This window comes from Hoplias malabaricus, chromosome 2 (assembly GCF_029633855.1).
Source record: "Hoplias malabaricus isolate fHopMal1 chromosome 2, fHopMal1.hap1, whole genome shotgun sequence".
Taxonomy (NCBI): Eukaryota; Metazoa; Chordata; class Actinopteri; order Characiformes; family Erythrinidae; genus Hoplias; species Hoplias malabaricus.
This window is the reverse complement of record NC_089801.1, coordinates 58,465,972-58,538,060: the sequence shown is the minus strand read 5'-3', so window position 1 is coordinate 58,538,060 and position 72,089 is coordinate 58,465,972. Positions and strand designations below refer to the sequence as shown.

At 38.7% G+C, this 72,089-nt stretch overlaps 2 protein-coding genes and 1 long non-coding RNA gene across 4 annotated transcripts in view; all 3 read right to left on the bottom strand.

The window, feature by feature from the left end:
• Positions 1–36,795: 36,795 nt before the first annotated feature.
• LOC136687714 (polymeric immunoglobulin receptor-like) lies at positions 36,796–48,356 on the bottom strand. Its single transcript, XM_066662251.1, has 7 exons — positions 48,220–48,356; positions 45,941–46,231; positions 45,468–45,791; positions 45,032–45,088; positions 44,742–44,855; positions 38,251–38,294; positions 36,796–38,001 (listed from the first exon to the last, which is right to left on the bottom strand). Exons 1-7 carry the CDS (start codon positions 48,257–48,259, stop codon positions 37,780–37,782), a joined length of 1,092 nt encoding a protein of 363 aa, XP_066518348.1. The 5' UTR covers positions 48,260–48,356; the 3' UTR covers positions 36,796–37,779.
• Positions 48,357–61,775: 13,419 nt separating this feature from the next.
• LOC136687166 (uncharacterized) lies at positions 61,776–65,752 on the bottom strand. 2 transcript variants are annotated; one of them, XR_010800406.1, is made up of 5 exons: positions 65,592–65,752; positions 64,579–64,710; positions 64,198–64,488; positions 63,725–64,048; positions 61,776–63,282 (listed from the first exon to the last, which is right to left on the bottom strand). It is a non-coding gene; the product is annotated as an uncharacterized lncRNA (long non-coding RNA). The 2 variants fall into 2 exon arrangements; XR_010800407.1 differs by having other exon boundaries at positions 64,579–64,641.
• Positions 65,753–68,810: 3,058 nt separating this feature from the next.
• The window catches only part of LOC136687532 (polymeric immunoglobulin receptor-like), a 7,446-nt gene continuing 4,167 nt past the window's right edge, over positions 68,811–72,089 (bottom strand). The window contains exons 6-9 of the mRNA XM_066662004.1: positions 72,063–72,089; positions 71,776–71,886; positions 70,631–70,674; positions 68,811–70,367 (exon numbers count right to left, since the gene is read on the bottom strand). The exon at positions 72,063–72,089 is cut by the window's right edge and continues 30 nt beyond it. Of these exons, the coding sequence (XP_066518101.1) occupies positions 70,146–70,367; positions 70,631–70,674; positions 71,776–71,886; positions 72,063–72,089 (404 nt within the window). The 3' untranslated portion in view covers positions 68,811–70,145. The remainder of the gene's footprint in view (positions 70,368–70,630; positions 70,675–71,775; positions 71,887–72,062) is intronic.

Here is a 72,089-nt window from a genome sequence, read left to right as displayed (position 1 = left end):
TTGCATGTAGGGCAGTGTTTTAAATAACAATTGTTAATTTTGTAACATTTAGCCTTGTATGCATGCCTATGCCCATGACAGGTGACACTAACATTAACAATTTTTACAACATTAGCTTCTATTGTATGGAGTGAATTTTGTGTCAAAAGTTTTACAAAAGCCAATATAAATCTGCAAGCAAAATTCCTAGTATCAAGAGCAGAAAGTATATGTTATGAATGCAAAACAGAAAAAATACATAAGTATATTTTTAAAATATACTTGGTTAGATTTTTACTCTTTGCAGTTATTTGATACTGACTTTTGTTGTTTTTTTTTCTTTGCTTTTTTTGTTTCTGTTATGTTTTTTTTTTATTTTTCCAGTCAGAACAATTGCTTGCAGATTTAAACATTTGACACAAAATTCCTTCCATACTCCTAGCCATGTTCAGACTTAAGTTTTATGTTGCATGTAATTGATGCTGACTAGCTATTTATTTTTATATGGATATGTGTATGGTTTATTGAATGTAATTCGTGGTCACATTGCTTCAGCAATCGGTGCATAAGACTATCAATCCTTTTTGAAATTACTAGCTAGCTATGCTCTTTCTGACCAAGCTGAACTTAGGGCTTGCAATTTCTTTTAGCCATATGTCATCAGCAAAGTATTAACCAAGTTTACTTAGCAAAATACATTTCGGGACATTTATTTGCCATTTGTTATGTACTGTGAACCACCAAGTATGTAATTGTATATTGAAAAATGTAACATTACAGGTGATACTTCCACAAGTAATGAGTTAAAGAATGGAAAACAACTCTTGGCAGCATAAATTTTGAAGAAACCTTGCAACTGAACGTGGTGTGACACAACAAATTAGACAGACGTTTATCAAGTTCATTAGTTGTTCTACGCTGACATTTCCGAGAGGTTTATAGGCCAGGCGACGTCTACTGGCGAAATTGTAATTCAATCATTCATGGCGAAATTGTAATTCAAAAATTCAATCTTAGAGTAATATAGATTTTTCCGCCTTCATATTTATAGAGTTTTCTAATTATGTACAGAATATATTGTGCTCCATCAATCTTTTTCCATAAAGGTAAAATGGAGTATTGAGTTCAAGCATACAATGTAAACCACCAGCCAGCAGGCCTGTAGACTCTGCAACAGCAGCCCTGACCAGCAACCATCAACTACCAGTTCAGGTACAGATACAAATCAGCATCACACAACCACTGTTTCTGAAGGCAGAGTGAGTCCTATCACTGAGAGACCATCAGCAAGTGACACTGTAGAGACATATGTGCCCCTCAACCTGACCCTGCTCTATGGCCAGCACACATTTTAGATGCTGATCAAATGGCTAGCTGGCCCTGCATATATTACCATAGAAACTGAAAAGCAACATTTTGACAGTGATTTGTCATCAATAGAAAAACTAACAGCACAATAGCAACAGTCTTGTATACCGCTGAAGTAGTGTAACTTTAGCAGCCAACATGGCTACCATAACAACATTCTATTAAAACCTTACCAACCAATGGCGATATCATAACAACAACATAACACATTAACAGCCACATAAGAAACCATAGCAACTTCTTACATTTTATCAACCAGTTTGAATAGCAACTGTCTAGCATCATCTTCGCAACCACCTATAAATAGCATAGCAGTAACTTGACAAGTTCATTTAAATTGCATTGTATTTTTGCTAATATGATTGACACAGTGTACTATAATAAATGCCATTTAATTATCTATGTATTGTGTTTAGTTTCAGACAGTCACTTATATATTGCACTTGGACTCTTGGTGTTCTTTAACTGCTCATTTTAGCAAGTTTAATTATATTTGTACAGTTCTGAAGTGCAGACCAAAGTAATTAAAATAGCAATCACCTGCAGTCACTTTCAGATTTATGTGGTAGGTCCATGCTCCAACTTCCCCACAGCAATATATTCCAGTATCTTGTAAGTGCAGATTTTTTAAGAGTACTGTAATAGCTTGATGAGATTCAAGTATATTTAATGTGTCATTCTGATCACATGATTTATGAGCTGTTATCTTGTTTTCACATTCAGTTTTTGTTTTCATTTTGCAAAAAAACTTCTGTCCCCCACCAAGTTCGTTGTGTCTGTAGGTGAGTATGACACTTCCTCCTTGGAAGCCAGTCACATCAAAACAGTCCACTACACCTGTGAATCAAATTCATAATTTCAATCTGTCAGATTCTCCCCCTGATTTACATAGGACAATGTATTTTCATTTGCCTATCTTTACAGGGAGCATGTTCTAATTCAAGCAGATACTGTATATGAAACTCATAGTTCCATACATGACCTATTGTCCTATTGTGGAATAGTTGTGATAAGGAGCTAAGAAAGTGTAGCCCATGCCACAAGTTTAATAAAATTTTAAAAATAAGGTGGTAAGCACTTAAAAAACCAAGGAATGATTATTGTTATTATTATTTTGTTTTTTGAAAAACAAACATAAACATATATTGTGTAGAATGTTTATTTTCCTTCTGTTGTTATTTTGTATCATCTGAAAACATAGGATTGTTAATTAGCTATGTAAAAAGGGTAAGCACAATAAGCTTACACCTTCAGCCAACACATTTTCGATTTTCATTTGTTTTGACTGTAATATCTCATGTATTATTTGTTATCTTTATTGTATTTTAGGTACTTTTTTTAGTGTTTATTCATTTTCCATCCATTATCTGTAACCGCTTAACCAATTTAGGGTCACGGGGGGTCCAGAGCTTACCTGGAATCATCGGGCTCAAGGCGGAAATACACCCTGGAAGGGACGCCAGTCCTTCACAGGGCAACACAGACACATTCACTCACACACTCACACCTACGGACACTTTCGAGTCGCCAATCCACCTGCAACGTGTGTTTTTGGACTGTGGGAGGAAACCGGAGCACCCGGAGGAAACCCACGCGGACACGGGGAGAACACACCAACTCCTCACAGACAGTCACCCGGAGCGGGAATCGAACCCACAACCTCGAGGCCCCTGGAGCTGTGTGACTGCGACACTACCTGCTGCGCCTCTCTGCCAATGGCTCTTACTCTGGGTTTATAATGTTAAAGTTTTATTCATCCAAATTATCTCACATTTAAAGCATGAAAATATCAAGACTGCACAACAACACTAACATTAAAGGTGGGCGATAATAACGATACCAACTCTGGTATTGGTATTGATCAATACTCGTGGAAAAAGATTGATACTCAATCTTTTTCCTCTCCCGCTGCTCTCCCGCTAAAGTCTGTGGGTGTATGTCATTATTTTTGTGCCACCATTCTGCAAGCGCGCGCTGATATTTTTGAGCGAGCCAGGTTTCTGCGCGCGCGGATATTTTGAGCGAGCAAGGAGGTTTCTTGAACGCACACTACAACCTACACATCTTGCTCTCCTGTCCTACGCACAATGTCTCTGACCCGCGCACTCGCTCCACACTTACAGCCATTACAATGTGCCTCAGTTTCAGCCAATCAGAAACGTCAAATGACAAAGGTCATTTCTAATTGGGTGGCTTGACCGACAAATGGGAAGGACATACAGGCCAGAGACCAGTAAATAACTTTCTAAAGGAAGCTTAATACTGCAGTTCAAAAACTGTTCATGTAGAGAGAGGAAGGCAGGTTTAAATCAACCCACCTGAGCAACCCTCCTGAGTTTTACACACACACACACACACACACACATACACACAAAAGAAAAAAAAAACCTGAGGTCAGAGACATCACACGCGCAGAAACCTTCTTGCTCGCTCAAAAATATCCGGGCGCATGCAGAAACCTTCTTGCTCACTCGAAATATCCGTGCGTGTGTGCAGAATTGTGGCACAAAAATAATGCCATATGGGGGCACGTGGTGAAGACTAGCGGTATCGGTATCGGTATCAATATCGGCGATACTGGCCATGTATTTACTTGGTATCAAATCGATACCAAAACTCCCGATATCGCCCACCTCTAACTAACATCATACACTATAGAGTTTGAGCTGTGAGTGAAATATTAATAATGTGTGTCTCTGGTTGTGTATAACTGACCTGAGATCAGGTAGAGGGTGAAGATGAGGAGAGTCTTCATTCCGGCCTAAACCTCAGTCTGATGTTCAGGGCTCTGTGCTCGAAATCAGGAATCTCCAGCTTCACTGATCCTCACAGGAAACAATAAACGAGAAGAAGGTCTCAATGTCTCTGTAGTGTCTCCTGGAGAACAGTGAGATCAGGTTGGAAGCCTAAGCAGAATTTAGCTGAACACCTAAACTACTAATTATCCTAAATCTAAAGCATGCAGACATGGTAAGCATTAAAATTTTAAAAGATAATTTATTCCTTGCCTTAAATGAGATTTAGAAGTAAAATACATTTTGCTTAATTTCTACCTCATCTGGCACTGGAATGTGATAAATCTGTTGTGAATAGGACCAAATGTCCAATTCAAAATTATTCATTACAGCAGTGAAAGAATATATATAGTTGCAAAGTGGACAAAATAATTTCCTAGTAACAACACATTATATCCTAGCCCATATAACCACATTCACTGTATCTTTGTCATATGTTGTAAGTATGTGAGGATTACCACATGGCTATATACATCCCTATTTAACACTTCTTCATTTGGGTTTAAATGGACTAATTTCCTCTTTTTCAGACACTACTCAGTATCTTCTTTCCATGTAGATTACATCTCTGATTTCCCCCTTTCTGTCTTGAAAATATTACAGGAGGACTTAAGCACTATTTTTATTAAACTCATCAAATTTCACCATATTTTAGACTGAACACGGATCTTGATTCCCTGTTGTATTGCTGTCAGATATTCATTACTGAGGAGAAACACCATAGATACACCATAGATGTCATCTTAGTGAAGTGGTTCCAATGTTGTTTTGTCTGTGTACTTTGAGCCTTTGTCTTGTTGAAATGTGAAATTTCACGACATAGGGCCACTTTTGGTTCTCATAGCATTTTCCAGAGCACGCAGCGGGCCACCAGTGCTGCATCTCTACCACAAATGGCTGCAAGCTACGTATGGAGGAAGATTAATCTTAATGACAAATGTGTAAATCATATTCCACCAATTAAACACAAATCACAAATATGTTTCACTATTGACAAATAAATATGAGCCCCCTAATGGTAGGTTGTTCCCCTGCTGGCCACATTTGGTGATTTACAGCTGCATTTGCATGTGGATCGGGTGAAATGCAAAAAGAAAATCTTGAAAAGCAAAAACCCACAAGAGGAAATGAATACATCACAGAAAAAAGGTGAATGACATGATCTACAACATTTTATAAATAAACTTTAAATTTGAGACTATGACTTTATAATATTATATATTTTATAATATTATATATTATATACTTTATATATATTCATTTGTGTTTAATATGCAATGAGAATACAAAAACAAAGGCATTCATTTTCACATGAAAATGATATCAGTGAAAACCAAAAACATGTATTCATGAATTTAACGGTATTTGTATAAATATCAGGCAATGAGACACAGACTGGGATGTATATATTTGTGAATATTGAAACATTTTTGTGATTGTATTATTTACTTTAAAATATAGCACTTAACTCAACGCTTTTTCCACCATTGGGGTTTCACAGACAGGGATTAAGCCTAGTCCTGAACTACACAAAATGAATTTTCCATTGAAGGTGGGATATAGCCTAGGACTAGGCTTAATGTTTGTCTTTGAAAGCATCCCCCAGCATAGCCAATCACAACTAAATATTGTAGTACAGTCATCATCTAAAATTAAACTTCTCTCTTTTAACATCTTATAAACACTTCTCAAGTGCACAGTTGAAACTATGACCAGAGAAGTAGTTTCTCTATTTAATTGTGAAGTAGAAGAACTGACCTGAGATCGGGAAGTAGGTGCAGATGAGGAGGATTTTCTGCTTTACTGATGTTTGGATGAACTCCAGTCTGTTATTGAACTCTTTGAGTTCCTGCCTCCTTTTCTGTGTATTTTAATCTGTTCCTCTTTTTCTGGAAATTGTCTGAGACGCTATAGTGTGACAACTCCTACCACTTACAAAATACTATGTCTCTCTGTCTGTCTGTCTGTCTCGCACACTCTCTGTCTAACCTGTGTACTCTCATACTCTCTCATTCCCCTGTAGTGAGATGTTCTAAAATTAACCACAGCTAAACATAAATATTCCTTTACTGCATTGGAAAATGGTAGAAAACAACAGAAACTTCTAAAAACTTCAAAATAAATCTTTTTTCTTTTAAAACAATTGGGAGGATTTTAATTGGTCCATTCATTACAATGTACATAACTCAATATGGAGATACAAGGTGTAAGCCATGTTTTAAATATTAAGCAAAATTTTTTTTAAATATATAAAAGATCTTATAAAGAAAATAAGGACAAGAGCTTGTCATAATCTGATTATATGCAAATACCCATTGCCCATATTTATCTGAAATTAATGTAACAGGTCAGTATTATACAGTATAAACTCTGACGTTTATAAACTTTAGCTGCTCTATTTCAGAGGTGGTGTCCACAGTCGGACGAACATGGACCAAACTGAGGAGAGAAGTCTAGAACTATAAACTTGTCAGTATCGCGGGGGCGGAAGCACATGCTAAAACACAGCGACTTTATTTACAATCAAAAATATAACAAAAAGACATACAGACTCGGGCAAAAATAAAACGAAGAACAGCAGAGATGGACATGCTAGACTGGCAAACATGACATAGGATTTGATTTTTTTGTTAAGACCAAACCGTGTTTTATTTGGTTTGTTTTCTCTTTTTTTTTTTTTTTTTTTTTTTTTTTTGACTGCATTGAAATAGGTTTATTGGACCTAATTCATTAATTTTTTGGTGGGGGCTGGAGTAGGTTTTATTAGTTTAACTGGGACTGGACCAGGATTTGTTTGAATAACTTTGGTCATAGTAGATTTTGCAGGAATGAATTGAATTGGAGCAGACTTTGGTGAAGGAATTTGTTTTGAATCTGATGTTGGACTGAACTGTTTTGGGGCAGGTTTTGTTGGAGTGAACTGGATTGGAGCAGGTTTTACCATAGTTGGAGCAGGTGTCACTGGACTGAATTGGACTGTAGCAGGTTTTGTTGGAGTGAACTGGATTGTAACAGGTTTTGTTGGAGTGAATTGAATTGGAACAGGTTTTGTTGGAGTGAATTGAATTGGAACAGGTTTTGTTGGAGTGAATTGGATTGGAGCAGGTTTGATAGGAGGTGGAGCAGGTTTCACTGGAGTGATTTGAATTGGAGCAGGTTTTGTTTGAGAGGACAGGGCAGAACCAAGTTTTTTTGCACTGTATTGGACTGGTTGGTTTAGTTGGACTGAATCGGACTGGAGCTGGTTTTGTTGGTCTGAATCGGACTGGATTGGGTTTTGTTGAACAGAATCAGTTTGGAGTTGGTTTTGATTAAATGAATAAGACTGGATCGAGTTTGGTTTGTCTGTATCAGTTTGAAGCTGGTTTTGCTGGAGTGAAGAAGATTGGATCGGATTTTGTTTGTCTGAATCTGTTTGGACCTGGTTTTGCTGGAATAAATAAGACTGGATTGGGTTTTGTTTGTCTGAATCAGTTTGGAGCTGGTTTTGCTGGAGTGAAGAAGATTGGATCAGATTTTGTTTGTCTGAATCAGTTTGGACCTGGTTTTGCTGGAATAAAAAAGACTGGATTGGGTTTTGTTTGTCTGAATCAGTTTGGAGCTGGTTTTGCTGGAGTGAATCAGATTGTGTAAGATTTTGTTGCACTGAATCGGTTTGGAGTGGGTTTTGTGGGACGGAATGAATTTGATTAGTTGTTTTGTACTGAATACTTTTGGATTTTTTGCTAGAGTCTCTGGTAGATAGGTGAATTTCTGACAGTGGTCTGCCTCTCATAATCACATAATCTTCATCACCCTGAAATCAAAAGACATAAAAAAGAAATCAAAACACATAAAAACAAAGGGAGATAAAAGCATTTTAAAACACTTTAAAGTAACAGTGAAACCAAAATATACAGAACAAGTAAACACCTGGAAGTAAGTGCAGGTTAGAGCAGCGCAAAAGACAGAAGAGTGAGACAGAGCAAAGCAGGAACAATACTGTCTTAGCCAACATTTTTAACATGAGTAATGTCACTGTGGTAAGAAACCAGAACTTAGAGCTGTGTGCTGCCTGTTGTCTCACTGTGTCACCATTACATTAATGAAAATAGTGGATAGAACAGAGAGAAAAATTAAAAGGAAATCTGGAGGTTACAGCAGCATGAATCACATTTTAAAATCCAAAACTCACTGTGTCATTTGTGTCAGTTTGTATGGCGGGAGAGAGAGAGACTGCAAAACAAGAGAAGAGGGTGACAAAATAACATTTCTACACAATCACACATATCACACATGTGATAAAATAACATTTCTACACAAAGTTGATGAGAATTCCTAAGAAGAAAAAAACAAACAAACAAACAAACAAAAAAACAGCAAACCTGCAGCAATCACAATGATTCTGCCAATAATAATAATAATAATAATAATAATAATAATAATTTCAATTTATGTAGTTCCTTTCACAAACCCAAGGATGCTTTACAGAGTAGCAATAAAAAAAACCTGCATTGCTAAATTGTTATATTACTTTTCATATAACAGGCCTTGGAGTTCGATTCCCAACTCAGGTAACCACACATTGCTACCCCAGTAAGACCCCTTAGGCAAGACCAAGCCATTCTGGATAGAGTCATTATCTACAATATTGATCTCTGTCACATACATTTACAAACAAATAATACCTTGTGTTTTCTTCAATTTCAGTTTGTAAAAGGCAAAAGCCAATCCTCCAATCAGAAGCAGAATCATAAACACACATGGAATGATGATGGTAAGCGAATCTGGAGCTATAACACACAAACATGATTAAAACAGCAAGCTGCAATTCCAGGCATATTCTTTAATGACACATTCCAGCAACATATCATTCAGTGTATTCTCAGGTGTTTGATTATTACTGTAGCAATAATGTTAAAGGATTAGATTTTACCCACACCATAGACTTCATGTAACTCAAAACAGACAACAGATTTGAAACAATTAAATTAATCAACAATAATTTGGTAAAACATGAATAGGATAAAATCCAAGACCTAAACACACACACAATAGAATCAACCAGGACCATAGGAGCACATAGTAGTTCTACAGTTACAGATTGTAGTTTGTCTGATGTGCCTTTTCACTATTGTCTTCAGTGGTCACACAGAGCAGGTATTTAGGTCGTGAAACATTCAGACGGCTTCAGTGACACTGATATGGTGGTAGTGTGTTAGTGTGGATCAGACACAACAGTGCTGCTGGAGTTTTTAAACTTTGTGCCCACTCACTCTCCAGAGAGTGTTCTACAGACAGATTAATGCTCAAACACACTATGAAATCAATACATTTTTCAGCCAACATTGCTAATGCTAGAATGTGAATGTGAAACACACACACACACTGTTGTAGATTCCTATGTTTTTAATGATGATATTAATAATGGCATTTTTAAGAGAAATGAAATGAAACAAAAGTGTAAATGAGAAATATAAACACAAAGAACACAACAATCCACAAAAATGTAGAATTATGACTGACAAGTTCTGTAGCCTCTACATTTCTTTTAATTAACCCACCTCCAAACATATAATCATCCCCCTGTAACAGTGAAAGCAGCACCGATTTACTCAGAGATGCTTGGAGGAGAACATTGCTTAAATCTGATATGTTAGCTACAGTGTGTGTTTCCATCAGAGGCGATTGCTCTAAGACTGCAAGGGAAGCTCAGCTTCCCCTAAAATGATGGTGTAAAGGTGTGGGAGCATTACACTTTCATTCTGTTCTGAGTTGAACCGGAAATTTTCTTAATCCTTTTTGTGGCATTTTCTTTGTTAAAAACGACTAGCGACAAATCGAGCTTCTATTTCTGGTGGAGTTTTTTGTAGCTGCTTGTGTTTGGAGACTGACTTCTATCACTCTTTCTGACTTCTATCGCAGTTTCTGTCCAGCGGGTGCTGCTGAGCCCCTCCACCGTCACAAAGCACTCACAGGCGGACACACTTCACATGGGCCAAGGCCGTTTAAGCAGCCTAGCTCTGCTGGCCATTGAGAGGACACTAGTCAAGTCCCTGGAAAAGACGCCTTGTTGGTACGACAGGGTCACAGATCATTTTCTTGAAAAGGAACGGAGGGTAGAATTTACGTATAAATAAACCGACACATTTTATGATGTAGGCCGAAATTGAGCTTCCCCTCCTTGAAAGACCAGCATCCGCCACTGGTTTCCATCCACCCAGAGATAAAGAGTCGTTGTGCTTGTACTCCTGTAAACAAAAGGCTATGTCTTTACCAAGGATTTTCTGATGATAGAGTCTGTTTCTAATGAATTGCAGGTGTTGAATTGCAGTCTGGCCCAATCTAATGAAACAATTCAATTACCAGGAAAGGAAGAAGCATTCACGTTGAGGATGTGCATATTTAAATATTTGCCCTGTGAAGGACAGGCACACACCCCCCCCCCCACCCCCCAAGCCTTGTTAGAAAGAAACAATATATTCTGTAAATATGGAAAATAATGTCTCACTCTGAATGTGTAGTTGAACCTTATTGTAGAGGGTGAAATAACTGACGGTCTTCTCTGTGACCTGCACACCACAGAAATAATCTCCTCCATCTTCTTTTCTCACGTCACTGATCCTCACAATGAACACATTAGAGCTACTGTTGTCAGAGATGGAGAACCTGTCGCTCTGAGATGATGGGGTACGGATCACTTCAGTAAAATTCTTCCCATTCTGTCTGTAGAAGATTTTGGGGTTTGTCTGAAACTGATGTGAATATGAACAGCTGATAGTGATGCTCCATCCCAGATGAGCTTTCACAGTCTTTGGCTCCATACAACATGGCTCTGCTGACCATAAACAGTTTATTAGGAATTTATCTTGAAAACTCAGAGTTAAATGAAGACAGTTCGTTTTGTTGTTATTGATTGTGTCCAGGGGAAAATGTCTTATTCTTGTAATATCAGCTGCCACATGCTGTAATTAAAAAGTAGTGCTAAATTGATGAATTATTTTACACTATAATGTTTACAGCCAATATTGGTGGGGTCAGATTGTTCTGCGTAACCTGCACATGGCATTAACATTAGTAAGGTCAGATACTGACACTGGATTATTAGTTTTGGATCTATTCTAATCCAACTCATCCCAAAGGGATTGGATGGTGCTCCATCACTCCAGAGAACACAGATCCACTGCCACACGACTCACACCTGTGGGAGTTTAAACCCCTCAAGCCCACATTTGATATTATGTTGTTCTGATGCTCACGTGTATTGCCCGCCTTATACTTCCTTTATTCATTTAGTGAACCTTAACGATGCTAAACACACTCATTTTAAAGGAACATTAGGTAGCTACAGTTTCAAAATCACTGTGATGCTTCACTGAGCTGAAATAGGGAGAACAGAGCCTCTGTCATTGTAACCCCCTGGGGACAGCACTGCAGAAACTGCATTATGTTAGTTCTGGTAGGAAAGCACACACACACACACACACACACACATTCCTCCCCTACTCCCTCTTAATTTCAGGACAGTGCTGCAAATATGAATTACAATCTGCAACAGTAGGGGGAGCCCAGGAGCAAATAAATACCTAGTGTTCCTTTAAATGCTGTGCAGAAGGTTTTGGAACATACAGTGCAAATCCAAGCATATGAATCTGAGATCTCACCTGTTTGTACTGTAAGATGCACAGTGTAATTCCACTTTCCAGTCTCTTCACACTTATATGAACCAACGTCCTGTGACTCCAGGTTTCTTAATGTCACCCGATAAGATCCTGGCATTTCACCCAACAAAAGCCTGTCTTCCACAGTCCATGTGCTTGGTGCACCATTTACAGGTGTAACATTGCTGCACACTTTCTGTGTCCCATTACCAAAACAGAATGGATTATACTGTGGTGCACAGTAGATCATGACACTTCCTCCCTTGTAGCCAATCACTTTGTTGCAGCCCACTAAACCTGTCAATCAAAGTTAAGGTTTTAACTCCTCTCATCCTAATACATACTTTGAAGTTCAGCTGTGTAACATTATAACGTTAACACATATGTGGGATCATTTTTTGCATTTTATATAGTAGACTAGGGTTCAAATCTTGCAAATCTTGCAAAAATCACTCCAAGTTCTTTTTATTTTTTACATTTTTTCAAGGCGCCCAATCATTTACTCAATCAAAAAACATTTTCTGTGCACAAAATGATATATAAATCTCATACACACAGTTCAGCCGCAACATTAAAAGACTTCCTTGTTTTTACATTCATTATCCATCTAAACAGCTCCACTGACCAAACAGGAGCACTTTGTACTTAGTTACAGTTACAGGTTGTATTTCATCTGCTGCTCTGCATACTTTGTTAGCCCCCTTTCAGAAGCAGCTCCAACCAAACTGCTGTGTCTGCTCCACCCAGTCAGCACAGCTCACACTGACACACCATCTACACACCCACTGCAGTACTGTGAATGTTTCCTCATCTAAGTCATATCTCCTCTGTAATTTTAATCATACGCAGGATAAGATGTAAAATATCCTTTGCCAATCCATTAGAGCTTCACATAGGGTCCACCACACTCTTTTCTTACCTGCAGCCACATAAGTCCTGTTAAATCCTGCACTTCAACACTAAGGTTGATGTGGCTGTTTATTGGGCCCAGCCCATGAGCATCCACTGTATCCCTAGCTTTTCACAGGAATCATCAGGTAGGCACCTCCTCTTATTGGTGTTTCACTGAATTAAACCCATGACACTGAATTAAGCCCATGAAGCCCAGACCTACCCCCTCCAAACCAGCTTTACATTCCTACCTTACCCTTTACCATCAACAACCATAAATCCACACTGGCCTCCCTGGTGACTAAGGCTTTACCTAGTGCCACTGGCACTGGTAATGCCTGCCCAGTGCCACCAGATCCATGTGAACTTTACGTCACCAACAATCACAATAACATCTCTACAGTGCATTTCCCCAAGTAGTCTGTGTTCTCCTGATCCACAACCACTGACTAGACCTTTCAGCTGTTTCTGATAACTCCTTCACAGCTGCCCTTAGTTTCTGGCCTCGAATGCTGAACGAACGAACGAATGAGACAGACAGACAGACAGACAGACAGACAGAAAGATAAGTCTGTGCAGTATAGCTTCTTCCTTTTGAATCCTTCATCTACTGTATCCTCAAACGGGAACTGTTAACTCTATGAAATAAACTATCCGTTTACTTTCAGAGTAGAGCACCATGTCTGACCTCAGTGCAGTTAACACAATGCACTCTGGGACCTGCAGTTTTTTACTTATGTCCACCAGCAAATTCCATATTTGTGCTTCACCCATCTGACAATATTTGTAGCCTCGAAAACTTTCCCTCTCATGCATAAACCTAATAATTTCATTATTTATTATTGCATATTATTTATGCATACATTATTATTATTAAAATGAAACCCTGTATCAGTGAGAAATATGGTAATAAAATCATGTGTATTGCTGGAAAATCATGACATTCATTAAGGCTTTATACTGATGCATTCAACTCTAAACTTTTTTAAAGTTTGGAAAGGTTTTGTTGGTTGATGTCATCAGTCTTTTAATATTACAAAAGGATTTCTCACAGTTAAGTATTAATAAATATTACATTCGTCTGAGATAAAGTGACATGTACAACCTCACAATCTTTTCATTAGGCTTTCCAAATACATTTAATTATCCTGGGAGCAGGCAGTATATATACCTTCCTGAAGAGCCAACCATATTAAAGCATCATACCAGACAAGCCAATCAAACAGAAGCTTCTCATTTTTCTGACCAGTCAAATCTCCCAGGTTCCCTCACTCCTACAGAACGTCTACTAAACACAGAACTAGGATCTTACACAGTGTTAAAGACGCTGTAAGAACACAGTTCAGAATCATTTCTGTCACGTTCAGTTAAAGTAGAACATCTGACCTGAGATCAGGAAGAAAGTGAAGATGAGGAGAGTCTTCATCTGTGTTCAATTTGTGTAAATCTCCTTTAGCCTTTAGACTTCAACAAAGTACATGTGCCACTGCCACACTCTTTCTCATCTGGCCATTTCCTGTTTTAGATCTGTGGTCTATGATATATTTTACCTCACAGCTCCTTCCTCTATCATTGGTTCTCAGAAGAGATGTATATGTCATCGGTGTGTTATATATGACAGCATGGCCACAGCAGTATAGCTATATGTTTGCAGATAAATGTCTCGTGACATCAACAATATAAATAAGACGTTCTTGATTTAGTCTCCTATGTATCTCAGTTAAAGCTTGTACTCTACTTGAAAGACGTTAATGTCTAACTCCTCTAGTCTGAAGCTGACAGTGGACATATTCATTTCAGTCTCATGTGCAGCTGCTCCAAAGCAACTAGTTTTATTAGTAATGCATCTCTCTGAACTGTAATGGTCAGTGTGTGCACAATAAAGTGGAAATTATTTAAGAAGATACATATTAATAGGCTGTAAGACACCAAAATAAGTCATGACTCATTCACACATTTATTTATTGATTGAATGATTCTACCACAGTCTGCTGTTGCTTCACTCCCACTGGTGGAATCGGTTTGACAGGTTTGAGCCCCACCTCAACTGACTGTGAAAAGTTTGGAGTCTACTTCATGTGTCTGTGTAGGTTTTTTCCAGGTGCTCCAGTTTACTCCCACAGTCCAAAAACACACGTCGTAGGTTGGTTGATCAGCCAAAAAAGAGTCCATACGTAAGTATATGTGAGTGTGTGGTGCCCTATGAAGGCCTTGTCCCTGCCTTACAACTTGGTGTGATGACCTGGGAAGGCCACCGCAACAGCCTTGTTCAAAACGGACAGTTTCAACACCTAATCCTTTAAATAATGACCTGCTGTGAGATGTCTTTGCAGTCTTACATTAATGTAGTTCCAGGATTGTAACTGGAGATTGGAGACTGGAAAAGGCACCGGTCCGTCAAAAGGACTCATTCACTTGCAGCTGCAGACAATTTCCAATAGACAGTCCACATACCAACATTTGTGACTGTGGGAGAAAAACAGAGCACCTAGAGGAAACCCACATCGACACATAATGAACATACCCTCACAGACAGAGACCCAGGCTGGGTTTGAATCTACACCTCCAGGATTTTTCAGCTGTTTGACGGTTCCACCCCGCACATATAATTGGATTTACACAATTATATGAAAAGAAACAGTGGCATCTAGTGGCATGACAAACAATAACTATGGGCAAGTATACTCTTAAATGGGCCACTCATTAGAGACAAAGAAAACAGGATGAACCAATTAGACAAATTTATAATGAGCATTATCACATACACAGAAATGTTTATTAAATCCAGAACCACACACCAGCATTCTTTAGTCTTTAGATTCTTTAGATGAAAACTGATTATTTATTATTAACCTGATTAGTAGGTATTTGTACACTTAAGTCAATTTTGAAATGTTTTGTGTTTAAGGGTTAATTTGTCCTAAATGTTAAAAATAAATAAATAAATAAATAAATATAAAAATGTAAAAAGAAATGTTAAAAATTCACAACCGAGCACAATTAGCAAAATATTTTCTTTAATTTGCAAGAAATTAAAATGAATTTTCATGTGAATTCATAAAAGTCTATAAGAAGAATGCAGTAGGAAAGGACAGTGTACTTGTTCATTGGTGTGTCTGCATCATCCCACCAAAATACTAGGGCTGAATCATAAATATCTTTCTCAACCCATGTATTGCAAAATGTAGTAGCATTAGTTGTATATGTGAAGTGCACTATTTAGGGAGTAGGGTGATAGTTGGAACAGAGCCTAATTTTGCATGCGGAGAAACAGCCAGCACTTTTTTCCTGCCTGGTTCTTGTTGTGAGACGTACACATTTTTTCGATTTAATTTGCTCCATGGTGTCAAAGGAAAACTCTTGCTATGAAATTGCGGTCCCACTTTATATTACACATGAACCACATATGAAACAACAGTGTCACTACTGATGAATTAGTACCTGTTACAGATGTAATTACATATGTGTAATAACTTCCGTTTTGCCTTTTGTAATTACACAAGTGAATCTTTATAGTTGTAACAGCATATTCTCTCTTATGTAATTACACACATGATAACATAGGTGTAATTACATTAGTGATCAGACTGGAACAAGATATTTTGTACCAGAAGCCTTTTCTGACAGGGGTTTCTGACCAATAAAGGGAACCTACCCATTCTCAAAAGTCCTGCTCATGTTTAATTTACCTTCATGTATATTTCTTTTTTCCCTTTTCAATAAACGATCCAAGTGAAAATAATATATCTATAATTTACTCTCTCTGTGTAGTCGTAAACATGTGTGTGTCTGTTTATGAGAGGGAGCTAGAGAGCAAGGGAGGATGTTGGATATTTTTTCATTTTTTGTCTGTGTAGGAAATGTGTTAAAACACTGCTGTATTATAGTATTTTGTGTTTTATTGTACACTCAGGAAAGCAAAATGTATAAACTGTATATAACACTATGAAGAAGAAATCATGCTTTTACACTCAAGTGGCTACAGGATGAAACACTAATTTAATACCACTAGAGGCCAGCACTACACCGTACATTAACACGAGAGATGTGACACTTTGTTTCCGTGCACTTTCATTTCCACACTTCCAAGTTTGAGTGTCTGTCATTTTCAGTCTATAGCTGATGTAGCCAGTGCCACTAGTATGTTCATGAGGACAATAGGTCGCTGTGCCTTTAAGAAACTTGCGGGAACGGTGGGTAGTCGAGTCTCGCGATACTAGCTGAAGCATCGTTTGTTTCTTAATCAGAAGCATTTGTTAACCAGCTTCGACGGTGTGCGACTGATTCTATAGTGGATTGGTGGATGCTCTCCATTTTTAAACATTTTCCTGTAACTAAAGCCAGGGTTACTAAGGGGAGACTTTCTTTGGCGTACTGCAGTGAGCTCGGTATGCACAGTGGAGGATGAGATGCAGAAGGAAGATTTTATTCAGCATCTAGCAGTGGCTTCCGTGTTGAGGACTAACATGATTGACTCTCTAAAGCCGTGTTGCTGTGTTATACAGTGAATGGACACAGGAGAAGTGTTTGGTGAAGAGTGATAGTGTACTGTTCTTTCTTTCTCTGGGTTTGGTTTAATTAAAAGACCGAAAGGGTCATTTTATACGGGCGCGTTCGGGGAGGATAGAGTGCCAAATACCTATACGGTGGGATTTCTGTGTACTGACCGGAGGGTTAGGTTGGATTAGGGGCAGTGATAAATAATCTTGAGAACGCACAGTGGATTGAAGGGGAATAGGGACTTCTCAAGAGTCCTGAGTCTCTTGATTCACAAAGTGAACCTTGTTTGGTGTATTTTACTGTATGAGTTGTCTTTAATAAGCGTGCGGTGTCTTTTTCTTTTGAAATTGGGGTTTTCTTGTATTTTTTGTGAAGTATATGTGAGCTCCAGGGTCAGCCCAATTGTCCTTATTTCTGCCTGTGGTCGGTTCCAAGTTATTTGCTGCACTTCAGTGTTAGGGAATTGGAATTGTTAGCTTAACTCTTGTAAAGTTTTATGAGTATTTGCTCCTAACTGTAATCATACATTTGTCATCTCTCTACAGGTCTCGTGTGTCGGAGAATCATTAATGGGTATTTTAAAGTGCCATACAGCTGTCTAACTATAGTGTTCTTTTAACAAGATCTTAAAACGCTTGTGTATCTGTATCGTATTCTCTCTCTCTCTCGCTCTCTCTCTCTCTAATAGCTGGATTCTAACAGACTGTTGGCTAGTTTGCATGATTTGTCCATGTCATATCACAGGAACAGTAGGTTGTATTAAAATTACTGAATGTTATGAGGTTCCTCTGGCCAATGTGATGTTTACTGTACTTGAATGTATTCTCGAGAGTTTGATAAAATAAAAGTTATCAATTGTGTACCCTCGTCTTGGTAATTCACCACATTGCTCACCAGATCCCTGAGCGGGGACCCCAGGTAAATTTGTAACGTTCCAGTGTGGAATGTGGGTGGTACTGGGATAGGTGGTAATGGTTTGGGTGTGCGGGACTGTGGTAGAGGCCTTACACTTAACTGATGTGAGAGATACAGATGCTGTAAGATCACACTCAGAAAAGCAGGCGTTTTATCAAAACATTCCCTTGTGCCAGACATTTGTGCTTGTACTACAGATGTTTTTTGCAGTATCTGTGATTGAGAGCTTTTAAAAATGATCTATTCACACAGAATAGATCACCCCATCATTTATACATATCCCTTATCATTCTGCTCCATTTTACACAAGAAAAATATAAATTAATTGCATGTCTAATATTTCTTTAATTGAAGCTTTTATATGCATAAATTCTGTACAGCAAAGCATTATTACCATCAAATTGTCAGGTTAAGACAATAGCATTTTTTGCATGGTTCTAGTTTTTATCATTAACACTGTTCATCAGTAAAATAAGTTGCAGAAATGGGCCTCATGTGATGATTAAAACTTAAAATGCAGAATCTTCAGCAACGTGCAACAAGAAGTTAGCTAATATTTCTAAATAAAAAAAATTACATTGCAAATATTTGTAAAGTCGAAGTCTCAAACTTAAAATTTATTTGTAAAATGTAGAATCTGCGTTTGTGGATCAAGTGTTTTCCGTGACGTGCATTTGTTTATATCCTCTTGCAGGTTTTTGGATTTTGAGACTTTCCTCTCGCATTTCACCCGATCCAAATACAAAAGCAGCCTGATTCACAAATGTGGCCAGCAGGCGAACAAGCTTCCCCCAGTGTTGTTTCCCCCAGTGTCTCAGGACTGACCTGTTTCTCTCAGGGCCGCAGCGAAACAACCCCCTGTAGGCGGGACTATGACTCCATTGGTTGCAGCAGTAAATGATAGACAGCTAACTCTGGCTGCTGATTGGCTAAATAGAAGTGATGACCAATGAGAAGCGCATATTCTGTTTCGGAGCCGTGGGGTATCTGCCCTTCCCTCCGGCTGAGGGAGAGCATCTGTTTGAAACAAATCACCCGTTTTAACAGTCCAGTCTCAAAATTACGAAACGTATCAGTCCAATAAGCAAAACGGCTTTAGTCCAAATAGGGGATGCTTTTAACGTATTTTATTTCACAACGCTAGTCTGCAGCGAAATTAGGGAAGTTCCGCTGGATTGTGACGTTGTTAAATTTAGGGCACCTTCAAAAGTGTTCCCCAGTGATCCCCCTCCTAACTGTCTGTGGTATGAAGCTGAATTCAGCGGTTTGGGGGCTTTTTGTTCGAACTTCCACATTAAATGCTGCGCAAATGCTTCTCCATTTAATTTGGCTCCCACGTCCTAAAACAACAGTGACACCTAGCGGTAGGCTGCATTTGTAGTTGGATCGGGTGAAATGCGAGAGGAAAGTCTCAAAATCCAAAAACCCGCGAGAGGAAATGAACAAATGCAAGTCATGAAAAACACGTGAGTGACTTCGTCCACAAACGCAGATTCAACAATTTACAAATACATTCTAAATTTGAGACTTTGACTTTACAAATATTGTAAAGTCATATATAAAGTCATTTTGTACATTTATAAAAATTGCAGACTGTGAGACACAGATTGGGATGTATTCATTTGTGAATAGTGAAACATATTTGTGATTTGTGTTTTATTTGTGAATTAACATTTACACATTTGTATTTTGAGACTAGTCTCTCTTCATATGTTCGAGAGTGATGTATGAACAGGGCGTCCTTTACTGTGGATAACTGCAGTATCATTGGAGCAACACTGGGGACTGCCAGGTCTTGTTGATATCACACAAACTGCACACAGCCCTGCCTTCTAACTGTCAAACTGTGTGGTACTATGTGGAAAAGGCACGCATGAGGTTTTCTGAATCTGGGGCTTAGACACTGCTTTACTGAATCTGATCGGTTGTTTGTAGAATTAATATGATTGGTTGGTTTTGGGGTCCACGTTCTCATAGACTGAATCTGATTCACTGAAGATTGAGTTAATGTTCTGGTAGATTGGATCCATCATGATGTAGATTCCAGGAGGGTCATTTTCTTTATCAGCATCACACTGAAATTAGAGAAGTACAGAGTTTAAACTGACAAACCCTGAATAATACTCCATGGTCATTACTCATTACTGAACATATCATCCATAAGTAAATATGACCAGTTGGAAAGAAATGACTTGTTTTTCTTTTAGAGTGTGTCTGAGACCTGTGAGCTGGTGTTTAGGTGTTTAAAGGACTGTGTTATAACATGATTATATCACATCTTACTCCATCCTTCATTACTCACTATGTTATTTGTTCCAGATCCTTTCCAGGTAAAGGCAAAACCTGAACAAAGTAAAGAAATATATAAAATAAAACTAAGAAATTAATTTATAAATAATAATAAGTGTTTATTTTAAGGACAGGAATGTCTATATTTCTCACTATTTATTCAAATTTGTTAATCACGAGTTGTATTAGGATATTTTTTGTCTCTATCCTGTACCAGTAAAAACACTAACAATAGCATTCATAGTGGAAAAATAATGCATTGCAAATTTTATTTATCTTAAATTCAATAAATGCTGTTAAAAATTAAAGGGGATGTTCGTGATTTTAATCAAAAAACACTTTGTATAAAATTCTGAGAAAGTTTCCCCATCATTTGCTGCTCTCCAGTTTGGTTTTTTTTTTTTTTAATTTGTTTTTTTTTTGTGTGGTTTTTTTTTTTGTGCACTGGTCTAATGTGTTTACAAACCCCAGTGTCTGTAAATAGGAAATGGGTAAACAAAACAAGCTGTCATGGTAGGTCTCTCTCTCTCTCTCTCTCTCTCTCTCTCTCTCTCTCTCTCTCTCTTTATCTATCTATCTATCTATCTATCTGTCTATCTATCTATCTATCTATCTCTTTGTCTCTCTCACCCTGCTCACAGATAACAAAAAAAACTCCAGAGGTTGAATAGCATGAACTGAGATGAGGATGTTGCTCTGTTCCTGCTCCATAGGTGAGTAATGACTTATATTTGCTGTTTACGATCACTTAAGGTGAAAATGTCTCCAAATTTGGGAGGTGGCTAACTGTATTACTGACAATGCTACAAAACTAAACAACAAATCATTTTCTGTCTTGATTCAAACAGTGAATAATAACTTACAGGAAAGTTACACTTGAGCCACAAAACAAACAACACACACAGGGCCTATCACCTTACAAAATGTTGAGCATCTGAATGTAAACAAACCAGAGCAAACACCGTTTTTCCACATTTGTAGATGTCCCCCTAATTTTTTTTTTTAATTGATATTAAACAATTCCAGTGTTTACTGTATAGAAGCGATACCAAATCCAGATGTTTGGTATCATTTTAAAGACATTGAATATGTTCTCATTATTGTGAAGAGTACCTTGTGGTTTCTTGCTTTTTAGTTTGTGGAAGTACACAGTGCCTCCTACAATCAGCAGCAGAGTCACACAAACACAAACACTGGCGATGATGTTAACATTGTAAGCTGTAGAAGAAAAAAAATCAAACCAGACATACCAAGGTATTTTCCAGAGTCATATAATTTAAATACAAACCGGATTCCAAAAACGGTGGGACACTAAACAGATTGTGAATAAAAACTGAATGCAATGATGTGGAGGTGCCAACATCTAATATTTTATTCAGAATAGAACACAAATCACAGATCAAAAGTTTAAACTGAGAGAATGTTAAGGGAAAAATATGTTGTTTCATAATTTCTTGGCATCAACAAATCCCAAAAAAGTTGGGACAAGGCCATTTTTTACCACTGTGTGGCATCCCCCCTTCTTACAACACTCAACAGACGTCTGGGGACAGAGGAGACCAGTTTCTCAAGTTTAGAAATAGGAATGCTCTCCCATTCATGTCTAATACAGGCCTCTAGTTGTTCAATCGTCTTGGGCCTTCTTTGTCTCACCTTCCTCTTTATGATGCGCCAAATGTTCTCTATAGGTGAAAGATCTGGACTGCAGGCTGGCCATTTCAGTACCCGGATCCTTCTCCTACGTAGCCATGATGTTGTGATTGCTGCAGAATGTGGTCTGGCATTATCTTGTTGAAAAATGCAGGGTCTTCCCTGAAAGAGATGATGTCTAGATGGGAGCATATGTTGTTCTAGAACCTGAACATAGTTCTCTGCATTAATGGTGCCTTTCCAGACATGCAAGCTGCCCATGCCACAAGCACTCATGCAACCCCATACCATCAGTGATGCAGGCTTCTGAACGGAGCGTTGATAACAACTTGGGTTATCCTTGTCCTCTCTGGTCCGGATGACATGGCGTCCCAGTATTCCATAAAGAACTTCAAATCGTGACTAATCTGACCACAGAACAGTCTTCCATTTTGCCACACTCCATTTTAAAAGACCCCTGGCCCAGTGCAAACGTCTGAGCTTGTGGAGCTTGCTTAGAAATGGCTTCCTCTTTGCACTGTAGAGTTTCAGCTGGCAATGGCGGATGGCACGGTGGATTGTGTTCACTGACAATGCTTTCTGGAAGTATTCCTGAAGCCCATTCTGTTATTTCCTTGACAGTGGCATTCCTGTTTGAGGTGCAGTGACGTTTAAGGGCCCGGAGATCACGAGCATCCAGTAGAGTTTTATGGCCTTGACCCTTACACACAGCAATTGTTCCAGATTCTCTGAATCTTTTGATGATGTTATGCACGGTTGATGATGATAACTTAAAAGTCTTTGCTATTTTACGCTGGGTAACACCATTCTGGTATTGCTGCACTATCTTTCTGCTCAACTATGGTGGAATTGGTGATTCTCTTACCATCTTGGCTTCATAGAGACACTGACACTCTGAGAAGCTCTTTTTATACCCAATCATGTTGTCAATTGACATAATTAGTGTTAATTGGTCTTCCATCTGTTCGTTATATGCTCAATTTCCTTTTTCCAGCCACTTATTGCTACTTGTCCCAACTTTTTTGGGATTTGTTGACACTGTGAAATTTTGAATCAACATATTTTTCCTTTAAAATGTTACATTTACTCAGATTAAACTCCTGATCTGTCATCTATGTTCTATTACGAATAAAATATTGACATTTGCCATCTCCACATCATTGCATTCAGTTTTTATTCACAATTTGTTTAGTGTCCCAACTTTTTTGGAATCCGGTTTGTATAAAATCTAAATCATTTGATACATATATCCATGTGTCTTTCCATGTTATACCTGGAAGAGATTAAGAATTATTGCGGTATTAACACTCTTGCCCAAGGGTTATCTTGTTATAAAGGAACTGTTGTCAAAGTGCATGTCCTTAAGTCCAGTGCTGAACTTCAAAATCTCAAAAATCTTTAAACAAATTGCATTAAAGCATTTCATGTTACTGCAATTTCATTCATTCATTCATTTATTTATTATCTGTAACCCTTATCCAGGGTCGCAGTGAATCCAGAGCCTACCTGGAATCATTGGGTGCAAGGTGGGAATACACCCTGGAGGGGGCGCCAGTCCTTCACAGGGCAACATAGACACACACACACACATTCACTCACACACTCACACCTACAGACATTTTTGAGTCACAAATCCACCTACAATTCATTCATTCATTCATTCATTCATTATCTGTAACCCTTATCCAATTCAGGGTCGCGGTGGCTCCAGAGCCTACCTGGAATCATTGGGCGCAAGGCGAGAATACACCCTGGAGGGGGCGCCAGTCCTTCACAGGGCAACACAGACACACACACACATTCACTCACACACTCACACCTACGGACACTTTTGAGTCACCTATCCACCTGCAGCGTGTGTTTTTGGACTGTGGAAGGAAACTGGAGCATGTTACTGCAGTTTGCTTTTACAATGTTGTGCCCTACAATAAAGAATTGTTAATATTTGAAATGGCCATTGAAATTAAACTCTAATGTTTACTCCACAGGGCGGCACGGTGGCGCAACAGGTAGTGTCGCAGTCACACAGCTCCAGGGACCTGTTGCTCCGATTTCCTCCCACAGTCCAAAAACACACGTTGGTAGGTGGATTTGTGACTCACAATTGTCTGTAGGTGTGAGTGTGTGTGTCTGTGTTGCCCTGTGAAGGACTGGCACCCCCTCCAGGGTGTATTCCCGCCTTGCGCCCAATGATTCCAATGATGACCCCGAATTGGATAAGCGGTTACAGATAATGAATGAATGAATGAATGTTTACTCCCACGCACAGGACTTGTGTGTATATTAAAAAACGATAATAACGAGAAGCTGTGTTGTCAGCTGTTACCAGTGGCATGGATGGTGGTACTATGGTTGGATAATCTGAAGGGTCGAAGCCTTTTTTTTCCTGAGGGATTTTGTTTGGTACTGAGGTCTGAGGATGTCCTCAATTGTACACCATACCTTGGGCTCTTAGACAGAAAAAAGGGAATTATTAATAATGGCTTAATTCTTACTGAGATGGTCTTTAACTGGAGGTGTCATGGTCATTGTTGTAGCTGTTGCTGTTGTTGTTGTAGTAGTTGTTGTTGATGTGATCCTGTAGGTTTCTGCTGTTGGTTTTAGAGATGTGCTTGTCTTTGCCGGTGCTATGCTGGTAGCTGCCTTACCTTTTTCTTATTTCAAATACAAAACAAATGAGTGTTACTTATGCAAAGGACTACTCTAATGACACAACCTAATTATCTGAGTTTTAATAGCAACAAATCTGTCTAGATTATTTTTACAGAGCCACATGTTCAAACATTACTTCCATCCAAATACACCTCTAAAACAGTTGATATGGATATTCAGCTTATTTTGCATTCAACTAGCGGTTGTAAGTTAATATCTCCAAACAGCTACATGGAAAAACTGAAGAAAAAAAAACAATCTATCTTCATCTGGAAATTCCTTTTCAAAAAGATTGTATTCATTGCATAAGCAAACACATACTGTATCACTAAAAATATTGTCAGATTAACTATTTAGCTTCCCATGTCTGAGCCAAACTGGATACAGCATCATTGTTACTTCTTGGGGCAGGGCACATAGTGTTAATGTGTTTGAGTGAACGAAGGTGTGAGTTCTATGCAATCTCATTCAGACACTAAAAACACCACAGTTAAAGCTGTTAGGAAAAAAATGCATTCACATTAGTGCAGTCACAAACACATTACTGATGAGAGATGCTGAAGTTAAATGATTAATTGTGGATCACAAACACCACTCTATATCATACCAATATTATTGCCACAGTTCCAAATCCACAGCATGGTGCAGGGGACGTTATACTTAGCCTAGGCTTGGCACAGTGATAGAGACCTTAAGCTTCTGTGCCACTGCTTCAAACTCAATTCTGTCCTATAAAAAGATTCTAAAAATTTTGTACAATATACCACCAAGTCCACAGGACTTTATATTGAATTGAAGGACTTAAGCTGAATTTAGTAACTCTACGTAGTGTCTATCAGTCATCCAACATCTGTCTGTCACCTCAGTAAACGTGTTTCATCATTATATGGGCAGACATAATGTGGCCATGTTTCTGAGGCATTTGACCAAAAAAAGGCCTATATTAAGACTCATCTGCTCTCTGTGGTCTAAGGACGGTGAGAACATCTTCTTTCTCACCCTCAGGTGTGTCAGAGCTGGTCGCTTTCCTTTTCAGCATTAATTTTATTTTACACAATAACATTAACTCAACATCTACTACTCCAGAGAACAGAGATCCACTGAGGCACAGTCCAAAAGTGGGGGGATTTATACACACTTAGGCCATGCTTAATAAAGTGAAGAGTAGTTCTTTTCCTTTTTCTTCTCAACAGTAAAAATCTGAAGTAAACAAGGGTTGTTGACTCAAGTTTTGCCCTGTATTTAGATCTTGCCACAACATTTTCAAATAGCCATTATATATGGTAACACAAATTAATTTCACTAATAGCCCTTCATACATCTTCATATATGTACAGATGAGCCATTACATTAAAGCCACCTCCTTGTTTCTACATTTACCACTAAGAACAGGATGAAAGTGAGATAACAAAGTAATGAAACACTACTGTCTGTATTTGTAGAATTACAAATTGCATCTGCATGTTCAGTGGAATTGACAAAAAGACAACAACTGTAGAAACAAAAAGGTGGCTTTAATGTTATGGCTGATAAGTGTTTAACTAAAAAAGTGAGAAAATAGGATGTTGCTCACCAGTGACCTGGAGCTGAATCGGTTTGAAAAGCGAGTTATAACTGACTGAGTCCCCCCCAATCCATACTCCACAGAAATAAACTCCTCCATCTTCTTCTCTCACATCACTGATTCTCACACTGACAACTTTAGAGCGTCTGTCTTCAGAGATGGAGAATCTGTCTGTCAGAGACCATGAGGCTCTGACCACTTCTGTAAAATATTTACCAGCCTGTTTGTACAATCCTTTGGTCTGTGTCTTAAACTCATCTGGATATGAACAGTTGATGGTGAGAGTCTCTCCCAGAAAAACAGTCACAGCGCTTGGACCTGAACAACACGGATCTGTCAATCACACAAAAAAAACAAAAAACAAAAAAAAACTTAAATTAACTTGTAAAATAAATGAACTAAATTTACTCAACAAGTAAGTATTTTTTGGGCCTACACAGTATGTTAAAGTTCTTCTTATGTAGTGGTTGAGTGGAGCAATAGCCATTAAAATAGTCAAGCCTATCACTCTGAGGTTGAGTTACTGATGATTTCTCCTTTTTACATTAAGCCCTTGTCCATATGAGACTCGTTTGTTTCAAACAGACACAAGTCTGTGCTGGCTGCCACTCTGGTTCTCATGGCACAATATTACAAATCCAGAACAGTTTTCTCTACAGGCTCCATTAATGGGACACGTGGCTCCTCTGCCTGTATGTTTCACTGCAAGTCTGCGTCGAGAATCAGGGAATTAAATGTAACAGTACACACAGTATCTCTGATTATTGCTGAATAGATCAGGACAAAATAATTCCTCACCTGTCTTTACTTTCAAGTTGACAGTATGATTCCACACTCCAGTCTCTCCGCACAGGTATGATCCAGTGTCGTGTAATCTCAGGTTTCTGTATAACACTCTAAGAACTCTAGCATAGTCAAGCAGAGAAAGTCTCTGTGTGTGAACCCATGGCTTCTGCAGTTGTGTATCATTACACTTTTTAATCTTACAGAAATATTTATTCAACTCTCCATAGTGTGGGTGCCGACAGTAGATTTGGACACTGCTTTCTGAGTATCCAATCACATCAAAACAGTGCACTAGATCTGCAAATTAAAACATTTGATCCCATTATATTTTGATACTCCTGGATTGTATCACTTCTCTAATGCTGATTTATACTAAAAGTATGAACAACAAAACAAGTCCACTATAAAACATGTAAATGGCATGTCACTTAAAGCATGTCTTACCTGAGATCAGGTAGATGGTAAAGAAAAGAGTGGTGTTCATCATGCTTCAGCTTGAAAGACTAACCTAACCTTTCTTCTGTTTTGGTTGTTATGTTTCTGTTATGAGTCAGAATGGCTATACCTCTAACTCCTCCCCAAAGCACACCTCTTTACATCAAACAGCAAGGATGAGATCACTAAGATTTCCTGATGAAGCATTACCTCACTTTAACATGACCTAGTTTTACAATACATTTAACAATTGTTCACAAACAACTGAACATTGAACAACTTTAATGAATTTTATAAATGTTCAAATATATAAAATTTGACACCTCCACCACATTCCAAAAAAAGTTAATTAATTAATTTATTGTCTGTAGCCCTTATCCAGTTCAGAGTCTCAGTGGGTCCAGAGCCTACCCAGAATCACTGGGCACAAGGCAGGAAAACACCCTGGAGGGGGCGCCAGCCCTTGAATTGTTAAACAGTTAAAAACAATCATTTCTTAATGCAAAACAGCAAAGAATTTAGGTATTTTACCAACTACCTTACAACATGCTGCAAATGATTCAGGAAATCTGGAGAAATCTGCTGTTGTGTGACATTTGAGCTCTCACATGTAACTACATGAGAAAATGGCATACTGCATACTACATGCTGAACAAAATAGTGCACTACTGCATGAAGAAATGCTACTTAAAAATATATTATACAGAGAGAAAGTCATAGATTTATTCTATGCAAAAATGCCCAAGTTCTCTGGGCCAAATATCAGCGGGTTCAAAGTAAGTTGCAAAATCCAACATCTGTCATGGTATAGGGTTGGAACATTTGTCATTGAGAAATAAAAAAAAAATTACGTTACGGGGATGTGAAGGGTGGACTAACAGAGGCGGACACACTCGCTACAACACAGATAATTTATTAATGAAATAAAACAAACGGGCTTGAGGATAAACACGAAATAACACGACTTAGAACATAGAAAAAGAACACGAAACAACACTACAGGACTGGGGCATGAAACGAGCATGAGAACGACACAAAACAAACTAATCAAACAAATGACCGATGACAGGAAGTGACAACAACGGAACTTAAATACATCAACAAACAAGACACACCTGACACAGATAACAAGGGTAAATGACAAGGAGGCAGGGGACAGAGCCACATGGCGGGGGAAAACAAACAGGATTGGGCCAGGATGTGACAATTACAATGAAGATGGTGTCTTTTCCCAGGATGTCCATGGTTATTTCAGCGCCAGGCACCTGACACCACCTTCTCCTTGGCTTCCTCGTCACTGATTCACCCTCTTCCTCTCAGCCATCTCACAATCAACTCAGATGCTTCTATTGCATTGCAAGATTGCTACCCCTTTGTCACTATAGGTCTTTTGGGAATAGTCCAGTCACTTTATCCTCCTCCACTTCATTAATGCTTCTGTCATCATCATAATAAAGGACATTCGGTTTATCAACTTAATGCTATTCCTCTACTGCTTCAAATGGTGCTCAGTCATATGCTAATTTATTAAAGGCAGTTAACTCTTGGACTCAGATAAGCCCTTTGGGCTCAAGTACTCAGGATCCAGGACACCAACCAAACCCTCAACCAACGGATCTCTCGAGCTTAACGCTGTTACATATGTACTCTCTTCCATAACCATTCTGCATTAAAGAGTAGATCCAGTCTGAGCACAAAATATTCCCATCATAAAAACACACCATAGTAAATTAATTTAAATTCGTGCATTCATATATTTTCTGTAACTGCTTAATGGTTTAAAGCTACATTGGGTCCAGAGCCTACCCAGAATCACGAGGCGCAAAGCAGGAACACACTGTGTATGGGGCACCCAGGGGAAGCCAACACAAACCTCAGTGCTCAGTCTTGGGTTCCTCTTTTCAAGTGTGCCACACAATCATGGCCGGTAATTTTGGTAAAGGCCCTCGAGTGTTCTCCTGGATTTTCTTTCTGTTACGTCTTTGGACTGCTAATTTTTTTTATTTTTCTCTTGAACCTTTTGTTCTTTCTTCTGGTCTCTAAGTTTCTAGTTCTTTTCTTCACACCAATCATTGTGTTTGGCATTTTTGCTTTTGTTTATTTAGCCATCTTTTCCCTCTTTGGTTTGTAAAATTTACCTTTTGCTTTTAGTTTTTGAGCAGTTCAGTTCGCCCCTGATAGCCTTGGTTTCCCTTTTTAGTCTTCTTTACACTGGCCTCTAAACCGGGAGGATGGCAGTTCAAATCTGGAGCAGGACTGTTCTCAGATTTCTGTCTTGAATTTACTTTCACTCTGTTCCTGATTCTTTCTCTCCCTGCTGGTTCTCACCAGCACCTTTTTGGTGTCTTTGTTATTTCTTAGTTTTGTTTTTATTCTGTACTTGAGTTCATTCACAGACAACTCACTCTTGGTAGCCCACTCAATTACACAAAAGGTCTGTGGTTCACACACACATCACAAGCTACCACACTACACCTAGATCTGTGTGATAGTGATATAACCCGTTGTGCCACTGTGCTGCACATAATACATGAATAGCTTAGTTCATATGTTAATGTTGATCTCAAAACTGTAAAAAACAACTTTCAGTCTCAATCAGACACATTGTGTTGGGCTTTACACGCTGCAACAATGAATCTGACTGGTTGGTGTTTGGGATTAGGATTTGGTATACCAAGTCTGGTTTTCTGCTTCTGGGATCCAGGCTATGATACATACAACCTTTTTTTTTGTAATGTTAGAAGAAAGATTGATTAGAAACTGACCTTGTTTTAATCATTAAATCATTACTGAATAACAATGGTGTTTAAACAGAATACATCATGCATGTCACATTTCTCCACATGCCTTAAAATATGCACTCAGATTGGACAACTGGGGAGACTATGATGTTGTAGATGAAGTGTAATACCAACTCCTTTTATGAATCAAAGCAGAATCAAATTGAAGTCAAAAAGGGTTAAACATGGGCAGTAAACAGAGAACCAACTGAGCACTAAAACTAAAAATGTATAACAGGTTCAATACATGGAAAAACTAGAAAGAGGTAACACTTTACGATGATTTATTATAAAGTAGTTGTATATTTACGACAGGAGTAATCATTACGAAATATTCAACTAAAGTCTCAAAGATTAATCAGCACTATTTATACCAGTCTTAAGTGTCATTAAATGGTTAAATAACATCTCATTTAATCATTAATGAAAAACAAACGTAAGATTTACATACGATTATATTAACAAACTGTATATAATGACAACATAATAAACATTACTAAATGGTTAATGTTTCAACAAATTACAAATTGAAACTAATTAACACAAGCATTACTAAATGTTATAACTAATGTCATATTTAAATATTAACTAAGAACTCGCAACAATCTTAGCTGTTATTAAGATGTTAAGTGATGTCCAAGTTAATCATTAACTAATTAAAACATGACCCACTCTACATATTAAGGTGTTTCCATCACAGTGTAATCAGAACATTAATGGGCCATTCATGAGTTAAAGTGAGTGTATTAGAGCAGGAAACCCTAAGCTGCACAGGGCAGGTGTCTCTCACTGCTCCATCCTCCAGAGACTGTGCTGATCTGGTCTGGGCTCAGGCTCCATGGTCTTCATGAAGATTCTTGCCATTTCTTTGTAATGTATTATGTTGAATACTACAGAAATATACCATAAACGAGTAATTAATTGTTTTCATTTATTACTTAATGTTGTTGGGCTGACTGCATATATATGGCGTCAAAATAGGTTCAACGTTCTGAGAACCAAAAAACAGAGTCCATAACCAATAATGTAATTTTATAATTGAGAAAACTGTCATTAATACTGAGAGTTATAAAAACAGGTTTGTAAACAGAATATTTCCTTGAAGAATCCGGGTGTCGGGATCTAGACCGTCATTGGCTGCTAAAGTTAAGCCCCGCCCACCCAGCAGATTCTGCACACCCTAACCCTGATTGCAAAATGAATGTGCATTACTAAAAGACATCATCGTTAAAAAATAGTTAATATGGCTTAACTATGTTTGCCGGTCGGTCTTTTTCCAATCAGTGTGAGACTGGCGCGCTCTCGCTGACGAAGCGCGGTGTGCAGAATCAGCTGGATGGGCGGGGCTTAACGTAAACAGCCAATGACTGTCTAGATCCCGACCCCCGTCAAAAGTCAAAAAGCAAGAAACATCTGGAGGCGAAAGCGAGACTGAGAGAAGCGCAACCGAGAGAAGGAGGAATGAAGGCGACCGCACCCCAGTCTCTTCTACTGGTTCATCAGACAGAGTTTAAAAGACTGGTCAGGTCAGGTTTTCTTTTCCAAACTGATCCAGCACCTGCTTTTTACCAGGTTCTGGACCCTAATATTTATAAACACTAATGACACTAAACCCTAACTGAACCTACCAGTTGCTGTTAAAATCTCATCCTGTATCTTGTTTTCCTCTCTGTAGATTTAAAACTGTGTAAAATGCTGTTTATTTTCACACTTATCTTGACTGAAATCTGATTCTGTAAAAGAGAATAACACAAGAGGCTCACCTCTTATATTAATGGTGAGCAAATGCTTCAAAAAGACAACATTTGGGGCGTGTGTGATCATCATGTTCGACAGTGAAATCTCCCTGATAAAAAAAAGAGCCTGTGATCATCCAAGTTTGATCTGTTCCACCTGCTAAACAACGATCGACCACCAGGGGGAGACACGGGCTCAGGAATGAAGGCAAATCAGTGACACCTCTGTCTGGTGCAGCAGAGATTAAATAAATAAATATGATCAGATGCTAATTTGTTGTTTTGTGAGTTATTCACAGAAATGTTGTGCTTTTGTAGCTGTAGATGCTCCTGTGTTTGATTTTACCTACAATTCCCATTCAGGACACAGCAACCGCTGAAGTTTCCTTTCCCCTGTTTTTAATCTCCCCAGTAGAGCTGTAAACATGGAGGTAGGTCACACAGAAGTCGCTCCACTAATAAATCAGTTTCTATGCTGATATAATCACTTATGAGACCAATATTCAATACTGGGGACAACAAAACTGTGATTGATCACATTTATTTTTATTATTTACATGGTCCATATTTAAGAAATATTGGGAAACATCAATTCGTTCATTAAAATCAATTATTTTGTGTCAGAAACTTGGAATTGTAACTTAATCTAGAAAAAAAAGTCGCAAAAATGTTACACTTTACACTTTAATGAAGAAAAATGACACTGACAAAGTGTCACAAAAATCAAAATAACAATTTCTCACACATAAGATACTTAACAAATAATTGGCCAGAAATCCGTTTCTTTTGTGTTTTGCTGGTGTTTATCCACTGAGACTGAATCTAGTTGGGTTCGACTGAGGTATGTGCAGTCTGGTTGATTCTGTGGTTCAGACTGTAGTAAACTGAATCAGGTTCTCTGCTTCTTGGATCCAGGCTCTGATATAAAGAATCTGATTGGTTGCTCTTGGGATTAAGGTTGTGGTAGATGGGGCCCATTCTTGTGTCATTCTGGTTTCCAAGTGGATCAATTTCATAATCTGCATCAGGCTGAAATTAAAAGAAATGCTAAGTACATTAACAGAAATTAATCGAAAATTATTAACATTATAATTATTAATAATAGAAATGACTATCAATTACATAAACAAACCTGCCAGCAAAATATTATGTTTACTAGGTTTACGTTATGTTCTCTGTTAAGTGTGTTTTGCTATTAATATATAACTGACGTTTATTTAACCTTTTTACTTTTACGCCATCGGCTCTCTTCACTTACTCTGTCCTTTGTTTCTGATGGACGTCTGATAAAAGCTGAGTCTACAGAAAGAGAGAAACATCAGTCAGACAAATGTTCTCTTCATCCATTCTCCTCTAGAGGGAGTCTGTGGCAGTAACCAGATGTGAGAAACTATCCCTTCATTTCACTGGCTTCCAGTAGCTCGCTTCAGATTCAAAACCCTGATGTTCACCTACAATGTCAGGAATGGACCAGAATAATTCGTTCTGTTCTCTGTTTTCAAAGTGCTGCATCCACACCTCAGTAATGATTAGGACAAGGCTCTGTTCTGTTCTTCAGTAAAGCCTATCAGGTTTAATCGTGCTGTGTTTAATATTTGGGAAACTGTATATAATGTAACATTTAATTGACAGTAGTACCAAGACAAGATGTGGAAAATGTGAATTTGATTGTTTTCTGAAACACATTTGGAACAGGGTCATATGATGCAACACAGTGGTAAACCTCTTTTAAAACACTGTTAATGTTTGGGAGCAGATGAGACCAATCGCTGTTGTTTTCCCATTGTTACAGGATTTAAATGGGTCTTAATGTGACAATTATTTTCCAGTAGCTGGCATTAAATTAAAAATGGGCAAATAGTTTTTTTTAGTTCCAAAAATTAAATCAATTGATCTTTTTGTTCTTTTTTTTATAGCACCTTTCACAACAAAGTCGTCACAAAGCAGATTATCAAAGATACGGGTCTGAGCCTCCTATGAGCCGAGTGTGACAGTGGCAGGAAACACTCCCTCAGCGCTCAGGGAGCCAAGAATGGTAACGGATAACTCATCCACCGCTGGTCCACACCAGAGAGAACATCCTGACCTCTGTCTTTATTTTTCATGAATTCAGTTTGTTCTTTTTTTTATAGTATCTTTCACAACAAAGTCATCACAAAGCAGATTTACAAAGAGCACTGTATTAATGCTCATTTTAGTCATTGCATATTTTACTGTAAATGCACTGGTGTCTTGATGTAAACAGAATGTCTTTATCCTTTAGTGTAAGAAGCTAATTCATATTCCTCTAAGTACCTCATTGTACTCTTATTATCATGAAATTAGATACAAGTGGATTGTGTGCCTGTGAGAGAGAGAGAGAGAGAGAGAGAGAGAGTAAGACAGAGTACCTTGTGTTTTCTTCCATCTCAGTTTGTAGATGATCAGAGCTGATCCTTCAAACAGCAGCAGAGTCACACACACACACAGACAATGAGAAAGAGAACCCATGTGTTCTCTGTTTGTACATTTTTACACGCATCTGTTCCATTTTTACAGAAATATTTATTATTCTGTCCAGACTCTTGGTGTTTACAGTAGACCCTGAAATTTCCTCCTGGGTATCCAATCACATCAGAGCAGTCGGCTGGACCTGCCAATCAGAAGGATGCGTTTGGGTCCTCTCAATGCTTTGTGATACAATGCCAACAAACATGATACAATGAGCCCCCACTCACTTCTCCTGTCCTCCATGTACCTAAAACACCACACATCACAGCCACAGTTCCACTGCTCCACAGCTCAAATCTGGAAGGCCTCTGCCCCTAGTTTAGTGATATAGCACACTAGACCAGCCATTTATTTTTCTGATCTCAAACAATTCTTCCAGGTTCCCTCCCTCCAATAGAACTTCTACTAAAACACAGAACCAGGATCTTACACAGTGTTAAAGACGCTGTAAGAACAGAGTTCAGAATCAGTTCTGTCACATTCAGTTAAAGTAGAACATCTGACCTGAGAACAGGAAGAAGGTGAAGATGAGGAGGGTCTTCATCTGTTGTCAGCTTCAAGAATGTTCACTTGAAAATTCAGTATATGTCGTTTTGCTCTATACACTTGTCTTGCACAGTCCCTTTCTTTCTGGTCTGGTCACTTCCCGTTGTATTTTTGGTCTGAGATATGACTGAGCTCACAGTTCCTCCCTTTACCTTTGCTTCTCAGGAGAGGTGGATATGACATCATTCTTGCTATAAATTTCAGTATACTCAGCATTATTATTACTATCAAATCATTTTACCCACTGTAAATCACTATCAAAATGAATATAGTTAATAATATAATAATATAGTTAGTATTCATACTGATTATTTATTATTTTTTATATTCTGTAATATATAAGGAGCAGTTGGTTCTGTAGTGATGAACTAGTTTGTGCTCCACTGAAGGGTTATATACCCATCTATCCAAAACTTGGCATTGGGCGTGATGACCTTAGCCTGCTCCAGTGTGTTTTGTATGGTGATTGTATTTACCCATTTCATTAAGGTTGTGGACATCAGATACATTTAGACATATAGTGTGCTGTGCTCTCAGGTTTCAATGGAACCAGCTACATTATTCTAAACCAAAATGCTTTGAGTCCTTTTTTTAAGTTCTCACTCGTCGGTACAGGGTCAAAAGTTCCAGAAAAATGACATGAACATATGAGGACAGGGCAGAGTTCAGAGCACCGCCACAAGCTGGAAGTGAACAGACCAACTCAATGAATATGAAATGGTAAGAACATAATAGAATAATTAGTTAAATTAAAGCCTTAAAAGCTACATTTAATTAAAGCAATTACACATTAGCCCCCTACATCATGAGTGACATCAGATTCCAACTATACAACAGCCTCACTTCAGAGTCAAAGTACACATCAGTCCCTCCTCCGAGATGCCTTTAGACTCCAGGTTCACAAAGCCACAAAACCTCGTCTTGGACTTGGGGTCTCCATACCATCCCCACAGTTTCACAGATTCATTCTACAGATCCATATTTATTTGCATAGCTCTTTTTAACAGCTTGATGTTACCATAAATTAATAACTACAGATGAGCATCAAAAGATGACAGTGGGAGGAACCAAGACTGACAGGGGACCTATCCTCCTCTGGCCAAACAAATTATAGAGTTTTAATGAAACATACCTATAAAAACAATTTTTTAATTAAGTGTTATAATAGCTTCTTGGTACCACGGTATGCTGTGGTAGTCTCTGGTGTCTGAGCTCACCCCCCCTCCTTCCACATTGCCAGGATTTGGTTGAGTCCAGCTGGTTTCTGGTGTGTTGCTATGCCATAAAATACATAGTTGTTGTGGTGAGTGTTTGTGTGATTTTGCTGTGATACTCTAGTCAAAGCTAAAATACTGCTGCCTCACAGCATTGCTAAAGCAGTGTATTCTCTTTGAGAAGTGGCCAGTCCAGAGCGGAGCTCATAGATCCCACCCTCCAAGGTCCTGCCTGTGTCCTGCTCCATGTCCAATCATTTTACAGTCCACCGTGTGGCCAGGTCTACAAACAATGTCTCACAGCCATGAAATGACCAAGTGAACAGAGTTAATGTTGTGAGTAATTGGTTGAATAATACAATTGGTTTGTGTGTTTTAAATGGATAACATGGAATAACATTCGCTTCAAAATGTTTTAAAAGCTAGAGCACTAGTTTCAGCTCCTAAGGTGGAACAGAGACTTCAAGAACTAGGACGCATAAACTTTTAATTTAATTTTATTTATTTTATTTTATTTATTTATCATTATAGTGTAATGGAACTGGACAGACCAACTCAATGCATATGAAATGGTGAGAACCATTAGAACCATGGAAAAATGACTTAGGATGAAAAATAAACGCTACATTCAATTAAACCAAGACCCCAATTACCCATTAACCCCCTACAAAAGGTCACCTTCAGATTCCAACTCTCCATCAGCCTCACCTCCAACACATTTTCAGAGTCAAAGTACACATCAGTGCCTCCTCTGAGATGCCTTTAGATGCCCGTAAAAGCATTTTTGTGTCACATAACTATTAAGTTTATCTACTTCTTATTACATCTTGGACTTGGGGTCTTCATACCATCCCCACAGTTTCACAGATTCAATCAGACCCATATTCCAACATGGAGATATACCACCTCTAAATCATACACACAATTCACAACTAATAAAAAACAAGGCGATATGAAAATGAAGACAACGCCTTCATAGTAAAGATGATAAAAGAAACAGAAAACTGCTCACACTGAGGGCCAGGGTGGTCCACTGCACAAACCGACCTCTTAATGAGTGATATCCCCTTAAATCTAATCTAGTTCAATATTATTCCTCATGCTGAAACTGCTGTACACAAATTATAAAGATCTGTCACCTGCTTCTCAACTGATTTATTTATTTTTCTGCTTTTATGATATAAGATCTTATAATATTCTCAAACCAATGGGGATCAGAAACATTAGATCTATAAGCTAAAGGGAGCAGTCAGTCATTTTCTCCACAGATATTTCTTCTATTATGAAAGTGTTATACTGAAACCCAGTGGCCTGAATGTGTCTGATTCTGAACTAAACCCTACTTTAAACATGGCAGATGTCATGTGGGCGACTCTATGAAATTTAAACTGCTTCAGGATCAACAAAGCAGTGTGATTCTTTTTTCTTGTGTGAGCTGCACTTTAAAGAACAGCATGTAAAAATAATGATCATGTTCATACACATTGTTGTCTGTTGTTGCTGGTATAAATGACTGACTGTTCCTTTAATGGTGTCAGTAATCAGCTGATCACTCCGGACTGATGTGGTGACTGACGGTGACGTACTCAGTGTCAGATTCCTTCTTACTGAAGGACACTGTGTGATCACTGAGAGAATCTGGATTCTTCTGGAAACACACAGATGAGTACATGAGTGTTTCAGTGCTGGGTTCAGGACGCTGTGGTGTGTTGGAGGGATCCTGGGGTCTGCTCTCTCTAATCTCCTCATACGCACAGTCAGAGGGAGGAACCTGAGGAAACAAACACGTTCACAGAGAAACAGAGATGATGATGACATTTGTCAGAGTCTTATCCAGATTTAGTACTGTTACTGATACAGGGGCTAACGTAGTGTTTAGAGTCTTGCCCAAGGACTCGTAATTTGTAGCATGGTGTTTCTGCCTGAGCTGGGCCCAATCTGTTTTTAAGGCAGTGGTGTTATCCACTGTGCTAATCCACTGCATACATGTGTATGTAGATACACACACACAGATACTCACATTATTAATGTTCCCCTTCTCTGTTTTTGGTAAAGATGTGGAGCCTGTGGATCAGAACATTTCAGATCAAACCACACCACCATTCATAATCAGATACACAACATGGCCACAAGTCTGTAGACACCTGCTCATTTTAAAGTTCTACTAAATTTAAAGGGGTTCTTCTGAGGGTGTGTTCCTCTTCACTGCAGTAACAGCTTCTACTTTTCTGGGAAGGCTTAATGCTAGAGGTGTTTTAGCATCAGTGATGTCAGGTAGAGAATGTGGATAACTTCAGCTCCTCAAACAAGAGCACTATCACTTCAGACAACACAGTGTATTGCTGGAGTGATTTTATACCCCTCTAGAAAACCCACGACATTAGGCATGATTACTACAAAGGTTGGCTAACAGCACTGGCTTTGGGAGGTTTGGGGTCTCAGTTGGGCATTGCCTCCTAAATTATTATTTTTTAAAATATTTATTTATTTATGTATTTTTCTTGTTCAGTACAAATGCCTTTGCTTATTTCCAATTGGCACTTATCATTTAAAATGGAAGGGACCTTTTAAAGCAATTAAAACACTTATGAATTTAAACTTAAATCCGCATAGTAACGTTGGCTTAATTAATGCTGGATTAATTTTATTTGTTGTTTACCTTTTTTGAGCAGGTAATCACTGTATGTTCAATTTCTAATTTTAACTGAAATATCTTTTTGAATTGAATACTTTTTGGGGGTGCATTTACATTAATATCACTAATTTAACACTAACACTAACACTGATTTTGCATTATTTTCTGATCTTGAATAAATCACCTGAACTTGCCAGTGCTACATCTGCTATCACCTCCAGGTCATACCCCTCTTACCCCTGCACAAGCTAAAGCAGCTCATGGCTTAAACGATTCCTCAACATGACAGTTTTGAAATCTTTTCAGAAGCATACATTTCTGTGCTGGTATTCGTCAAGACCATGTCTTGAAACGTGTCTTTGCTTTCCATGCTGTATATTTTGCTGAAAAATAAGGATTTAGCATTCACAAAGTAAGGATTCACTTTGGAAAGTGCCATTAGACACAGATTAATGTTTTTAGGACCATCCACCCAGTCAGGGCCATCTACCAGCGGCGTCTATGTGGGCAAAACGGAAGCAGAGAGAATAAAGCAGTGACATTATTGCTTGTGGTGGTGGCCATAATAATAATAATAATACTAATAATAATAATAATAATAATAATACATTATATTAATAAAGTGCTTTTCATGAACTCAAAGACGCTTACAATAGTTAATACATAGAACACATTCGAAGACATACAAAACAGAGCAAATACAGAATACAAAACATTAACAAACAGAACAAGCATGAACAGATTATGTTTGAGGTGTACAATAAGCGAGGGAGAAAATATATTTTTTGAGGTTTGATTTGAATATAGAGAGAGTTGGAGAATGTTGGACTGAAGGGGGGATAGAGTTCCAGAGTCGCGGAACAGATGTAGAGAAAGCATGATCTCCGTAGCTGTGAAAGTTGGAAGGAGGGACAGTGAGCAGCTCCGGCTGAGGAAGACCTGAGTGTGCGCATGGGTTTGTAGGGATGGAGAAGACCAGAGAGGTATGAAGGAGCAAGGTTATTTAGAGCTTTGTAAGTGAGAAGAAGTATTTTGAATTGAATATGGTACTTTATGGGAAGCCAGTGAAGATGTTGAAGAACAGGGGTGATGTGTTGGTGAGATCGATTGTTAGTGAGAAGGCAGGCAGCAGAGTTCTGAACAATTTGAAGTCTGTGGATAGAAGAAGAGCTGATGCCAAAGAGAAGAGAGTTGCAGTAGTCTAAACGGGTGGAGATGAAGGCATGAATAAGGATTTCAGCAGCAGATTGAGAAAGAGTTGGCCTGATTTTGGCGATATTACGCAGATGAAAATAAGATGTTTTGATTATAAAACTGATGTGAGCACTAAGAGAATGAGTTGCGTATGACACCCAGATTACGAACCAGGGAAGAAGGAGATACACATGAATTATCAATAGAGAGAGACAGGGAAGCAACTTTTTAGAGAATTGATTTGGAACCGGCGGCACGGTGGTGCAGCAGGTAGTGTCGCAGTCACACAGCTCCAGGGACCTGGAGGTTGTGGGTTTGATTCCCGCTCCGGGTGACTGTCTGTGAGGAGTTGGTGTGTTCTCCCCGTGTCCGCGTGGGTTTCCTCCCACAGTCCAAAAACACACGTTGGTAGGTGGATTGGCGACTCAAAAAGTGTCCGTAGGTGTGAATGTGTGTCTGTGTTGCCCTGTGATGGACTGGCGCCCCCTCCAGGGTGTATTCCTGCCTTGCGCCCAATGATTCCAGGTAGGCTCTGGACCCCCGCGACCCTGAATTGGATAAGCGGTTACAGATAATGAATGAATGATTTGGAACCGATTAGCAAGAGTTTAGTCTTGTTACTATTTAACACGAGAAAATTGTGATTCATCCATTTCCTGATTTCTGATAGACAGGATTCTAACTGGTCAAGAGGTGGGTTATTAATGGATTTGGTACTAAAATAAATCTGTATGTCATCTGCATAGCAGTGAAAGTTGAGATTAAAATGACACAAGATATGTCCAAGGGGAGGCATGTATACAATAAAAAGATGGGGCCCAAGGACTGATCCTTGAGGTACCCCTTGAGTACCAGGAAGTGTGACCAGAAAGGGTAATGAACTGTTTTCTGTCAGTTAGATAGGATGTGAACCAATCCAGGGCGGAACCATCAACACCCAGCTCCTGCAGCCTGGATAGAAGAATGCGGTGACTTACTGTGTCAAAAGCTGCACTCAGATCTAACAGTAATAAGATACAGGGAGAGCCAGAAGTAGAGGAGTGAGTGACTGCAGCAATTTTGTAGATAGATGGAACCAGACCAGTACGCAGTGATTGATTAATAAGAGTTGTGAGATGAGGGAAAAATTGTAGCAGTGAGTTTAGGAAGGCGATAAAAATTATTATTGCATTTCACTGTACGTCATGTAATGTGGATGTAATGGGGGCTGTGGGCAGAACTGAATCTTAGGAAAGACTGGTACAAACAATAACAGGGCCAGAGCAGTTAACAACTTCATAATTAGAGAAGAGAGAGGATTAGCAAAGTTGGGCAACAACATTAGGCACTTGATTTGGATGAAGAAGCAGAAAACAGTGGTGTCAAATAGTTATTCTGTCGGCGTGTAGCAGAGTAGAAGCGGAGACAGAAGCCAAACTCGGTCGCCACGCACAGCAGAGCAGCACGGGGATGCCAGTCAGACTTGACGAGAAGGGCATCTCTGCAGGCCGGAGGCAGCTCCAAGTGGGAGGTACAGCTCCAATTGGGCCATACAGCTCCAAGTGAGCGCGGAAGAACATTTAAGCACGACTCAAGCACGTCGCTGGCTTCGAGATATGTAATTGCTCTGTAGTTGGCATAAAGGCTCTGGAGATGACCCAGAAGCTAAAGAAACTTTATTTGTTTTTAAAAACAGGGCTGATATGGAGCTGTTTCTAAAAGCTTGTGTTGATGAGCAGGGTCTCAGGGTAAATGCGATGTTTGTGGTTACGCCATGCCTCTCACCCCAGAATTTTTAAGACATGTAAACTGAACTGTAAGGCCCTCACCTCAATTCTTAAGGCACAGATACTAGACTGCAGGGCACCTTATACACCTCAGTTCAGACAGTGTGTATAGTTTGACACTTTTAGAAACCTAGGCTGTCTGGTTAACTGTGACGCCCTGCTTTGTGTAAAATGCCCTTCCACAAAATAGGTATACTAGTTATTTTCTTTCTTCTAACAAATTTCCATAACTAATGCAGCTCAGATTGCTCTGTTTGAGCATTGTTTGGAAGTTTAAGAGAATGTCAGGTGGATATTGTGTTAGATTATTGTGTATTCTGTAGTACAGCTGTATGCCTGGTGACCATGTAATAACTGTTTTGTTTTCAGTGTTAATATTGTACCTTGTAAACATTGAGTACATTATATGGGGTACATTTTCAGCATTATGTGATTTACAGACTTGTTTGTTGTTGGCGTAATATGTGAAATTCTTGCAATAAATAAAGAGAATAACCATTTAACTGAGACCTACATGTGCTGAGAATGATAATGTTTGCTTACATATAGGCTACTACTCACTTCCTAACAAAAGACATGACAGTAAATATGGGTTCATCAGCACAGCTCAGTGCTGGGGTGCTATATATTCTTCGCCTGGCATTAGGTTCATGTTTCTCTACTCCAGAGAATCCAGTTCTATTGTCAGTATTTCTCTACAGGGATCAGAGAGGCAGTGTGTGCACATCTGTGTTAGTAACGGTTGCAACTTAATGTAGAATATATTCACTACAAATCTGTCCTCAAATATTTGTACATATGGTGCATTTCTGAAATAAATTAAACTGAATAAATGAACTATATTTAAATAAATGTATAGCCCTTCGAGCGGCGCGGTGGTGTGGCAGGTAGTGTTTCAGTCACTGAGCTCCAGGTTGTGGGTTTGAGCCACACTCCATGTGACAGTCTGTGAGGAGTTGAATTAGATAAGCAGTTTCAGACAATGAATGAACGAATGACAGTCCTTCTACAAATTCACATGCACAATCCAGGTAAGAAGAAAGGGAGGCTTTCTGACAGTCTAATCCAGTGTTTTCCAATTCTGAACCTATTCTACCTGTTCAAACAAACTTGATTCAACTAATTTTGTGAGTAGGATGTTCCAGGACCTGGTTCTGATGCCAAATCAAAGCATGTGTGATTATCTCAACGCAAAGAGTAATACATAATACTCTACAACAAGAACATACTTCTATAAAGAATCATTTAAAACCATGCAAAGGAACTAAACGAAGTACAGTGAACTTCCATCTCATTAAGTTCACCTCACTTGTAGCTACATGCACTGACTCTATTGTCATATACACCCACTATGACTGAGTGCTCATGGTAGGTTTGCTGAATATTAAGATTATTTGCAAATTATTAGCACCATTTCTCCCATGTCCATTAATGGAAAGGAGCTGCTTTAAATATGTATTTGAACAGTGGGCCATAAGTGTTACTTAAGGGTTTACACATTTAAACTGATTGTAGTCCAATACTGTGCTGAGTACAAAACAAATAATACAGTCCTATAGTTCTGTAATCAAATTAAAATAATGATTGTAGACATGAGAGACCTAATGGATTTCATAAGTCTGCAGTTCAACCCATAATCAGATTACCACAAATATATAATTCAAATATCAGGAGTGCTATGTATTTCGTTTTCACTGAAACCTAATATTTTAAACTATAACTAGTAGAGGGTACCTAGTTCTGTTGGAGATAAACTATGCCCTTTTTTCAAAACACAAAGGCTGCATTTCCTACATTCGCCTTCCCACAAAACATCTAGATCCCCCACTTGCTGGTTTCTACCTACTTGCGGGCCTCTGGCCTGCAGAGATATGTACTTGGGACTTGACCGGAGGCATCGTAGAGCAGTAGTGGCGGCACGGTGGCTCTGGGTGACTGTTTGTGAGGAGTTGGTGTGTTGTCCCCGTGTACGCATGGGTTTCATCCCACAGTCCAAAAACACATGTTGGTAGTGTGGCGCCTCAAAAAGTGTCTGTGTTGCCCTGTGAAGGACTGGCGCCCCCTCCAGGGTGTATTCCCGCCTTGCGCCCAATGATTCCAGGTAGGCTCTGGACTCACTGTAACCCTGGTTGGATAAGCGGTTGCAGATAATGAATGAATAATTTGCTTATGAATGAGGTGCGATTATGGCTGTGTCTGCGGTGTCCTTTCACAATGTGACCCCGACCCTGTGCATGTGTGCAGCTCACTGTCGCTCTGCTAAAAACCCACAGCACACTGTCAAGAAAACTTGATACTTGTACAGTCACTAAAATGTTAAAATATACATAAGCAAACTATATTGTTTACTCATTAGACTGTTCAATTTCATAGGGATTCATTTTTTTGCAGCAGTTTTAGTCTTAAGTGAATGCATTTAAGGGCACACATTTTTTATTTTAATCATATTTGATTAATAATATTTCATATTATTCCATTTTTATCAGCTCTGCTGTCGTTATCATTCGCTGCACTGTGAGTAATTTCTCCTTGTGTGTACTGTTCCAATAAATGTTTGACATGAAGAATTACTGATATGGCGAAGGCGACTCGGTGTGTAAATCAGAATAGAGTTAATGTGAAAACAGTGATGACAGACATCTTACATGACATCGTATTAAACCATAGTGATCATTTTTACAGGGGGCTGGTTGTCTCCATGGTCATGTTTAATTGGAGTATTGCCATCCCCACACATACAATCCTCAAATCAGGCCTGAGATACACTTATTGCTTTCAAATTTTGAGCAGCTTAGAACAGGGGCCAGTGTCTACAAATATTTGGACACATTGTGTATTTCTGTTTGATTAATTTCTCTAGATTTAACCAAGAAGAAGCACAGTTTTACTGTCTGTGTTTCTCTGTGTGTAGAGCACCTTGTGTTTTCCTGAATCTCAGTTTGTAGAAGATCAGAGCTGAACCTCCAATCAGCAGCGGAATCACACACACAGTGATGATGATGATGATGATGGAGGTAGAGGAACCTGGAGCTGAGAGAGAAAGAAGTGACAATGATCAACCGATCAGTAATGGGTTCCACTTTGCTGCAGTCACAGCTCCTACCTTCAGGAGAAGACCTTACCCCAGATGCTGAACCACTGTCTGTTCACATTTAACATAAAAATAGAGTGAAAGAGGGAGTTCTGAATAATGACTGAGTTCTTACTGAGATGTTCTTCATCAGATGAAGTTGCTGTTGGTTTCATAGTTGTGGGTGGTCTCTCTGGGAGCAATAGATGTTTTATACAATAAAACACATAAAAACACAGTAAAATCTTTAGTAATTCTGTACATTCACATGTGGACACACTCACACACACACACACACGCACTAGAAACGTCTGATAAAACCCAGACAGACAAACTGATCTCAGACTCTGTTACTGCCCTGTTCTCTGTCGTCTGAAGATGACCCTCACACTCAATGTGTTGTTCAAATGATGCTCATTATAGATTTACACTAAACACATTTCCCCAATAATAACATTATGGAGTTCTAGATATTTTTGACAAACATTAAAAACAAAAAGGCTCTAAATAATCTTACAATCAGAAACACACTCAGGACTCTCTGACCAATAGGAAAAGATCATGTCTCTCACCAGTGACCTGCAGCTGGATCTCTGAGAAGAGGGAGTAATAACTGACATTGTTCCCTTTAATCCACACTCCACAGTAATAAACTCCTCCATCTTCTTCTCTCACATCACTGATTCTCACACTGACAACTTTAGAGCTTCTGTCTTCAGAGATGGAGGATCTGTTTCTCTGAGACTCTGTGGCAGTGATCACTTCAGTAAAATGTTGACCATCATATCTGTAGAAACCTTTAGTGTCTGTCCTCAACTCCTCTGGAGATGAACAGTTGATGGTGAGGGTCTCTCCCAGAAAACCAGTCACAGCACTTGGACCCGAACAACACGGATCTGTCAATCATACAAAATAAATGACATCATCTAATAATTTAAGGTGGAGTTTCTCAATGACCTTATGACCTCTTTATTCTTTCAGAAATATCTCAGTTTATACAGAATTTCATGATGAATATCATTAGTGAGATATTGAAGTTTCTAACCTCTCTTCACTTTCAGTTCCACATCATGACTCCACCCTCCATTCTCTCCACACCGATATGATCCAGAGTCCTGTACACTCAGGTTTCTGAAGAACACTGTAAGAACTGGACTCAAGTAACGTAGAGAAAGTCTCTCTTTATGAACCCATGTGTTCTCTGTTTGTACATTTATACACTCATCGGTTCCATTCTTACAGAAATATTTATTATTCCGTCCAGACTGCTGGAGTTTACAGGGGATAATGACACTCCCTCCTGGGTAGCCAATCACATCAGAGCAGTGCACTGGACCTGCCAATCAGAAGGAAGGATTTTAGTTCTTCTCAGTCCTCTTCACTGTAACAGTGTAAGGTTAATAACTGGTTATTTAGGACAGATGATAACGCCACAGTCTTTCACACAGCAGACTGGGGTTCAGTTCCCTGCTCAGACAGGAACACCACACTCCACCAATAAGAGTCCTGGGACAAGACTCCTCCCCCTCCATTAGTCTCCCTCTGTAATATGATTAAACTTTCCTGTTAAAGTCTCTCTCTCAGGTTCAGTGTAAAGCTGCTTTTAATCACCGTCCCCTCGACTATTTCAGCTCGGTCCGTTCTTTATAAACTCTGTCTGAAAGTCAGTCTCAGTAATGTCCATTTTCACTGATCTACACTAAATGACCATAAGACTGTCCTCTGTGCACTAAGTGTTTAAACATTGCAGTGAGGATCTGATGGCATACAGTAAACCGTTGTACAGAGTTAGTGAGGTCAGGTTCGAGTGTTGAGTGATTCATCCTCAATCATCTCATTAATTAATGAATTACTGAACTGAGCCTCATCAGAGAACACAGTTCCACTGTTCCACAGCTCAGTTCTGAGAGGCTTTTACTCCACACACAGACACTTTGGTCATTTGGGCAGTGGTCGTAGTGACATTAAGATCATGTGCAGCTGCTCAGGATCATCTCATTTCACATGATCTTTAGAGATTTCACATGTGGCACTATGGAATAGTTAAATAAATTAAAATAGTAACCCCCCTTTTTATTTTTATGTCTAAGCTTATTTCACTGGATAAACTACTGTTAATGTGTCTTTTATGATTTAACCGTGTAATTTATAGTTTCGCCAGTAGAGGGCCATCTGCACCAGTGGCTAATGCTCCAACCGGCAAAAGGAGTCGGTCAGTACTTGGTGTAGCGGTTAGGAGATAACACACCGAGTAGCTCCTCTAACCTATTTTCTGTGTTTTGCAGGAACGCTGGGTGATAAATCATATATAAGTGAGAGTACACAGAAGTAATGACTCATAAGTACATTGTGTGGTGAAAATGGTGGACTTCGAGGGGTTGTGGTAATGTGCTGCAGAGCTGTTTAGGTCTGTAAGTTTGGAGATAGACTAAGGTTAAATGTGAAGTTAGACTGAGCCTCATGCTAGTGTATGGAGCACACGTGGTCTTATACCTGTACCAGTCCAGTTAGTCTGCTGGGTTTAATGTCTGTTTTAGCCATACAACAGTTTTTGGTTTAAAGCTGCACTATATATCTTCTGTTTAGAGGAGGAAGTGTAAAATGCTTTCTGTTTATTTCATTAGGATGGGATGTAAAAGAAATATACTAAAAATATATTAATTTAAAATGGATTTAGGTTAAAATACAATTCATGAGAGTACTGGGTTGAAAGGGATTAAAAAAACAATTAAAATGGTTAAAAAATCTAATCAGAGTTCACAACGATACTGGTTTATACAGTAAAATGCATTCTGGTGATTGAGTTCAAGTGATGTGTGTAAAACTGTAGAAGTGCAGAGACAGTAATGTAATTGGTTATAATAAAGATTGTTCAAAGAGTACTGTTTCATTATTTGGGTTTACACTACAAGTGTATTGTGTCACAGTGTGTAGCGGTTAGCAGATAACACACACAGTAGCTCCTGTAACCTACTATTTTCTGTGTTTTGCAGTGCATAAACTAAATAAACATGTTGCATCGGAGATGAGTTGGCCCATCATTTTCACAAGTGTAACACACACACTGTGTGCGCTGTGGAACACCTTCATCCACCGTGGGGTGAACCCTGAAATACTGACTTTATTCATACCTCCTGAACAACCAATCAAACTGAAGCTCCTCATTTCTCATCTTTCTGATCTCAGTCAGTTCTCCCAGGTTCCCTCACTCCTACAGAACTTCTACTAAAACACAGAACTAGGATCTTACACAGTGTTAAAGACGCTGTAAGAACAGAGTTCAGAATCAGTTCTGTCACATTCAGTTAAAGTAGAACATCTGACCTGAGATCAGGAAGAAGGTGAAGATGAGGAGGGTCTTCATCCTGAACTGAGCTCCAGCTTCACTGATGTTCACCCAAACTCCAGTCCACTGTCTTTAAGATTGTGTGAGTGTTGTTCTCCTCAGAGCTCAGTTCTACTCCTTTTCAGAAGGTGTTGTCCTCTGTCTCTGTCTCGTCTTCTCTCTGCTTTTTCTGTTTCCTCTTTTTCTGAACTGTGTCAGAATTAACCTCAAACCACACTCCCCTTCATCATCACTCACCAGCAGTTTCTGTTTGTTTTATTTTTATTTGACATCACTAAATAAGAACAAGTGAGAGCAGTGCATTCAAACAACGACACCATTATTCACAAGCGTCACCTCAGTTCCTTCAGTAAACCCCTGTCCCCAGTGTCTTCTACTGGTTTATCTGAGACACTCAGGGGGAATGAGGTCTGAAAACTGGTTAGTTCAGGTTTTCTCTTCCAAATGGATCCAGGCCCTGCTTTTTACCAGGATCTGAGTCCATATTCTAATAAACGAATGATGAGACGACACTAAACCCAAACTGAAACTGTATCTTATCTTCCTCTCTGTGGTTTTGAACTGTGTTTATCTCTTCATTCTCACACTGAACTTGACCACAGGCTGCTTCTGTACACATCAACAAGCCCATGAACTACAAACATAAATAAATGTATTTAACATGAGAATGTAACATGTTTTAATGGTAGGCACCTGAAATGTTGGCCCAGATTATATATATATATATATATAATATATATGGGACATCCCAACATTTCAGGTGCCTACCATTAAAACATGTAATATTCTCATTAAATACACCCTAACATTTATATATACACACACACACACATATCTGCATGCCAGAGACCAGCAAATGGGAGGTTAGGGTTAGTATTAGGGTTAGGTTTAGTATTAAGTTCCACCTACCACTTGCAAGTGCCTCCAGCCTGCAGAGATAAGAAAACAGATCTAAAACAAACACTGGACCACAAGAGGGAGACAGAATCTCAGGAATAATGGCAAATCAGTGACAAATATCTCTAAAATAATACATTAAAAATAATAAACCTAAACCTCAGTAATAATAATAACAATTTTAATTTATATGGATTCTATCCTGCTTAATAACTATTACAATCTCTATTAACTATTACAATATACTCAGTAATATTTACTTAAAATTAACTCAGAAAAGTCAAGCTGAATTAACTAACACCACTGACATAACTTAGTTAAGTGAACAATTTTACTTGTAGCAATCCATGTAGAATATCTGCGTAATTTTTCTTAGCAAAATTAAACTAATCACACATCTGAATGAACTCCGTTAAATTGTGTTCAGGTTATAAAATATGGTATAATTTGGTGTGTTTGTGTGTGTGCATATGTGCGTGTGTATATATATATATATAATTTGTTGGGGGTTTTTTTGGGGTTTTTTTTGAACATTCTCTAATTTAGGAACAAATACAAATTAAGAACAAGACACAGATTTAACATTATAACAGTTTCACTTCTAACAATGACTGGAAAACAGGCCTTAAATGTTAAGGAAGTTAATTAATAAAAACGAGTCAAAAACTGTCAATGACACAAGTTTATGTGGATTTTGAAGAAGGAATGTACAATTAGGCACAAAATTTCCAAATTGCTAAATGTGCAATGTTCTGCTAAAAGGTAAACGCCAGACACAATATCACATCAAATCACACTGAAATTGCAGTGTGTCAAAGAAATTTGCATCAAATGTGGATTTTTCACAATATTCTTAGTCCCATTTCAAACAAACTATTTTTGAAGAACTCCTGATTTGTGCAGACAGTATTGTTGTCTCTTTACCCCATGACTAGTGCAGAACACAGTCCAAAGTCCACTTTCATTTAAATCACATTAGAATTAACCTAAAAAGAATGCGCTAATTTAAATCCTGTTACATTAACTTGCCAAAAGACAACTCATGTTACACACCAAACTGAAAACATAAGGCTTTCAAGGTGTGAGAACTTGTATTTTTCCCAATTAGATCAGAAAAGATTTGAGAAGTAATCTAAGAAAACTTGGTGAGATGTGTATTTAGATGGTTTAGGGTGCACATGATTCATTACAACAAAAATCTCTGATATGTCTCAAAAGTGTGCACAAGTTTTGGTGAATACTTAGGTTCCTGGTCATAGGTAAGTCCAAAGAGCAGGCAGCATGCTTTTGACAGTGTGGTCAGATCTCATCACTGAATGTCCTTCTATGACGATGTCAGTGGCATCAGGCTGATGGCACACATACACTTTCATCAGGCACCTGCTGAGTTCGGCATGTCCCTCTGTTTCATCACGACTGGAGACAATCACACAAACATATCAACAGGTTAAAAGACAGATGAGATAAAGTCAAAATGTTAACTTTCACTTCTAAATGTGACTGAAAAGAATAGTTCAGAAAAGCAGCTTTAAACCAAACACATACTGGTCACTGATGAGTTCTTCTTGTCTCTCTGTGTATTCAATCAGACATCTCAGGACCACTTCTCCCCTTGTCTCCACAGAGGAAGATGGATCCTATCAAAAACTAAAACCTGATCAAAATTCACAGCCTGATTACACCAGAACAAACCCCGCAGCCTCTTTATTTCAACTATGGCAAGATTCTTCTTCTTTAAGTGTGATTTAACTGTGTCTCTGATAATTGGATGCTGATGACACAAACTGTAGTTCATCTACTAATTCATCAATATACCTTTTAGAAACATTATGCACTTTGCAGTTTAAGCAGGAAGCAAACAATATGGTCTACAGTTAAGTGTCTGTCATTGTTTTCCAAAGTATGTGCATCTGATCTTGCTCCTTCCACACTTCATACATCATAATCAATGTTCTCATCTTGAGCAGCTTCATTTATTAGGTTCAACAGTTTGGTTCATCATTTTCCATAAGAACAGTTCCTTTAAAATCACTAACTGTATGAGGTGTGTGCTTTCTGTTTTTGTGTGCAGAAAAATGTGGTTTGGGACAGAGCGCTGGTTGTGCTAGCGAACTAGCTAATGTTAACGCAAAAAAACGTCCTTCGTGAGATGAGCTGAGCTGAGACACTTTGAAATAGACTTCTCTGGAGTCTTTAATGGAGTTGTAACAGAGAAACATGTAACTTACACACAGTGACACTGTTCACTTTCCAGAAAACACTTACCTACACTTTTAAACACCACATCTTCGTCTCAGCATAATATTATGGTCAAGGTGATTCCATATTTCACATGATATGCTGCAACACCCAAAAGTAATAGCAGTTAATAACCATTCCAGGAAACAAGTTCCTCTAGAGAGTGTAAAGCTATCCATGAATTTTACAAGGATTGGAGCAGCAGTGAAAAACAGCCTTCCAAGGAAAAATTTTGGGTCACATAAAGTTAGCAAGTTTAACCTAATGTTGCAGTGAAAATAAACACAATGAAACACTACATATTTACGACGGAGTTTTAGGTGTTAAAAAAAAAACAAGATTCTGGGATTAAAGAAAAATTAAAAAAACAAATTCTGAGAATATTCTCTGAATAATTCTGAGCAAAAATCTCGGAATAGTTCTGAGAATATTTTCTGAATAATTTGCTGTATAATGGAGCAGACACACAGTGCGACATTGAAACACCACATATCACTGACCTACAGTACGATTCTAATAATTCTCGCTGCAGAAAGATCCTTTAAATGGATGGGACCCAACTTTCTGCAGCTGAATAAAGATAAAACTGAGATTATTCTATTTGGGAACAGCAGTGAGAGACAAAGATTGGCTACGTATCTAGTCTCGAGAGCCCTCAAATCTAAAGAGCTGGCTCGCAACATTAGTGTATTATTGGACTCAGATCTCAGTTTTAGTCTCATATTAAAGCGGTTACTAGATCAGCATTTTATCATCTTAAGAACATCAGTAAGAGAGGTTTTCTGACTAAACAAGACTTGGAGAAACTTATCCATGCCGTTATTTCTAGCAGGAAATATACTGTAATGGTCTCTTAACTAGGGTGACCAGGCGTCCTCTTTTTTAGACTTAAAAAATTTCACAAACGTCCGTGATTTTGTTTTTCTAGAGCTTACATAGAATTTCGAAAAGCATTTCGTTCACAAACTAGTCCCGCCCTCCCCTACTCCGATTGGTTCACTTGAGTGAGAAGGGGGCGTGGTGAAGTAGCCTAAAATCTTCTGATTGGACGGTCTGACTGTAGAGCTACCGTTATTGGTTGATAATCTTCTCTGTAAACATTTAATTGGTCAGTCTGCTCGTCAGTAGTCTCCACCCCCCCAGTCTGTAACATTAATTCATTCATTCTCTGTAATCCACCTACCAACGTGTGTTTTTGGACTGTGGGAGGAAACTGGAGCACCCGGAGGAAACCCATGCGGACACAGGAAGAACACACCAACTCCTCACAGACAGTCACCTGGAGAGGGAATCGAACCCACAACCTCCACCCTCCTAGAGCTGTGTGATTGCGACACTACCTGCTGCGCCACCGTGCCGCCCCAGTCTGTTACAGAATAGACTTTAAGGTGTTATTACTGATCTATAAATGTCTAAATGGGGTAAATATTTATCAGATTTGCTACAAAGATATGAGCCGTGCAGTGATCTCAGATCTTTAGGAACTAGTCAGTTAGCCCTGCCTCAGGTCAAAACTAAACATGGAGAGGCAGTGTTTAGCTCCTATGCCGCTTTTAAATGGAACCAGCTGACTGAGAATATTAGGAGAGCCTCGAATTTAGACACTTTTAAATCAAGGCTTAAAACGTTCCTGTTTGAGCAGCTTACAGCTCAGTTTAAAAATATTCTGCACTTTTATCTCTGTAACTTCATTTTATTTCTTTTCTTTTATTGTATCATTTTAAATTGTTTTAATCATTTAATCATTTTACTCTTTTTATGTAGTTGTTTTATTGGACTTTTATGATTTTATTCTGGCTTTTAATTTAACTGGTTTTTTTTTTTTTCTGTAAAGCACTTTGAATTGCTTCTGTGTGAAAGGTGCTCTATAAATAAACTTGCCTTAAAGTCATCAGTTTAGTGTGACTTTACCTCATCAAATTATTCTGCTAAAATTGCTCAACTGACCGTGATATCCAGGATCCATAAAATCCCCAGCGCAAGCGAGCTGTAGCCTACAGCCAAGAGAGATGCCCAGGAAAAGTTTACTGTCGGCACATACTGCAGTGCAAAGCATCAAGGGAAAGTAGATAACGTCGACTCATTTTTATGAGTTCATTATCAGCCACAAATACTTTGTTGAATTGAGTTAACACTCAGTTAAAGTTTCATGTACACAACAATCACACTGACATGGTTCTACTCACATGGTTAAAATATACTTTTGTACATACTCAGTATGTACAAAACATACAGTGACACACTGTGTAAAGGGAAATAATATTGTGATATTTTTTAGGATAAAACAAATAAAATAAATTAAATCACAGTTATTTAAAGTATATTAAACCTGCGTGATGGCTGTACCACTCTTTTCAGTATATTCTCTGCTGTGGTGAGTGTGTTAGTGTGGAGCAGGACACAGCACCAGCTGAATGTTCTTTTCCCCCTGTTTTTTTCTCCTTCTCTTTTTCCTCTCCACATTAGAGCTGTAAACACAGCTGGAGGTAAATCACACTAAAGTAGGTTCTCAGTTAGAAGGGAACGTTTCCTCAAATTTGCCTAACATCTCCTACAAGTTCTAATAAAATTTTAAAGAAAACCTTTTAGCCAAATGTCCAAAGAACGTTTTACTGTTTTTTTTTTTTTTTGTTGTTGTTTTTTTTTGGTCATTTAAATAATGTTCCTATAATTCTGAACTTTACCTCAGGCCTAACATTTTAACTGCAACATTTAGACAATGTTTTGAGGATGTTGTCAGCTCCACAGTTTGTTACATTCTCACAACATTTGGAAACTGTATTGTTGAAATATGAAGCAGTAATTTGTTAAATGGTTAATAGAGAGGCTGTTCTGCTGCTATCTACTGTGTCTGCTGAGTACCAGAGTTGTATTGTTCAGTTCTGGCTGAAGAATAAAATGTCCGCTTTCAGCATGTATTATGGATGGTATTAAAACATGAGACGACAGGATTTTTTTATTAAAAATTCCTGTAACACGTTATGTTAAAAAAAAAGCAGAACATTCCTGCATAGTTCTGCAAATGTTCTGAGGAAGTTGTTGAAGTAAAATCTACTTTTATAAAAGGTTCTGACAATGTTACATGATAATAGAAGAACAACAATCTCAATTCAACATTCAGGAAAAAATGTATACAATCATTGGGAATACATTCAGAATGTAGTTATTGGTTTATTTGAGGAAATTCATATAAAAACACTTAAATTTCACATTTTGATCTCTCTCTCTCTCTCTCTCTCTCTCTCTCTCTCTCTCTCTCTCTCTCTCTTCTCTCTCTGTCTCTCTCTCTCTCTCTGCCAGCAAAATAAAAGACTTTATCCGGGTCATTGTATAAATCCACTTTTTATTCTGAAATGATCATTATAATCAATGACTGAGGTTATGTTTCATAAAATCACACATTTTCTTGTAATTACCACATTAAACTGTAAACGTGGTTTCGGCTGTGAGCTGCTGGAGCTGGTTTGGTGCCAGAACATGGCGTGAGCTAGAAAATATATTTCTATGTTCCTCTTTTTTCCCTTTTTTAGAGCTGAAACATTACTGTTGTCATAATCTCAGTCTGTTGTAGGTGTGTCACAGGTATGTGGTAGTTTCACTGTAAAGTTAAAAGAAAACATTTATTTCTAAAAACATGAAAAAAAAATTACTCTGTTTAAAGTGAGATGAAAGAACAATCCAGAATACGATCACTTGTATCACAAGACCCTGAACTTGTGTCCCCTTATTGTTAATGGAAGTGGAGTAGAGCTCTAAACATCACAGAGATGAAGCAGTTGCTGACAACATGATATCAATGGTTAGGGTGTGTGTGTGTTCTGGAAAATAAATCTGGAGAGGGAGAGCTGTTCACACACAGGCCCAGACCTCTCTACTAGCTCTAGTTAAAGTACTTTTCCTATCAGTGGAGCCTTTGTTACAAGAGACAACACCACAGGTAAAACATTTAACAAAGTTTAATAAGACACCGATCGGTGAAAGGAGAGACTAATGAAAGGTGAGTATGAATAAGGCAGTGGTGTGTAATCAAAATATCAGTGACTTTAAATTGAGAATTGTACAAATCATGTATCCATTTCAAATTGTTTCTCTAATAATGTCGCCAATGTTCTCAGTGCCTCAGGCTTGTTTTTCTGCTGCAGTTTCCAAACATGGTGTGGATCATTAACATATAATTAATAAATAGAATTAGGCTAATTAACCCTTCATTTAACATGACCTCATCACACAAACAGGATCATTAACAGTGATTAAATGTACGTTTTACCAACATTTCATCACAGCAGCATTAACACTAAGCTTGGAGGTGTGATCAATGAAATAAGTGCAGTGTGTGACCATGGTGTTCCTCCATCTGAATGTTGAGTACATAAACTGATCAGTGATAGGGGTCTGAGCAAGGGGTAATCTCCCCTCACCACAGTGGAGTTTTGTCTTCCTCATAACACCTTCACACGTGTTGCTCCGGTACAGACTGGTTTATTTGTTCAATGCTGAACTGTATACAGTGTAAAAAGCCTGAAATGGACTGGGATCTGCTGGAGCAGCTGAGCTAAAGGTCTCTGTGCTGAATGCCAAACATCTACAGAGTTATAAAGCACCATTGGTGTTGGTCTGTGGAGCAGTGGGGCTGTGTTCTCTGAAGTGATGGAGCTCCATGCAATAGATCTGAAATGAGCGGGAGAGGCATTTTTGATCCAGAACTCATCCAACATCGGTACCTGATTCTGTCTAAAGCTAATGAAGCTGCACAGAAACATGAGAGCATTTTTCCACTGAGTGTAAAGCCTTCATTGGAAGAGAAGGAGCTGTTATTGAAACATCATTGTGTCAGAAACATATTGAAGAGGAACTTAATGCAGCAAAAACACATTTACTTTATGAAAACCCTTTATTCATATCATTGCATTTATTCCATTCTGTTATTCAAACTGTTATTGAGAAATAAAAAAGGACAAATCTAAAACATATTCACCACTGCAGTTTACATGCCTCATATAAATAATCTAAAATCATAGAGAAATATAGGTTTACATTGCAGGCCTCGTAAAGACTAGAGCTTTTAGTGGCTTTATAATGTAGGATTGCCTCTAAAATATAGTGAATGCACAAAACAGCAAAATAAAGCTTTAAGTCAAAAATTTACATTCAGTAAAACCGTAGAAGACATTCATTCATTATCTGTAACCGCAATCCAGTTCAGGGTCGTGGTGGGTCTGGAGCCTCCCTGGAATCATTGAGCGCAAGGCAGGAACACACCCTGGAGGGGGCACCAATACTTCACAGAGCGACACACACACTCACACATATGGACACTTTTGAGTCTCCAATCCACCTACCAACGTGTGTTTTTGGACTGTGGGAGGAAACCGGAGCACCCAGAGGAAACCCATGCAGACACAGGGAGAACACACCTCACTCCTCACAGACAGTCACCCGGAGCTGTGACAGAGACACTACCTTCTGCACCACGGTGCCACCTGTAGAAGACAATTGATAAATATTAAAATTATTCATTAATTTATTGAGTGATCAATCACAGTTGGGTTTTGACTGATCAGCTGAGTCCGGTTCTGAACTGAATTGGGTGTAAACTCCATCCTTTACAGGCAATGGTTTTCAAAGTGTCCATACGTTTGAGTGTGTGTTGCCCTGTGATGGACTGGTGCCCCCTCCGGTGTGTGCTGCTGTGGCCTTGTACAAGCTCAGCTCATGCACAGAATGTACATAAGCTCTCTGATTGAATAACTGTATGTGTAACTGGATCCAGGTGTTTACCTGGTTATTATTCTTCTATCCAATGGATTAGTTAAAGGGTTACCAACCTCCTTCAATGAGGTAGGAAATATTATCGGAATGACCTCAATCTGGCTAGGTACTGTGGTTTATACGCTGATAAACTGAATTTGTTTCACTGCTTCTTGGATCCAGGCTCTGATACAAACAATCTGATTGGTTGCAGTTGGGTTTAAGGCTGTAGAAGTTTGGGTCCCTGCTAATGGTTTTCTGGTTTCCAGGTGGATCATTTTCATAATCTGCATCCGTCTGGAATCATAGAAACACCAAGCCATAAAGCAAATTAATCCATGATCTACACTGAGTACAAACATATTGTATAAAATACAGTTAGAACATAATCATATTCTGTATCAGTTTGTAACAACCTCCCTTACTCTCATCCAAGGGTTAAGTTACTAAAAAGAATTCGGTTCACTTTACTGTTATGGAATACAAGTTTTGGTGGTAAAACACACAATGAGAATGAAATAATGTTCCTTAGCAAATACATAGTTTGAAACCAAATATCAAGATTTATAACATTCAAAATCCTAATCCCCAGAACACTGTTCCACCCCAAGATTTTTTAAAGACCACAAATCCACATGTTGTTCAAAAGTCCTATAATTGCCCAGTCCATCAACGTCCAAAAAATCCTTATAGCTTCAGCAATGCATTGCACAAAAAAAAAAAAAAAAACAATATGGATGGATCTCACTGGTTTGCAGGCCTGCTTCCAGCTTAACCATAGAATCACGGAAGGAATCCTCTTTTATAGATCCACCTTCATCCTATGTTGACTTATGGTGGGGACCCCCAGTTTCCTTGACTATACGCCACAAGTTGAAGCTCAGTCCTCTCTTTCATGAGGCCTTGGCCATTTTCTCTTCACCCTCATGGTTCCTCAAACACTTCCTCTTTTCCCTGACTCCTCCCCTTTTTTAAAGTTACATCCAACTCTATAAATGGGCAGTTTAGAAAAAGACCTTGGCTTCAAATCTCTGCATCATCTTCTCATTCCTAAAATACCCCCTTTAACACACACACAGTTTCTTTATTAATCTTTCTAGATTCTACATTCACCACAAAAAGAAAACAAAAAATAACTAAACATCCCCCCAATGTGACGTTGTCACAACTAAATAAGAACAAGTGAGAGCAGTGCATTCAACAGCAATGACACAATTATTCACAAATGTCACCTCAGTTCCTTCAGAAGTCCCCAGTGTCTTCTACTGGTTTATCAGAGAGACTCAGGAGAAATGAGCCCTAATCCTAATAAAAACTGATGAAATGACACTAAACCCAAACTGAAACTGTATCTTACCTTCCTCTCTGTGGTTTTAATATGTGTTTAAACTCTTCATTCTCACTCTGAACTTCACCACAGGCTGCTTCTGTACACATCAACAAGCCCATGAACTACAAACAGAAATAAATGTGTTTAACAAGAGAACTATTATATTTTAAATGGTAGGTACCTGAAATGTTGGGGTGTGTCTGATCATAGTCTGATTCACAGTGACAACTCTCAGACAATTTATAAAAAACTCAAATATACATCTCTGCAGGCCAGACACCAGCAAGTGGGCGGGACAAACACAGTAAGTAGAAGTGTGTGTGTGGGGGGGGGGGGGGGGGTTGGGGGGGTTTGTGTTCGACTACTGATGTGCAGACTGACCAATTTTAATCTTTACAGAGAAGGTTATCAACCAATAACGGTAGCTCTACAGTCAGACTGTCCAATCAGAAGATCTTAGGCTACTTCACCACGCCCCCTTCTTACTCAAGCGAACTAATCGGAGTAGGGGAGGGCGGGACTAGTTTGTGAACGAAACGTTTCTCGAAGTTCTATGTAAGCTCTAGAAAAACACAATCCCGGACGTTTGTGAAATTCCGCCAGGACATTTTTTTAAGTCTCAAACAGAGGACATGTCCGGGTAAAAGAGGACGTCTGGTCACCCTAGATTAGGGTCAGGGTTAGGGTTTGGTATAGGTCGTACCTCCCACTTTCAGGGTGAAGGGTATCTCTGCAGGCCGAAGGCAGCTCCAAGTGGGTGGTACAGCTCCAAGTGAGCGCGGAAGAACATTTTAAGCATGACTCAAGCACGTCGCTGGCTTCGAGATATGTAGTTGTCGTAAAGGCTCTGGAGACGACCCAGAGGCTAAAGAACCCTTTTTATTTGTTTTTAAAAACAGGGCTGATATGGAGCTGTTTCTGAAAGCTTGTGTTGATGAGCAGGGTCTCAGGGTAAATGCGATGTTTGTGGTTACACCATGCCCCTCACCCCAGAATTTTTAAGGCATGTAAACTGGACTGTAAGGCCCTCACCTCAATTCTTAAAGCACTGATACTAGACGGCAGGGCACCTTATACACCACAGTTCAGACAGTGTGTATAGTTTGATACTTTTAGAAACCTAGGCTGTCTGGTTAACTGTGATGCCCTGCTTTGCGTAAAATGCCCTGCACAGAATAGGTATCCTAGTTATTTTCTTTCTTCTAACAAATTTCCATAACTAATGCAGCTCAAATTGCTCTGTTTGAGCATTGTTTGGAAGTTTAAGAGAATGTCAGTGTGTTCTTTGGGATATTGTGTTAGATTATTGTGTATTTTGTAGTACAGCTGTATGACCATGTAATAACTGTTTTGTTTTAAGTGTTAATATTGTACCTTGTAAACATTGAGTACATTATATTTTCAGCATTATGTGATTTACAGACTTGTTTGTGGTTGGCTTAATATGTGAAACTCTTGCAATAAATAAAGAGAATAACCATTTAACTGAGACCACATGTACTGATAATGTTTGCTTACATATAGGCTACTACTCACTACCTAACAAAAGACATGACAGTAAATATGGGTTCATCAGCACAGCTCAGTGCTGGGGTGCTATATATTCTTCGCCTGGCATTAGGTTCATGTTTCTCTACTCCAGAGAATCCAGTTCTATTGTCAGTATTTCTCTACAGGGATTAGAGAGGCAGTGTGTGCACATCTGTGTTAGTAACGGTTGCAACTTAATGTAGAATATATTCATTACAAATTTGTCCTCAAATATTTGTACATATGGTGTATTTCTGAAATAAATGAAACTGAATAAATGAACTATATTAAAACAAATTGATTGCCCTTCTGGCGGCACAGTAGTGCGGCAGGTAGTGTTGCAGTCACACAGCTCCAGGTTGTGGGTTTGAGCCACACTCCATGTGACGGTCTGTGAGGAGTTGAATTAGATAAGCAGTTTCAGACAATGAATGAATGAATGAATGAATTATAGTCCTTCTACAAATTCACATGCACAATCCAGGTAAGAAGAAAGGGAGGCTTTCTGACAGTCTAATCCAGTGTTTTCCAATTCTGATCCTATTCTACCTGTTCAAACAAACTTGATTCAACTAATTTTGTGAGTAGGATGTTCCAGGACCTGGTTCTGATGCCAAATCAAAGCATGTGTGATCATCTGAACGTAAAGAGTGATATATAATACTCTACAAGGACATACTTCTATAAAGAATCATTTAAAACCACGCAAAGGAACTAAATGAAGTACAGTGAACTTCACTGAATGTCTGTTTATATTCTTAATTGAGCCAAATTTCCTGAAAGGTTGCACCACTATCTTGGAATTCATTAAACAATAACTACATTACAGTGAATTTCCATCTTATTAAGTTCACCTAACTTGTAGCTACATGCACTGACTCTATTGTCATATACACCCTCTATGACTTTGTGCTCATGGTAGGTTTGCTGAATATTAAGATTATTTGCAAATTATTAGCACCATTTCTCCCATGTCCATTAATGGAAAGGAGCTGCTTTAAATATTTATTTGAACAGTGGGCCATACGTGTTACTTAAGGGTTTACACATTTAAACTGATTGTAGTCCAATACTGTGCTGAGTACAAAACAAATAATACAGTCCTATAATTCTGTAATTAAATTAAAATAATGATTGTAGACATGAGACACCTAATGGATTTCATAAGTTTGCAGTTCACCCCATTATCAGATTACCAAAAATATATCATTAAAATATCAGGAATGCTATGTATTTCGTGACTCCACAAACAGATTCAACAATATACAAATACGTTTTAAATACGAGACAGTGACTTTTCATTTACACTGACCATGTTTATAAACAAATGTATTTATTTTCGCGTAAAATTATATATCAATGAAAAGACATGTATTTATGAATGTAACTGTATTTGTACAAATTGCAGACTGTGAGACAGATTGGGAATATATTCATTTTGTGAACGGTGAAACGTATTTGTGACTTAATGTGTTTAATTTAATTTAATTTGTGGATTAACATTTAAACATTTGTAAAGTATTTTGGGACTAATCTCTCTCCATACTTTCCCCCGTTGTTTTCTCTTTCCTCATTAGATCTGTAAACACTGCTGGGCTTAGACCACACCAAAGTAGCTCTACTTTAACTATATTTTCCTAGCAGTAGACAACTTTGTTGACAGGAAGACAACCACAGGTATTTAACAAAGTTTAATTATGCACCAAACTAAATCAAAGTTAGTGTGTTTAAACTTTAAATTGTTCAGATTATTCAAAAACAAAAAAACAAAAAAGCAAATACTTAACCCACTGGAGGAAGTTCAGACAGACCTGGGAAGAACCCCAAACTCAAAGCGTTTAGAAAAAAAAAGTCATAACATCTATATATCGTCCTTTACACATAAACCTTGTGGTTGAGGATCAGTGAATGGTTTCAGTGGAAACTTTGATCTTGGCTCAGGTCCTAATCTGGTCACTGACCACACTGCCATTTGTCTAAAGTTTTTGTTCAGTTCTGAATTGTACACAGAGTGATTTATCTTCAAACAAAGACATGAAATGAAGATTTGGGATGAGCGGAGTGTCAGTCTTTATCCAGAACCTAATCTAATCTCAGAACCTCACTATTGCTATTATTGCTCTCATCAAATCCTCAGAGAAGATTTCCAACAAGTTTAAAGTCTTCACAAAAAGAACAGCAGTTTTATTGTAGCTGAGTGTGAAAAGAAACATGGGAATGGAGTCTACATTTATTTACATTGTATTTTTATATGTAAGATATATTACACAGCATTGGAACCATCATTAAACTCAGCGCTTCAGCTTTGTTCCAGAAAAATATAGAAGTGGAAATTTATCCAGAAAAAATAATTATTAATTAATTAATTAATAAATATAAATTTATTTATATTGAATTTTTATTACATTTATTCAATTCTATAATTCAAGTCCTATCAAAGAGAAGAAAAATAATGTTAAATTCACTTTTACAACCTGCATAAATGTGACAGTAAAAGCACAGAAGAATAGATTTGTATTACAGGACCCATGGAGATAAGGGTTTTGCAGCTTTATAGCAGATTTGTCTACAGTTAAAGCAAATGCACACAAAACTGACAAATGTCTGACTTAAACCAACACTGCAGTATTTCTACCTTAAAATTATGGCTTCAAAAGGTTTGTGAAGCGGTGCTGCAGCAGGTCGTGTCTCAGTCACAGCTCCAGGGACCTGTAGGTTGTGGGTTCTTGTCCCGCTCCAGGTGACCGTCTGTGAGGAGTGTGGTGTGTTCTCCCTGTGTCCGCGTGGGTTTCCTCCGGGTGCTCTTGTTTCCTCCCACAGTCCAAAAACACACGTTGGTAGGTGGATTGGTGACTCAAAAGTGTCCGTAGGTGTGTGTGTGTGTGTCACCCTGCAAAGGACTGGCGCCCCCTCCAGGGTGTACCCAGTGAATTCAGGTGGGCTCCGGACCCACCATGACTCTGAACTGGACAAGCGGTTTCACTGTTTTGGGTTGCAGAGGGTTGGAAATACTCAGCACAAAAAATGAACACACCCTGGATGAGGTGGTAGTTCATCACAGGAAAAAAACTACATGTTCAGTCAGACATTAAAATGATTCATTAATAAATGAGTGGAGAGATCAGTCAGTGTTGGGAGTCAGACTGTGGTAAACTGAATCTAATTCTCTGCTTCTTGGATCCAGGCTCTGATATAAAGAATCTGATTGGCTGCTGATGGGATTAAGGTTGTTGTAGACTGGGTCCATTCTCGTGTCGGTCTGGTTTCCAAGTGGATCATTTACATAGTCTTCATTAGTCTGAAATTAAAGAGACACCAGGTAAATTATCAGACCATAAAGTAATCCACAATCTACAGCATAAATATACAGTAAGAACATAAACTTTGTGTCATATTTTAACATCATTGAACATATATCTGTTCATTTATGCTGCATATTGATAGTAAAATACTGTTTTAAAATTATTCAGTCTTTTTACATCATTAGTGTTTGACTTACTCTGTCCTTTTTTTCAGACTTTGTTACTGCCCTGATCTCTGTGGTCTGAAGATGACCCTCACACTCAGTGTGTTGTTCAAATGATGCTCATTATAGATTTACACTAAACACATTTCCCCAATAATAACATTATGGAGTTTTAGATATTTTTGACAAACATTAAAAACAAAAAGTCTCTAAATCATCTTACAATCAGAAACACACTCAGGACTCTCTGACCAATACGAAAAGAGTCTCTTACCAGTGACCTGCAGCTGGATCTCTGAGAAGAGGGAGTAATAACTGACATTGTTCCCTGTAACCCACACTACACAGTAATAAACTCCTCCATCTTCTTCTCTCACATCACTGATTCTCACACTGACAACTTTAGAGCTTGTGTGGTCAGAGATGGAGAATCTGTTTCTCTGAGACTCTGTGGTGGAGATCACTTCAGTTAAATATTGACCGTCATATTTGTAGAAAGCTTTGATGTCTGCCTTTAACTCCTCTGGAGATGAACAGTTGATGGTGAGGGTCTCTCCCAGAAAACCAGTCACAGCACTTGGACCCGAACAACACGGATCTGTCAATCATACAAAATAAATGACATCATCTAATAATTTAAGGTGGAGTTTCTCAATGACCTTATGACCTCTTTATTCTTTCAGAAATATCTCAGTTTATACAGAATTTCATGATGAATATCATTAGTGAGATATTGATGTTTCTAACCTCTCTTCACTTTCAGTTCCACATCATGACTCCACCCTCCAGTCTCTCCACACCGATATGATCCAGAGTCCTGTAAACTCAGGTTTCTGTAGAACACTCTAAGATATACAGAATTGTCCCACAGAGAAAGTCTCTCTTTATGAACCCATTTGAACTGTGTTTGTACATTTATACACTCATCTCTTCCATTCTTACAGAAATATGCATTATTCTGTCCAGACTGTAACTGTTGACAGTTAATCCTGATGCTCCCTCCTGGTTATCCAATCACTTCAGAGCAGTGCCCTGGACCTGTCAAACAGAAACAAGATTTTCCTCATCTCCAGTTTACTGTAAAAAAAAAAAAAGAAAAAAAGAAAAAAAAAACATATATATCCTTACCTTGATATTTAGCAAAGATGTCACCACCACCGCTTTTGACTCAGGAGACAGTGGTTCAGTTCCCTGCTCAGACAGGAACAGCACACCACAAATAAGAGTTCTTGGGACTCCTGCCCCTGCATTTATCTTCCTCTGTAACATGTTAGTTTTTCCTGTTAAATTTTCACATGTGCAAAATCACTACTCAAAATGTTTCAGCACGTCCTTCGAGGCAGAAGGAATCTGATTGGTTACCAGTCCACAGGCAGGGATGTACATGATTGGTTAAAATGTATTAGATGTGATTTTCAAATGCCACACTGTAAACCTGTAAAGCTCTCCCTAGACCCTCATGGTTTGCCTGCTCTTACAGAAACAACTGTAGAAGAAATAAATGTGCAATATACTGTACACATTGTTCTGTTTCATAATTTGTTAGAAGTGCTGCAAAACTTTTGTTATTTTGTTATGATAAAATGGAGAATACTGTAACTCGCTGCCTCTGAGGCAGATTCTGTATCAGTACTTTTCTGCACATTTGAGTTAAAACTAATGGATGCTATACAAATATGCTCTGCTTCCTCAAAGAGGCTTACACAACTTGAAAAAGCACATGATTGCTGCCTCTTAGGAAGAAGAGAATTATTGTCCGTTATCTTTCAGCTTCTTCAGAGATAGCAATAATAAATCAGGTGTGCAAAATGTACTTCTTTAGAATCTGCTTTATATTTCATACTGAGGAATGTGTGCATTCTCACACACTTTTGATAAAACTTCCAATAAGTCTTTTTTTCCATTAGAGTCTGCAGTATATATTACATAATGAACTGCAACATTAAATCATGCACTAAACCAGACACTCAGACTGAAGCTTCTGATTTTTCTTCTTTCAGATGTTAATTCTTCCAGGTTCCCTCACTCCTACAGAACTTCTACTAAAACACAGCACTAGGATCTTACACAATGTTAAAGACGCTGTAAGAACAGAGTTCAGAATCAGTTCTGTCACATTCAGTTAAAGTAGAACATCTGACCTGAGATCAGGAAGAAGGTGAAGATGAGGAGGGTCTTCATGAACTGAGCTCCAGTTTCACTGATGTTCACCCAAACTCCAGTCCACTGTCTTTAAGATTGTGTGAGTGTTGTTCTCCTCAGAGGTCAGTTCTATTTCTCTTTGGGAGGATTTGTCCTCTCTGCACAATTCCTCTTTCTCTGAATTGTGTTAGAGTTCAAACCTCAAACCGCTTCTCTTTAAAACTGATCTAGGACCTGCTTTTTACCAGGATCCCAACCCTGATCCTTATAAAGGAATGATGACAAGGCATTAAATTCAAACTGAAACTGGCTGTTGCTGTTAAAGACAGCGTCTTATCTTCCTCTCTGTGGTTTTGAACCGTGGGGAAACCCTCCTGCTTCTTAACATGAAGTAGCTTGAAGTAAATGTGTTATACAGGAGAATTTACGTGTTTTAATCGTAGGGAAATGCTACAGGTTTAACACAAATGTAGGTTAAATCATGTCTGATCAAATTATGACTGACAGTGACATCTCCATGACAACTTAGAAAAATCTGTTCCACATCCTACACCACACTTGACCACCAGGGGGAGACACCGTTTCAGGAATTAAACCCACTCTGTGCCGCCTGTGTCTGGTGTAACTGAGTTAAAAATAGATGAAAACAATGAAACAAAATCTCAATAATAGCTTTAAATTATATTTATTCTGCCCTAATTATGAATGATCACAAATACTATGTAGCTGTATTGTATTATTCTCTGGTAATTCATTGACATTTTGTGCATGACAGTTGTGTGTGTTTTCTCTCTTCCTGTGGTTACTGTTAGCATTATGGTTGTGGACAGAACCCATTCTAATACTGTTCTAGTATTCAGGATCATTTTCATAATCTCCATCAGTCTTAAAATAAAGAAATGCCAAGTGTATTAGCAGGCTATAGGTCAAAGTAACCTAGTAAATTATCAAACAAAGTAAATTATCTACGACATAAAAAGCTTGTATATAACATTTAGAACATAAACAGCCATAAACAAGTATTCACTCACCCATCCAAATCACTGAATTCAGATGTTCCAATGACTCGCATAGCCACAGAAACCATGCACCTAGGCATTCAGACATCTTCTACAAACATTTGAGAAAGAATGGGTAGCTCTCAGAAGCTCAGTGAATTCCAGCGTGGGGCCGTGATAGGATGCTACCTGTGCAATACAGACATCCCAAGTGTTGGGGTGGGGGAGTTAGTAGCCGTTGTATGCTTAGCCGGACCCATGTGTGCTTTTAGGTCCTTAACACCTTTATTTGCTTCCCCATACATGGGAATTTCTTTTAAAATTATTCCGAGAACCTACATTTACGTTTCGGCATAGCTGCTCCAGATGAGGGTAGGTACATGAGCTTTGCCTGACGTAAACAAGGACTACTGACGTGCAGACTGACCAATTAAATGTTTACAGAGACGGTTATCGACCAATAACGGTAGCTCTACAGTCAGACCGTCCAATCAGAAGATTTTAGGCTATTTCTCCACGCCCCCTTCTCACTCAAGTGAACCAATCGGAGTAGGGGAGGGCGGGACTAGTTTGTGAACGAAACGGTTCTCAAAATTCTATGTAAGCGCTAGAAAAACAAAATCCCGGACGTGTGTGAGATTCCGCCCGGACATTTTTTTAAGGTCTAAAATAGAGGACATGTCCGGGTAAAAGAGGACGTCTGGTCATCCAATTAAAATACCTCTTGCACACACCAAAGGATATGTGTGAAAGCATCATTTTACAGCTTGGGCTACGACATAGGTCTCATTGGCCTGTTCTGGGGTCTTCATTGTGCTTCTTCACTGCTTGCTCTGCAGATTTGATCAGCTTTCTTGAAACGTCAATGTCGTGACACTCTGTCAGAGGTGAAATGGGATTTGTATTTTCTCATTTTGAAGGCCCTGTCTCTGCCATGAGGCTCCAGCTTCACTGATATTCATCTTCACTGAATAACAACATGATTTAAAAGTGTAAAAAAACATTGTTTGTTTGTTTTAAGACATTGAGGCAGATTAATGTGTTTCTCCGTGGTGTTAAGGAGTAAGAATTGTGTTTGTAAAGCCTCACATATTCACCTATTAAAGGTGGAATGGAGAAATCAAGCCCGGTAGTACACAGCAAATATAAGAGTTTCACTGGTAGGTTGGTGTTTTTAGTGACATGATGTGCACTTGGTCATGTGTTTTAAATGGATAAGATGGTTAATAAAGAAGTGTTTCAAAATGAGTTTTGTTTATAAACACTAGCGCTAGCTTTAGCATTGCATGGCTGTTTAAGGTGCAAATGAGTATTCAGGTTCTTAATGTAAATATTTAAGGTGGAACTAAGTGCTTGAATATGAAAATTGTGAATAATTGATTGAATAACACAATCGGTTTGTGTGTTTTAAATGGATAATGTGGAATAACAGTTGCTTCAAAAAGTTTCAAAGGCTATAGCGCTAGCTTCAGCTCTTAAAGTGAAAAGAGAATTCAAGAAGCTGTCATATAACAGCATTAGGACCCATAAACTAACACGAAAGGTAGAAAGATATGTTTGACTGTGAAAATTGTGAATAAGGTCTGCCTCCTAAATGACATTTATGGTGGAAAGGAAAACTGAAAGGAACACCAGCCTTTGTCTACTTGAAATATTTAAGGTTGATTTTTGACAGTAAAGGCTTGTAAATGCAGGGAAATGGCAGCTGCATGTTCACTCTTTTTGTGTAGATAGATGTTTTAGTGAAACGATGAACACCTTTCTGTGTAAATATGTTGCTTATGGCACATTCTTCTTATCTATTAAAGGCCAAGTTCCTAAACTTATCTCTTGTTCATTCAGTTTTCCTCAAACTGGCAACTGCTCCAGCTTCACATCTGGGGAGGAGGGGGAGGAGGCAGACAGCCCTCTCCACTGTTTTGAAACTGTATTATAGTTCAGATTTTAAATGTTTGGTGTCAGTATTACAGATTGCTCCTTTAAGACTTCACATTGGAACAATCATCTGCTACAGTTAGGTACAGTGACTCAGATAATAGTCCTTCTATTAGACACCTACACAGTTCATGAGGACAGAAGGATCCCATTTTATGGCCTGAACATGGAGATGAAGTTGAGCAGTTGAACACGTTTCTGAACAACAGGAGAACCTGCAGAACTAAGACTAAAGTCTAATAATGAGTTCAGAGAAGCAGAGAGGAGAGGTAGGTTTTTATTAATTAATCAACAATTACAATCTTCACAGGGTCAAAGAGCAGGAAAAATGACATGATGTGAGGACAGGGCAGAGATCAGAGCACCACAACAAGCTGGAACTGGACAGAGCAACTCAACACATATGAAATGATTAGAACCATGGAAAAAATGAATTAAAATGAAAAATAAAAGCTACATTCAATTAAAGCAAAATCCCAATTACCCACTACCCCCTACAAAAGGTCACCTTTAGATTCCAACTCTCCATCAGTCTCACCTCCAACACATTTTCAGAGTCAAAGTACACATCAGTCCCTCCTCTGAGATGCCTTTATACTCCAGGTACATGCTACTAATGCAAGTAAATAAAATTTTGTGTCACATAACTATATTAGGGCGGCACGGTGGCACAGCAGGTAGTGTCGCAGTCACACAGCTCCAGGGACCTGGAGGTTGTGGGTTCGATTCCCGCTGAGGGTGACTGTGAGGAGTTGGTGTGTTCTCCCCGTGTCCGCATGGGTTTCCTCCGGGTGTTCTGGTTTCCTCCCACAGTCCAAAAACACACGTTGGTAGGGGCACTGGCGACTCCAAAGTGTCCGTAGGTGTGAGTGAATGTGTGTGTGTGTCTGTGTTGCCCTGTGAAGGACTGGCGCTCCCTCCAGGGTGTATTCACGCCTTGCGCCCAATGATTCCAGGTAGGCTCTGGACCCACCACAACCCTGACTTGGATAAGTGGTTACAGATAATGAATGAATAACTATATTCATTTATCTACCTCATCTTGGAATTACGGTCTTCATACCATCCCCACAGTTTCAATCAGACCCATATTCCAACCTGAAAATATACCACCTCTAAATCATACACACAATTCACAGCTAATACAAAACAAGGTGAAATGAAAATGAAGACAAGGCCTTCATAGTAAAGTTGATAGAAGAAACAGAAAACTGTTCACACTGAGGGCCAGGGTGGTCCACTGCACAAACCGACCTCTTAATGAGTGATATCATCTTAAGTCTAATCTAATTCAATATTATTCGATCTATAAGCTAAAGGGAGCAGTCAGTCATTTTCTCCACAGATATTTCTTCTATTATGAAAGTGTTATACTGAAATCCAGTGGACTGAATGTGTCTGATTCTGTACTAAACCCTATGGCAGATGTCATGTGGGCGACTTTATGAAATTTAAATTACTGCATTCAGGGACAACAAAGCAGTCTGATTCTTTATCTTGTGTGAGCTGCACTTTATAGAACAGCATGTAAAAATAATGATCATGTTCATACACATTGTTGTCTGTTGTTGCTGGTATAAATGACTGACTGTTCCTTTAATGGTGTCAGTAATCAGCTGATCACTCCGGACTGATGTGGTGACTGACGGTGACGTACTCAGTATCAGATTCCTTCTTACTGAAGGACACTGTATGATCACAAAGAGAATCTGGATTCTTCTGGAAACTCACAGATGAGTACATGAGTGATTCAGTGGTGGGTTCAGGACGCTGTGGTGTGTTGGAGGGATCCTGGGGTCTGCTTTCTCTAATCTCCTCATACGCACATTCAGAGGGAGGAATCTGTGGAGACAAACACATTCACAGAGGAACACAGAGATAATGACATTTAGCAGACTCTTATCAAGATTTAGTACTGTTACTGATACAGGGGCTAACGCAGTGTTTAGAGTCTTGCCCAAGGATTTTTAGTTTGTAGCATAGTGTTTCTGCCTGAGCTGGGATTTGACCCCCAGCCTGTGTGGATGGCTGGATGGAGTTGTTATCCACTGTGCTAATCCACTGCATACATGTGTATATAAATACAAACACACACAGATACTCACATCATTAATGTTCCCCTTCTCTGTTTTTGGTGAAGATATGGAGCCTGTGGATCAGAACATTTCAGATGAAATCATACCATCATTAATCATCAGATACACGACATGGCCAAAAGTCTGTAGACACTTGCTCATTTTAAAGTTCTACTAAATTTAAAGTGGATCTTCTGGGGGTGTGTTCCTCTTCACTGCAGTAACAGCTTCTACTTTTCTGGGAAGGCTTAATGCTAGAGGTGTTTTAGGATTAGTGATGTCAGGTACAGAATGTGTATAACTTCAGCTCCTCAAACAGGAGCTCTATCACTTCAGACAACACAGTGTATTGCTGGGGTGATTTAGACATTAGGCGTGATGATGTACTCACTACAAAGATTGTCTACCAGTGCTGGCTTTGGGAGGGTTGGGGTCTTGGTTGGGAATTGCCTCTTAAATCAGCACCTGAACATGACAGTGCCAAATCTGCTATCTCCTCCTTGTCATACCCCTCTTACTCCTTCACAAGCTAAAGCAGCTCATGGCTTGAACGATTCCTCAACATGACAGTTTTGAAATCTTTTCAGAAGCGTACATTTCTGAGCTTCATGTCTTTAAATGTCCTTAAAACGTTTACGCATGCCTTTGCAATAGTCTTAGTCTTAAGTGAATGCATTTTAAGGCACTTACATTTTTAGCTTTTATTCCTTTACCTCATATTTCATATTAATCTAGTATTATCAGCTCTGCTGTCGTTATCATTAGCTGCACAGTGAGTAATATCTCCTTGTGTGTACTGTTCCAATAAATGTTTGACATGAAGAATTACTGATATGGTGAAGGCGACTCGGTGTGTAAATCAGACTAGAGTTAATGTGAAAACAGTGATGACAGACATCTTACATGACATCACATTAAACCATAGTGATAATTTTTTACAGGGGGCTGGTTGTCTCCATGGTCATGTTTAATTGGAGTATTGCCATCCCCACACATACAATCCTCAAATCGAGCCTGAGATACACTTATTGCTTTCAAATTTTGAGCAGCTTAGAACAGGGACCAGCGTCTACAAATATTTGGACACATTGTGTATTTCAGTTTGATTAATTTCTCTAGATTTAACCAAGAAGAAGCTCAGTTTCTCTGTCTGTGTTTCTCTCTGTGTAGAGCACCTTGTGTTTTCCTGAATCTCAGTTTGTAGAAGATCAGAGCTAAACCTCCAATCAGCAGCAGAGTCACACACACAGTGATGATGATGATGATGAAGGTAGAGGAACCTGGAGCTGAGAGAGAAAGAAGAGACAACGATCAACCGATCAGTAATGGGTTCCACTTTGCTGCAGTCACAGCTCCTAACTTCAGGAGAAGACCTTACCCCAGATGCTGAACCACTGTCTGTTCACATTTAACAAGAAAACAGAGTGAAAGAGGGAGTTCTGAATAATGACTGAGTTCTTACTGTGATGTTCTTCATCAGGTGAAGCTG

What these genes read in the sequence shown, in the direction of transcription:
- LOC136687714 (XM_066662251.1), bottom strand. Translation starts at nt 48,259, where the DNA reads ATGAAGACCCTCCTCATCTTCACCTTCTTCCTGATCTCAG. An exon ending in GGAACTGAAAGTGAAGAGAG is followed by an intron (nt 45,792 to 45,940) that starts GTTAGAAACTTC and finishes TATGATTGACAG; the next exon opens with ATCCGTGTTGTTCGGGTCCA. An exon ending in ATCTGATGAAGAACATCTCA is followed by an intron (nt 44,856 to 45,031) that starts GTAAGAACTCAG and finishes TTTCTCTCTCAG; the next exon opens with CTCCAGGTTCCTCTACCTCC.